Source organism: Ascaphus truei, chromosome 4 (genome assembly GCF_040206685.1).
Source record: "Ascaphus truei isolate aAscTru1 chromosome 4, aAscTru1.hap1, whole genome shotgun sequence".
In the NCBI taxonomy this organism is placed as follows: Eukaryota; Metazoa; Chordata; class Amphibia; order Anura; family Ascaphidae; genus Ascaphus; species Ascaphus truei.
Window position 1 is genome coordinate 129,788,466 of NC_134486.1, and position 72,089 is coordinate 129,860,554.

General features: G+C 44.2%; 2 long non-coding RNA genes across 3 annotated transcripts; both read left to right on the plus strand.

The window, feature by feature from the left end:
- Positions 1-4,638: 4,638 nt before the first annotated feature.
- LOC142491997 (uncharacterized) lies at positions 4,639-48,952 on the plus strand. 2 transcript variants are annotated; one of them, XR_012800647.1, is made up of 4 exons: positions 4,639-4,726; positions 48,405-48,451; positions 48,697-48,754; positions 48,890-48,952. It is a non-coding gene; the product is annotated as an uncharacterized LOC142491997 (long non-coding RNA). The 2 variants fall into 2 exon arrangements; XR_012800646.1 differs by lacking the exon at positions 4,639-4,726 and adding an exon at positions 40,633-40,751.
- A 6,215-nt stretch (positions 48,953-55,167) lies between these two features.
- LOC142491998 (uncharacterized) lies at positions 55,168-56,124 on the plus strand. Its single transcript, XR_012800648.1, has 3 exons — positions 55,168-55,217; positions 55,463-55,520; positions 56,055-56,124. It is a non-coding gene; the product is annotated as an uncharacterized LOC142491998 (long non-coding RNA).
- The last annotated feature ends 15,965 nt before the right edge of the window (positions 56,125-72,089 follow it).

Here is a 72,089-nt window from a genome sequence, read left to right on the forward strand (position 1 = left end):
GGGGGCGGTACTCTCCCAGGAGTCTCAAGGTGAGGAGCACCCCATCCTTTATTTAAGTAGGAAACTAAATCCCAAGGAGAAAAATTACTCCATAGTAGAGAAAGAGTGTCTCGCAATAAAGTGGGCTGTAGAGACGCTCAAATACTATCTGTTGGGGAGAAAATTCCGGTTGGTCACAGATCATGCACCTCTTACCTGGATGTGTCAAAACAGGGAAAAGAATGCTAGAGTGACCAGGTGGTTCCTAAGCCTACAACCCTTTAAATTTTCTGTGGAACACAGGTCAGGGCCCAAACATGGCAATGCTGACGGGTTGTCAAGGATGCACTCCCTAATATCCATGGTCGCTCATCCCTCGAGGTCTGAGCTGGGGGGGAGGATATGTGACAGAAACCAGGGGATGGTAATAAATTCCGTATATAGGGCTCCCAGGATACTAGACAGTTTCTATCCTGTTTGGCCTGGGAGTGCAGCCTTATAATACATACACTCCATCCCACAGTTTGGCAAGCGCTGGAACTGAGGGATGAGAGATCCAGACCAGAGTTTGTCTGCTGCCTGATTTCTGTCACCTGTCATGCTAATTAGGAATCAGGTATGTAAGACTGATTTCCTGTTTGCTCTGGTCTCCCCACAAGAGCCAGGAGGCTGGAAGGCTGCTGAACTACAGAGGGGAGAAGCCTCTTCCCCAAACAGGTTCAATCTTTCTGTTCATTTGTGTAAGACTGCAAAAGTACCTTGTTTTGTTGTTGGGAGTGGAAAAGCCACTTCCAACCCTGAGTCAGGGATATCTAAGTTAAGTTATCGCTCAGGTGAGCAGCTTTTGTTTTGATCTGTTTTCTGTTGTATGCACTGTGGCAGTCTCAGTGCCTGGGACTGAATAAACCAGGCATAGCCTGTTTAAAGGAACAGTACGTGACGCCTCATCATTTAACCTACCCTAAAAGACCGTGTTCTAAACAGTCCCGGACAAACGACGGAGCCCCGGAGTAAGCCGTTTGTCACAATATATATATATATATATATATATATATATATATATATATATATATATATATATATATATATACAGTGTGTATATATATACAAAGTATATACTGTGCAGTATATATTTATTTCTCTTCATGTATTTATTTATTTATTTATTTAGATTTATTTATTAATTGTGGGGCTGCTGTGCGTGAATTTTTTTTATTGGGGGTGAGGGGGGTGTTTGGCCCTTGGTGTGAGTTTACGACTTGCAGCATCAGCACAATTAATAAATAAATCTAAATAAATAAATAAATAAATAAATGACAATAAATACATTTGAAATACATTTTAATTGATAGTGTAGATGTGCAGGGGGTCTCCGGAGCTGAAGCGCACAGGTTTCAGGTCTAGGGCCCCCGTGCCCCCCGAGATACAGGCCCCTTTAGGGGGTGCCGGTATCCCTCTGCTCTGCTTGGTTTACAGGCCGCGATCACGTGATCGGGGCCTTTAACGCAGAGCACTCAGCACTCAGAAACACAGGCCAGGCAGATTTAACACACACACACAATAGGGGGAGGTTTTTTTTACATAGCTTGCAGGGAAGCTTAACGCACACACACAATAGGGGGATAGGGGGAGGGGGTTTTACATAGATTAGAGAGAAGGCAGGGTGTTTTAAAAGCGAGAATAGGGGGAGGGGGTTTTACATAGATTAGAGAGAAGGCAGGGAGTTTTAACACAGACGTGAAAAATATGTATTGAATGTATTAATTGTTTATTATGCCTTAACCCCTTCATTGCCTTAGCGGCTATCCGCTATGGTAATGACGCAGCACTTTCCGTATTTTTAATAATATTGATCAGGAGCAGGGGGGGGGGGGTTCCCTGAGCATTACTTTCTGGCTCAGGGAACCACCTGCTCACTTTACAATATTATTAAAATAATGCTTCTTTACCATAGCGCATAGATGCTAAGGTAAAGAACGAGTGTTTATTTATACTGTATATATTATGTGTTTTATTGATACTGTACATGTGCAGAGGGTCTCCAGAGCAGAAGCGCACAGGTTTCAGGTCTGGGGACCCCGTGCCCCCCGAGATACAGGCCCCTTTAGGGGGTGCCGGTATCCCTCTGCTCTGCTTGGTTTACAGGCCGCGGTCACGTGATCGGGACCTTTAAACGCAGAGGGATACCGGCACCCCCTAAAGGGGCCTGTATCTCGGGGGGCACGGGGTCCCCAGACCTAAAACCAACGCGGTTCAGCTCCGGAGACCCCCTGCACATCTACACTATCAATAAAAATGTATTTCAAATGTATTTATTGTCATTTATTTATTTATTTTTTGGCGGCTGCTGTGTGTATTTTATTGTTGTGGGTTGCGGGAGGGTGGGTGAATGGGGTATTCGCCCCAACGATGGTTGGGGAGGGCTTGCGGGGGGGTGGGGGGGGTGGGGTGGGGTAGCGGGAGGGCTTAACCCCTTCACGACCGTAGCGGTATTAACTGCTACGGTCGTGAAGGGGTTAAGTGCACCCGCAACCCCCCCCCCTCCCGCAAGTCCTAAACTCACACCAAGGGCCAAATACCCCCCTCACCCATCCCCACTACACACAATAAAGCGGGCACGGTGGGTTAACCCCTTCATTGCCTTAGCGGCTATCCGCTATGGAAATGACGCAGCATTTTCCGTATTTTTAATAATATTGATCAGGAGCAGGGGGGGGGGGGTTCCCTGAGCATTAATATCTGGCTCAGGGAACCCCCTGCTCACTGTACAATATTATTAAAATAATGCTTCTTTACCATAGCGCATAGACGCTAAGGTAAAGAACGAGTGTTTATTTATACTGTATATTGTATGTGTTTTATTGATACTGTACATGTGCAGAGGGTCTCCAGAGCAGAAGCGCACAGGTTTCAGGTCTGGGGACCCCGTGCCCCCCGAGATACAGGCCCCTTTAGGGGGTGCCGGTATCCCTCTGCTCTGCTTTGTTTACAGGCCGCGGTCACGTGATCGGGACCTTTAAACGCAGAGGGATATCGGCACCCCCTAAAGGGGCCTGTATCTCGGGGGGCACGGGGTCCCCAGACCTAAAACCAACGCGGTTCAGCTCCGGAGACCCCCTGCACATCTACACTATCAATAAAAATGTATTTCAAACCATTTTTAATGTGCGGATGTTTGCGCAGAGAGAGAGCAGCGGATCTCTCTCTGCTGCAAACACATCTCGCCCCCGCCGCCCATACAGTAGTATCATTTATGTATGTGCATATACAGTACAGTACAGTACTGTACAGTACTGTATGTTAGGGCTTACAGGGGTTGTTGTTATACAGTATATATATATATATATATATATATATATATATATATATATATATATACTGTACAGTATACAGTATACAGTATACTGCATTACAATTCATTATAGGGGACGGCTTCACAGAGAACAGCTCGCAAGCGCCACCATGTGTATTTTGACGGCATTGCAGTATTGTAACCAGCCGGAATAAAAAGCTAAAATTCCTGCCGGAAAATAACGCAATGCACTCTGGCAGAAAACTATCAGAAACCTGAATACACCCGAGTATACCCGAATTCGCAGGACTAGCCGTGCTCGAATAAAGTGTGTCGCCAGTGTAGCATTTACTGACGAAAAAAGGTGCAAGAGCAAATAGCACTACTTAAATGTGCAATGATATTTAAGTGAATATAGATATACTGTAGTTCAATGTGATATGGTGATTAATCAAAATTAGTACTATCCTTGGAGGAAGTGGAGCTCCCAAACAGGACTCAAACCCAGTCCGGGCAAAGTTTTGGCAGAAACAATTAGGGCGCAAACTTCATCCAGGTACATAAAAGAAATACATAACAACAATAGTGCAACACAGTACAGTATACACAATTTAAATACGAATCGGATAAATCTGTGAATGTTAAACTCACGTGCTCCACGTGAAAATCAGGCAGTAGGGTTATATAAAGTAACTAACTCAGAAGAACATCTACATAGGCTCTTGATACATCCAGAAATTAATTTCCATAAAGGTCAGAAGAGGAGAGGAGAGGGAGGGGAATCCCACATAAAGGAGACAAAGCAAATACTGCATAGTGATTTAATAAATCTAAAACACAAAGTAATGCACTTACATAAGTGTCTTTGACCACCCCAGGTCAGAGCACTGGAACTGGACAGCAGCACTTCCAAACAGCCCTTGATCCTGCTAAACGCCCGCTAACAGTAGATGAAATCACAGGGCTGAATATCTGGAACCAATTCAGCTACAGACCACTAGCAGCAAATGACTTCCCCCCCCCCAAGTCTATGTATAGCAAGACTCTGCCCTACGCATTTTGTTCACAAATGAACTTCCCCTGGGGCTATTCTTTTGTGATATTTGGTTCCCCTCCCTTTTAATTGTCCCGCCGCCATCCGAAAATGAGTTGCGTCACGTCATCAATGACATCACGATGCTCTCTGGCGTCTGGCGTGTCATGATGTATTAGCATTCCTGACGTCACAGCATTTTCCCACACTGCCGACGTCACGGCGCGATCCATCGGCGATCGCAGCAACTCTGGATGTTTCAGTTTGCTGTCATGGCAACTCTCACTTGCTTCTGAGCCACCAATCAGCGCGCTCATTGTTACACATCACCGGCAGCTTTCGCTGCTACTGCACCACCAATGGAAACGCAGCTCTCCATATACATGAGCTACACACAATATTATATAAAACAATACTAAACAGTAAGTACAATAGTGTTCCTATTTCTACAAAGATGTTTAAATCCTCAATTTACACAATAACATATAAAACACAGTAGCATCTAAAATACAAGAAGATATACGTGTTAAAACAAATTAGATGTTACATAATTATATATTAATATATTAATAAAACCCAAGCTGTTAAATAGTCTTTCTTAGAATCCACATTGGACTTTAGCAAGTTGGATATGGATTTACAAGAAAAATTAGACTTATTAGAAAGTAATATTATCTCTACCAAAGATTCTAAGTTTTTTAGAGATAAGAAAGATAATGCAATTGTACATGTAGGATTAGAAACTGGGGGAAACCAGAAGTCTTATGTAGCCCTTTTTCTGACGCCTTCCTAAGGGACTACTGGTACTGTACACAACCTGCGGCTCCAGGAGATCTGAGCCTCCGCTAGCTGGGAGCCTGGGGTAACGGTTCTAGCGCAGCGCCTCCACTTGCCCAGGATCCCCGTTATGTAAGATTGCCCTGGGTAAGAACCATACCATACAGTGTGTGCAACCAAGTTTTACTATGCATAGGCAGTCTTATCTTATTCTCTATATAACATCACACATAACTTGCATATATATTATAACGTTAGAGTCCTTATACTATACCGGCTCAGCCACACCTCTAGGGAATTTGTCCGGTATAACAGTGGCTCCGCCACGCTCTTATAGAGGTTGTCCTTGTAAAGTATTAGGTAGTATGCTCAGTCCGCTAGCCACTTGCTAGTGTCACTACAGAGGTATTCCTAAGGCGGGATCAGCGCCTGATGACCGGTGTTGGTGCACTTTCCATTACAATGTACCTTCCGGTCACGGCGGTGACCGTTCCTTCTTCACAAAGGATCCGTGCCTCCGCTCCTTGACCTCCCGATGTCGCGGTGTCCCGCCGTCTGATCCCAGATGACGGCGACGGCCACAACTCGGTGCGTTGTCCCTAACTAAAGTGACAATTCCTTCCGCTATCGGGCGTCCCTGCAGTACTGCAGCCTACGGTGACTCAGGGAATTCTCCTATGGGCCTGAGGGGAATAGCTGACCTATGCAGGTGGGTCACTGAACCCCTGCACTCACACTGCGTCCTCCGGCTCTGTACTCCTCTCCTCCCTAGCGTGGTCTCTCTCTACACTTCCTCTTCCTTCTAATCCCAGCTTTCTCATTGGCTCCTAGCGTCAGGTGACTGATCCAGAGCTCCTGGAAGTTGTAGTCCATTAATAGAGCCTTTCCCTTATTGGCCTGTCGTTCGCGCGCTTCCATCGCGCATGCGCGACCTCTCCACTTTGTTAGTGCCCTCTGCAACATTGCGCAATAACATGGCGGCACCCTGTACTATCGTGCCGTCACGGAACCTGCCGCACTCCCTCCGCGCGCACACATAAAGTAACTAACACACCCTTACATTTACAACAATTACTATCAAACAAACCCAAACCTAGAGATTCTTCCAGAGAATGGGTTAATGTGACTCATAAAAAGAGGGAGGTTACACCCCCTCGTGCTTATAAAAAGAAAGAACATTCACCTTATAAATATTCACGTAGAGAAAGCCCTCCCCGTTATAGGGAAAAATATGTAGAAAAGAAAATACGTTTTCCAAGTAAAGAACAAAGACCTGAGAAATATGTCAAAAGGGAATATAGACCCCCTAAGAAATATTCATCAAGGGAAGATGATGGTGAGGTTACGTCCACCTCATCTGCTCCTTTTTGAGGGGCAGATTATTACCTACCCATTAAAGGGAAAAACTACCATTGGAAAAACCGTTATTAAGTTGTTTTCACCAAAACAGGTTCTCCCCTTTGAGGGAGGATTACAGGTTGGTCACACCCTCCAGGAGAAGAAAACAAGGGAGTTTGTAGAAGAGGTTCTAGAGGAGTAGAAACTCTAATCAAAAGGGCAAGGTAATCAATACAGATGGGATTTTCGATGTCAGCAAGATTATGCTCTCTCAAGAGGAACTAACAGTTCTCTCTAAGGGTCTTACATTTTCTCCCACTGCTAATTTTAGTTCTTTTAATTTGTTTATTGATGCGAATACATTTTAAAGAAAGCTTACCGTGAAAAGACATTTTTTTAAAAGGGAATTTGATTTACCCGATCCACGCAATGCCCCTATAATTAACATTGGAATTAAGGATGGATTTGTCCATATGGGCCTGAAACAGAAACCAACATTTTACTCATCATGATAAGGGTAATTTTGTTGATACTTTTTACCATCTTATTGTAAATGACTTCGAATCTGTGGTGAAAAAAAAACTAGGAGTAAGAACAACTTAAGTAAAAAACAAAGTCAGGTCTTGAAGAGTCTCAGAAAATACTGATATAGTTATGAAACTGGCTGACAAAGGTGGCGGCACGGTTTATTTTTTTTTATAACTTAAATTTTATTGAATCAAGACAGCATAAAATACATTACAGAATACTTTTGTCTTGTATGCAAACAATATTTTAACAATTATATAAGTAACAACGAGGTCCTGCTGTGCTTCGGGACCCGGTCTTCCGGGTACTTTGGTGTGGACTATATAGTCCAAGCCGACTCTACTTAAATGGACAAACAGACACATATAACTCAACTTAAAAGGGGAGACAATACATACTCACAGAAAAAAAAAAAAAAAAAAAAAAAAAAAAAAAAATTGAGGCGGGATGGGGAGGGGAGGGGAGAGGGGTAGGTTGGGGGTGAGGTAGGGGGAGTGCATTGGTAGTATGTGCGGCACGTGGCTCCGTGCTAAGCATCGCAGATGTTTGCAAGCTGAGTCGTCTCTCTTATTACTTATGTTATAATGTTGCTATAAGGGGTCCTGGGTGAATAGAATACTTCCTGTAAGCCCCTCCCAAGGAGAACGCACCTACTGTTATCAGAGCCATATTGAGGACCTCTCAATCCCCGGGATATCTGTCTGTGCCAGCCAAGGCGTCCAGACTTTTAGAAAATTGTCACCAGTATCGTTAACTAAACTCGTTAATTTTTCCATCTGGCAAATGAACCAAATTCGATTCCGAATCTTTGGGATGGTTGGAATATCAGATTGTTTCCATAATGCTGCGATCTCGCACCGCGTTGCAATTGCGAAATGGGCAATTAGTTTGTTATTTGTTTTGGAAAGGCCCGTCAATGGCCTGTTCAGTAGGAACAACCACGGGTCTGGGGGAATGGTGAGATCGAACAGTCTCTGTATCCAATGTCTAATCGCTTCCCACAGTGGAGAGATCCGTGGACAAGACCACAGCATATGTAACAGGTCGGCTGTTCCTCCGCACTGGCGGGGGCACAGGGGAGAGGAACCCGGCACAAACCTTGATAATTTCAGTGGGGTGAGGTACCATCGCATTAGGACTTTATATGCGTTCTCCTTGAGCGTGGTGCATATGGAGCTCTTCGCTGTGGCCATATATATGGCGCTCCATTCTTCATCTTCTAAGTTTTCTCCCAGATCTGTTTCCCATTGAGAACGGAATGAGGGTATCTGCTGCTCATGTTCACCAGAACTGATCACTTCTCCGTATAGCTGAGATGTAAGTCCCTTCGTGTCGGTCTCAGCCAGACAGAGCTTTTCGAAAGATGTTAATAGGGGGTATGGGGCAAGTTTGTTATAAAATGCCCTGATCTGGAGGTATCTAAAGAATTCTGAGTGAGGGATCTCTTTTTCTTCCCTGATATGGTCGAATGTTTTGATTTTTCTGTCGTGACCCTCCAGATCTCTAATCCGATTGTAGCCCCTCTGTCTCCAGATTGAGATATTACTGACTGATAGACCTGGAGCGAAATCAGGGTTATTCCAAATGGGTGTTGCCATAGAATGTTTTGTCGTAAGGGAATACCGAAATTTCGTAGACTCCCAAATTGACACTGAGTTGGTCATCGAGGAGAGCGGCATGGCGGTAAATTTTCGCGCCGTTTTAGGTAACCAAATTAAGCTGCTCAGTTCCAGAGGTGCACATGCAGCATTTTCTAATTCCACCCATCTCTTTAACTTTGGGTTAGAATGCCATTGTACAATCTGACTTAATTGTGCCGCCTTGTAATATGATACCAGGCAGGGTACAGCTAGGCCGCCCGCCGCCACAGATCTTTTCATATTTAATTTACTTACTCTTGGTTTTTTACCTCCCCAGATGAATTTGGATATTTCAGATTGAAGTGAGTGCAAGTCCCTCCAACTGAGTGGCACTGGGAGAGTTTGGAAGAGGTATAATAAACGGGGGAGTAAATTCATTTTGACACTATGGATATGTCCAATCCAGGATATCCTTTTGGATGTCCACTTCCGTAAATCAGATTTTAAGGTCCGAATCAGGTTGGGGTAATTTGCATTGTACACGTCTTTTACAGTTTTGGTGATGTGGACACCCAGGTATTTTATGTGGTTTTGTTGCCAATTAAATTTGAAATTTAATTTTAGTAATTTCTCCATGTGTCTAGGGAGGTTGATGTTGAGGGCTTCCGATTTGGATTGATTGATTTTGAAGCCGGAGACCTTAGAAAATCGATCTAGTAGGTCGAAGAGGTTTGGTAGGGATGTAAGGGGTTTTGTGATAATCAAGAGGATGTCATCCGCATACAGGGCCGCTTTATGGGTCTGGGAGTATGCGTTTAACCCTGAGATGTCTGGGTTTCCTCTGATTTGTGCCGCCAGTGGTTCGATACATAGGGCAAATAAAAGCGGGGATAATGGGCAGCCCTGTCTCGTGCCACTCTTTATTTGGAATGGCAGAGAGGGGTAGCCTTGGTGTATGACCCTGGCGGTGGGGCCAGAGTACAGCGATAGAATCGCCTCACTCACCCGATCTCCAAAGCCAAATGTCGCAAGCGTCTCTTTTAGATATGGCCAGTCTATCCTATCGAAAGCTTTTTCTGCATCCAGACTTAACAACATGCTTTGAGTTGCCTTACTATTTGCCAAATCCAACAGATCAATAAATCGTCGTGTATTATCCGCTGCTTGCCGGCCCTTGATAAATCCGACTTGATCTGGGTGTATAAGTCTGGGTAGGATGAGACTAAGTCTATTGGCCAATAATTTAGCGTATAATTTAACATCAGTGTTAATTAATGATATAGGCCGGTAACTTTTGCAGTCTAGCGGGTCTTTCCCAGTTTTATGAATTAGTGATATTGACGCCTTTAACATCTCCTTGGGGATGGGGGCTCCCGCTAAAATAGCGTTAAACATGCGGAGCAACCTTGGGGCGAGCAGCTTTATAAATTTCTTATAGTAAAGCCCTGAGAATCCATCAGGCCCAGGGGCCTTTGATGGCTTCAGTTCTTTAATGGCCTGAGATAGTTCTTCCATAGTGAAGTCAGCATTCAGAACTGCTCTATCAGTGTCCGTCAATCTCCCTAGTTCCGAGCTGGCTAAGAAATCTCTTAGGGCACCGCTCGTTGTAGAGTTATGTGCCACTTTTTCACCGTTATACAGTGTTTCATAGAAGGAGCCGAATTCGTTTACAATTTTCTGAGGATTAGACGTGGGGATACCAGATTTTAAGCGTATAGCTTGGATGTTATACTTAGCTTGCCTGTCCTTTAGCATGCGGGCCAGCATTGTATCCGGCCTGTTCGCTTTCTCGTAAAATTTTCTCTTTGACCAACTCAGTGAATTGTCAGCTCTGGAAGCTAGTAGCATGTTAAGTTCAATTTTGACATCTTTTACCTCTTGTAAGGTTTTGGGGTCTAAATTCCTTTTATGGTTAGAGGAGAAAATCTGTAATTTGTTTTGGAGATTGATAATTTTGGACTCTCTTTCTCTCTTTCGTCTGGCTGTGATATTTATTAACGTGCCGCGTAACGTTGCTTTATGGGCTTCCCATAGGACAAGCTGTGAGTCAACAGAGCCCGTATTGATATTGAAGAATTGGTCAATCTCGTTGCCAATAATATCACATATTTCCGGTATTTTTAAGATTGATTCATTAAGTTTCCAGTTCGTCCCAGGTCTATCAGTTCGGATATTATTGCACCTTAGCTCTATTGGTGCATGGTCTGACCATGAAATATCATGGATCCCTGCTCGGGTAACCTCAGGAACCAGTTGACAGGACACAAAAAAGTAATCAATTCTGCTGTACGAGCCGTGTGGGTGAGAGAAGAAAGTGTAATCCCTGTCCGCCGGATGTAGTTCCCTCCATATATCTGACAATTGGTTGGTCTTGAGGCCCCGGCGCAAAGATACACCCGCTCCTTTGTTGTACTGACCTACGACCCCTGACCTATCCATGTGCGGTTGCATGACTATGTTAAAGTCACCCGCGAGTACGACGCTCCCTTGGGCTACTGAGTTTAGGGTTCTGAAAAACTTATCGAAAAAGATCGTGTTCTTCTCGCTGGGAGCGTATAAGCAGGCCAACGTGATTCTCTGCCCCCTAATTGTTCCTACAACAATGATGTATCTACCATCCGTATCACGTTTAGTTAACTGCACCTCGAACGGAATGCTGTTCCGGAATAGTATAGCTACCCCCCGTTTTTTGACTGCTGCTGCTGATGTGAAAACCTGGGTGAAATCTTTGTCAAGATATTTAGGGGCACTTGATTTACTAAAGTGTGTCTCCTGTAGAAAAAGGATTTCAGCATGTTTCCTTTTATAGTCTGTAAAGGCCAACTTCCGTTTGGTTGGGTTGTTAAAGCCCTGTACGTTATGGGAAATAAGTATCAACGCCATTTATTAAAGTGTGTGTGTGATAGCTTCGTGAAATCTTTGGACTCACCCAAGAATCCATCCCTGGAGCATGTCCGGTCTGTAGTGCTGAGACGCATCTGTACCATCTGTTGTGTGTTTTGACGGTGTGGACGATGTTCCCCTGAGAGGTGAAGGGAGGGAGAGGTGGGAGGGTGAGAGGTGGGAGGGGGAGGGGGGGAAGGGAGGGTGGGAAGGCGGGGGATGGGGGACCACATGCAGGTAAGAACATTAGGGAGGAAACAAAAAATAACATGCATATATAACGACAATATTGCAGAGACATCAAATAATAAAAAAACAAGAATCCACCTCGGGAGCCCCCGAGTGTGTCTCTTGCGCCCATGGGGTTGGTCTCCTGGTCCAGTCTTATAGAGGGATCTCTCCGTCTTGCTGGGACCCGACCTCCCTGGGACTTGTGTGCGATCCCTCTTTCTCAGGGATCGAAAGTGGAAATGCATGCACGCCAATACGGGGGATCCCGCCGGCGTGTTTTTCATAATCAGCTACTATATGTAACTCCGTTAAACTCTTCAACGATGGAAACTGGAACAGAAACTGCATATCAATAAACACCTCCAAACATAACGAAAAACTTTGCCCTGTGTCTAACCTTCTGTCACCCTCCCTGAACCACGTTACCAATTTGGAGCTCATCTACTTAGTTCCTTGGAGAATGTTAACTCATATACCTCCAGTCTGAGATGATCATGTCCATAGCAGCCCTTTTCTTCTGGGTAACTCTACCATGTATGAGGATATCTACACTGATGAACAGATGTACCCTGCCCTCCGTGAATCCGAGCCTAACATATCAAGTGATTAATCCTCGTCAGTCTGACTATACCCTCCAAAGAGCCTATCCCCTCTTAGATTGTGAGTTGCATGTCTTCTAGTAGCCCTATGCAGAGATCCCTCTGTGCATGTGCCACAGACGTAGCGGAAATAACCTGTCTCCCTGCCCACTTATGCCTGCGCTATCTATATACCTCCGGAGGCTACGTTGTTCAGCATCTTAGCGGCTCCTGTACTCATCACTAAGGTATCTCAGGTCAGGAGTCTAGCTTCCCAGATAGCGCTTTATAGGGAGAGATAGGCTTTAGTCTCTCTAGACCGTGGTCGAGGGACTTAAGTAAATTTTTATTTTATTTTTAAACCTTATATTATGAATCCTGTGGTGGGATTGGCTTGTTTTTTGTTTACCCAACCAATCGCCCCTCTTCTTCCTCCCCCCCTTCTTCTTCTCCTTCCTCCCCTCACCTCCTCTTTCTTCCACCTCTTCTCCCTCCCCCTCACTCCACCTCTTCCTCCCATCTCTCTCTCTTCCTCTCTCCCACCCCCCTTCTTCTCCTCCATCCCCCTCTCCTCCTTCCTCCCCCACCCCCCTTTCCCTTAGATCCTTTTTATTGTGTGTACATCTGCATCCCCTCTCCTCCTTCCTCCCCCATCCCCCTCTCCTCCTTTTCCCCCTCCCCCCTCCTCCTCCCCCCCACTCCCCCTCCTCCTCCCCCCCTCTCCTCCTTCCCCCCCCCCTCCCCCCTCCCTCCCTCCCTTAGATCCTTTTTATTGTTTGAATGTTTTATATGCGTGTATATGAATACTGTATGTGTATATGGAAGACCACAGTTCTGGGGCACAGGCACAGGCGGAGGCTGCTATGCACACTTCTCTGCAGCGCGCCTAGAGCTCCTCTATGCCTGCGTCCCCGTCAGCCTCCTCATTCAGTGTGGCTGCGCTCCTCGGCCGCCATCTTGGTGAGGGCAGCAAGCCCCTCCGCTTCCTCTCTCTTCTGCGCAGGCGCCGGGATCCCGCGTGTGGCAGCGCTCCTCGGCGGCCATCTTGGTAGGGGCAGTAAACGCCCCCGCCTCCTCCCTCTTCTGCGCAGGCGCCGGAGGTCCCGTTCGTGGCAGCACTCCTCGGCGGCCATCTTGGAGAAGGCAGCAGGCGCCTCCACTTCCTCCCTCTACTGCGCAGGCGCCCGGTATCCAGCTCTCGCGGGAAGACGGTGCGGGGTGATGACGTCACTGGACAAGCCCGCGAAGATCAGTGAAGCTCCCGCGCGCCTCGGGGAAGGAGCAAGGGAAGAAGCAGGGGAAGATGGCTGCCGGCAAAAAGTGTGAGTAGGACCTGCTGCTTTGTCGGGCGCTGATTCCCCTCTCTAGGGAGTGGTGAGGGCTACGGGAGGGGTCCCAAACGGTCCCGAGGGCATGAGGGGCAGTGTTGGGGTTGGACCATACCGTAGATTCTGGCGGTTGTGGCTAGTGGAGGGTCATTCATGCAGGGCTCAGTGTATCCGTCGTGGGTTAGCTCATGGCTGCGCGGGGGCGCCATCTTTAGCCGCCGCATGGCGAGGGGAGCTCTGAGTTGATCCTAGGACCCTCCTAAGGAATCCCTCAGTGTCTTCCATATTTTTGAGGATATGTGTCACTCCGTTTTTAAACACCATGAGGGCACATGGGAACAGCCAGCGATATCTAATCTCTTGATCTCTTAGCGTTCTGGTTACTGGGGTCATTGCTCTCCTTTTTGCTAGTGTGGCAGGTGACAGATCCTGATACACTTGGAATTTTATTTTCTCAAACTCCACTACCTTCAGTTCCCTTGCTATTCGGCAAGTTTTTTCTTTGGTGCGGTAACAGTGGAATCTGAGCACCACATCCCTTGGGGGGTCTCCTTGCTGAGGTCGTCCCCTCAGCGCCCGGTGGCATCTGTCAAGCACTAGGTCTCTGGCAGCCATGTCTGGAAATATATGTTCCAGCCACCTCGAAGTAAATTCCTCTGGGTCAGTTATAGTTTCTGGGACCCCTCTCAGCCGAATGTTACAGCGCCGGTCGCGGTTCTCTGCGTCCTCAATTTTATCCTCTAGGGAAGTGACCTGTGCCTTTAAGGCGGATATTTGAGCCTGTGTTTCTGCTGTGGATGTAGCTGTCTCATCTGCCCTGAGTTCCAAAGCGGCCGTACGCTCCCCTATTGCGTCCACATCCTTCCGAAGTGCCCAAAGCTCAGACTTAAAGAATTGTTGCATATTGGTGCAAAACTCCTTCATGTCTTTACGTCTCATTATATCCATATCGTCTGGTTCTTCAGGTGCGGAGTCCAATTCTGGGTCTGCTGATGCTGTCTGCACTGGAGATTCAGGTACGTCAGCCCTGGCAGCCCCTTTGCTCTTAAAATAAGTAGACACCGGCTGTGTTTTTTTTCTTAAAGTCTTAGTTGATGCCATGTCTGTATATTTAGACACGTTCTGCAGATACTGGATTATGCAGATGCTGTGTTTTTGCTGGAGTTAGATCGATTTGAAACGCCGGAGGGGATGGAGCTCACACTCTAAGCTGCCATTCACCTCCTTGTCGTGCACGCCTCTCCCCGGCGGCACGGTTTATATGGAAAGAACATACTATATAGAAGAATCACTTCGACTCTTAGGTGATTCCGATATGTATAAACTATTAACAGCTAGTCCTGCTAGACCATTTTTGCAAGATTTGGAATCTCTGCAAAGCAGAGGCAAACATTAGGGAATACTTAATGATCAGGAATATTAATATTTAAGTGTACCTTTTCCCAAAGTTCCAGTTTGTTATTTTTTTTGCCAAAAATGGATAAATATCCACTACGACCACCAGGGAGACCCATTATATTGGGTGTAAGGTCAGCAACATCAAACCTATCCAAATATATTGATACATTCCTTCAAAGATATGTGATAGATTTACAGTCACATTTGAAGGATAACACTCATATTATTCATTTACTTAAAGAGATACAGTGAAAAGATGAGTATATCCTGTGTACAGTGGATGTATCCTCCTTACACATAGTTATAGATCATAATAAAGGCTGTGAAGCTATTAGGATGATCCTTATAGACAAACAGAAATTGGATCTGGCTCAAGTTAATTTCATTTTAGATAGTATTAATTACATTTTAACTCACAATTACTTTTGGTTTGATAGTAATTTGTATTTGTAGTTGTGTGTCATGACCATGGGTCCCAGGTTTGCGCCAAGTTACACAAAGCTCTTTTTGGGAGTTTGGAAGGATGTGATATTTCATCACAATCCTTATGGCGAAAACCTGGTCCTATGGCGTCACTAAATAGACGATATTATTTTCATTTGGAATGGACCGGAGGCCCTCCTATTTGAATTTATGGAATATTTAAATAACAATGACCGGAATATTACATTTATTAAAAACCATAGTAGTTTTGATTCCATTCCATATGGCCAATTTAGGCATATTCTGCCAAATTGTTCAGAGATCAATACATTGCAGGAACAGGCTCAAGTTTTACAAGATGGGTTTCTAGAGAAAAATATATAAACCTCTACAAATTAAAGAAGCCAGGGATAGGCCATCCAATTTGGACAGTGAACATTTGCTGGGTATTCCAAATTGAAATCAAACTTTATTCCATTTATAACACAGTATAATAGAGAGTCCTATCAAATACAAAAAATAATACGCGAACACTGGCATGTTTTGAAACAGGATTATCTTCTATAAGACTATTTACCAGAAAATCCTCAATTAGTCTTTACCAAAGCAAGAAACCTTAAAGATAATTTGGCACCAAGTGCCCATGAAAAACAAAAACAAGTAGTGATGCAAGATGGAATATGGTTACCAAATAAACCGAATGGATTTTTAAAATGTGATCAGTGAGCTTGTAAATTTGGGGTAGAAAAGACTGATTCTTTCATTTGTAATGTGACTAAGGTTACATCCAAAATTAAGAGCTTTATAAACTGTAAAAGTTATTTTATAGTATATGTCCTTATCTGACCTGTGGATATCAGTATATTGGCCACACTATTCAGCCCCTCAGGGTCAGAATTTTGGGACATATACACAACTTCAGTTTAGGATTAGAAACCCATAATGTGTCTTTACACTTTAAAAGAATATTACCATTCTGATCCCTCCGGTCTCAAATATATGGGAATAGTGCAGGTGCCTGCCCATCGCAGGGGTAGGAATAGGACATTAGCTTTATCCAAAAGAGAACCCTTTTGGATCTATCGACGATGCAGTCTGCAACCTAAAGGCTTAAATGTCAATTTTGACATAAATGCATTTTTGGTTTAAAAATAATTGGATTACTAGTTATTTTTTGTAAAATCATTTTTCTTTGTTATCATTATATTGTAATTTTACTTGACTATTGGTTAAGTTTTTGATTTAATTAAACTCCCTTTGATTAGTTTTTTGGTATATTTATTAATAAAATTATTTTGCAATAGTCTATTACATTTTTTGTGAAACGCGTAGGGCGGAGTCTTGCTATACTTAGATTTTGGGGAGGGGCATTCATTTGCTGCTAGTGGACTGTAGCTGAGAATTGGTTCCAGATATTCAGCCCTGTGATTTCATCTACTGTTAGCGGGCGTTTAGCAGGATCAAGGGCTGTGTCCTGGAACCAGATTCCATATTCCTCTGTGCCCCTTTACAGCTTGGGATTTATTTCTCCCTAGTTTGTCTGTCTGTTATTTTCCCTGTCTCAGCAGCTTGCTGTATGAGAAAAGGCAACATTATTGCTACATGTTGTTTACACAGCCTGTGTTGGTTGCCTGCAGCTCATATTCTCCTAGCTGAGAGTGGGCTATTCCTACCCCCCTGTCCTTGCTGACAGTTAGTATAGTCTCACTTCTCATCTAGTGTGACCCTTGCTCCTCACTTCCTTTTCACCCTGGACTCTGAGTGAGTACTGCCTGCTATTTACCCCAGCAAGGCCTTTTTGTTTTACACTGTCTCATCCTTGATACACTGCACTTCAGACAGAGAAGCACTCTCTATCTACATTACATCTACAAGCACCTATCTCCCTGTGATTTTCCCTCAATAAAATTAAGAAAGAGAAAAGGACTTGTTTGTGCTTTGGAAGAGGTGAAACATGAGTTAAGCTTACTGGAACCATTCACCATACACCATTCGTGACTCTGGTTTCAGGAAAGGCTGTTTGGAAGTGTTGCTGTCCAGCTCCTGTGTTGTGACCCAGGGTGGTCTGAATACCTACCTCATAGACACTTATATACTGTAAGTGCATTACTTTGTGTTTTATATTTATTAAAGCAATCTTCACTATATTTGTTTGTCTCCTTTATGTGGGATTCCTCTCCCTCTCCTCTCCTCTTCTGACCTTTATGGAAATTCGTTTCTGGATGTATCAAGAGCCTATATAGATGTTCTTCTGAGTTAGTTACTCTATATAAACACACTGCCTGATTTTTACGTGGAGCACGCAAGTTTAACATTCACAGATTTATCCGATTAGTATTTAAATTGTTTATACTGTGTTGCACTATTGTTGTTATTTATTTCTTTTATGTCTTTTTATGGATGAAATTTGCGCCCTGATTGACACTAAATGCTATATGGCAGAGACAATGTGAATATAATTATTAATATCCCGATAAATGTGTTAAAAATTGAAATAATATTTATAATCCCACCCCTTAATGGTGCTGCTGATCCAGAAAGTGTCCAATCAGTTAAATCCCAAATCCTTCCCCAGGGAAGGTGGTACCATATACTGTACAGTACTGTAGGATTAGAAAAAAGATAGAAGGGGAAAACTATTGCAAGATTTTGGAATGATAGGATAAGGAATGCAGCTTCTCTATACAATCACATGTGATAGATGATTTGCGTTCTCTTTAAAAATGTATTTCCTTCAGGAATTCATTTTTAATGGAAAGAAAAATGTACAGATAACGGCGCGGAACATTTTACTAAATAAATTTAAAATCAGGACATGATAAATCTCAAAAACATATGTTATGAACACAGTCACAGTTCTCCAGATCCTGTCACCAGAGCACCCATCATTCCTCCTGTATAGTGATGGTGTCGACGGTTACACGATCCGCGTTTAGAATACCTCACCACAACAAATCCAACTTCAATGTAGTGCAAGAAGGTAATCATTGATCAGTGAATGCAGTTCATAGCTGTTATGCTGTGCTCACCACGGACAAGGAGGGACCCCAAAACTGAGGTGAGATGGGTAACAGACTGCACCCACAGCTACGGGGACACGCCTGGAAAGTGGAAAATAGGCATCTGGAACCATCTGGGAGTATAACATAAAGTAAGATACTCGCCAGACGAGAAGGGAGATTCCAGAAGATAGGTGGTACCGAGAGCCTAGGGTCCAGAGCCGGGAGGTAGGTCGGAATCCGCAAACCGAGGTGAAGGGGTCAGGGAGTCCAGGAGGTCAGGATACAAACCAAGGGTAGAAGACCAGAGCGGATCCACAGCCATGCCGGTTCGGTATGCAAGGGATCACTAAGGAGACAAATAGACAGGAACTGAGGCAGGCACGACCGTGGTTAACACAGGTCATACAAAGCTATGCTCAGCCAAAGAATGAATGGCTAAGCAAGGTATAAGTAGGACGAAGGACCAATAGGGAGAGGGGGAGTAACGAGGGAGCGGCCCCAGGCAAGATAGGGATTGGTAGGGAGACACAACAGCTGTACTAGATGTGCAGCTTGTAAACGGTGCACGTGCATCAGGCGTGTGCGCCGCGCGGGAGAGGTGCGCGCGGCCTCAGCTGGGGGCGGGAGTTCCCCCTGAGGGAGGACGTAAAAGTCCTCTGCCGTGCACGCGCATGCACGAGATCAGTAGCCACCACGGGAAGCGGAGGAGAAGGGAGATCCCACCCGCGACGGCGCAAAAGCAGAACTGGAGCGGAGGTAAGTTAAGTCGCGGGGGAAACCCCTTTAGAGAGAGGTGTTCCCCCGGACCTTACAATAGCCCAGACTTGAAACAGGTCATTTTGGGCCATATTTACTAAACACTATTCTGCCAAAGACACCTTACAGCCCACTGACTTGAATGTGCTAAGAGGTATCTTCCAGCTTGGGATGGTGTCTTATGTCAGGAGACTGTTAAGCCATTATTACCCTTTATCTTACTGTTCAGGTACAAAAAATAAAATTGTAAGCTCTATATGGCAGAGAGTTGTACTGAAAAATGTCATATACAGAATATTGTTATTATTTAACGAAAGTGTTAAAGAAATATCAATTCTTGAGGCTTGCTGAGACTTTAGCAACGTGCACGAACACTGTCACAAATGATTGAATGCAGTCATTTCTTAAACACAACACAATAAAGAAAAGAAAATGAAGCCATTCAATAACCACATAATCAGTTACAACACCTGTAACAATGAAACGATGAATCTGAAAACAAATGTGATACTTATCATTAAGCAAATACAAAGACCATCAATTACTTGTGAATAAAAAAGGCAGTTTTGGTTCATCATGGCAACCAGCCCTATATTTTTCCAGATAGGGACTCTGACTGAACTTGTTTTAAAACTTAGTATCAAATTAGGTCTTTACGTGTGTGGATATTTGTCATTGTATTTTCAGTTTCATTATTTTTCTAATTTGGTAAGCTACAGGTGGGATGGATGGGGGGCAGATTTTTTGTGCAGAGTGATTCTTGTCTTTTCTGATTTATTCATAAGTCTTTATTTTATAGGAATAAGACCTCTACTACAGATGTTAATGAATGTTGTAGAGAGAGATTTCTAAATTCTAAAAACAACAGGGTGGACTATAATGGAAATGGAATATCTGGGGAAACATAATTTAACTAAGACTTCATCCTGCTAGCCACCAGAGGATTTGAGTAAAAAAAGTTGTATAATGCGCTTTGTTTTTTATGTATAGTTAAAAGTGTATCTGAACTTTCTGCTGCCTTTTTATTGAGGAAATAAAATGATACAGATGTAGACAGGTCCCCCTTGCCTCGTATGTGGGTGCGGATAAGGGGGAGGCTACTGCTGATATGTCAGGACTGCGGGTGGAGTAGGGAATGCAGAGAGTGCCAGGTTGTCACGGGAGACTCCTGTGGCGGGTAGGATCTCGGTGTCCGGAACAGCAGGAGCATAGTAGGGGTCACAATCAGGGGTCCGAGGCAGGCGGCAGATAGCGCAGTCAGGTAACAAGCAGAGGTCAGCAACGAGGAGACTGGAACAGGACAGGGCGGCAGGAACAGGTCTGGGAGCAGGGGCTGAGACCAGGGTATAAACAGGGACAAGCCAGATTACCAGCAAGGGCCTTTACTATGAACAGAATCAAATACAGGACTGGTACAAGAACAGATCAGGATCAGAGACAGAAGCATGTGCATAGGAGTCTGACTCAAAACAAAGGCAAATGAACCAACCAGGAAGCAGAAGCTATAAAGGACAGAGACAGGAGCAACAAGAAGACAGACAGACAGAGGAACCCTAGAGCACACAGAAGGCAGCAGCACACCCGGTGGACAAAGAAGAACTATGGCTAGGCAGGTGGTCTAGGCGACCCTGACATTACTCCCCCCTCTCGAGAGCGTTCTTTGGACGATCCTCCAGGCTCTTGCAGGAGGCCTTGAGGAAAAGTGGACTCAAGGTGACCCACCTTTGGTGATTTGTCAGCGGGCAGAGGGTACTCCACAGGTACAGACTGAAAAAGTCCATCAGAAAGCCGACAGAGGAATTCAATTCTCTCTCGGAACAGTTGAATGTCAGGATGCATCAACCCAAATGCCAGAGAATCTGTGAGCAGTAAGCTTGACTGCAGAGTAGGTCACAGGCTCAGCAGAGGACCCATCAGATATTCGTAGATAAACGAAAGAACGTGCGCTTGTCTTCACAGCGGGAGCAGAGGAGCCAGTAGATCCTCCTGACAACCCTCCAGGTTTGCATGGTGTCCCTGATGGAAAGCCGACTCACGATGGCCTTCGGACAACACTCCATGTTTCGCAGGAACATAGGAATCAGCAACGACTCCGTACAACCCTCCAGGCTCTTCAGGGAAACTTTGATGGAAGGCCAACTTAGTGTGTATGTCAAGTTCTGATGGGAAATCTGTGAGAGGTGCATTTATCCTAATCACAGGAGCAACAGGTACATTGGGTGCTGCAAGGAACCTCCGAATGGGTGCGTTCAACCCAAATGCAGGGGCAGAGACATAAGGAACGTGGGCTTCAAGGACGGGTGCAGCCTTTCCACATGAGTCAGTGGGGACACAGAGTTCGCTCTCCATGATCTCCTCTTGCGACTGCCGTTTCGTGGCATCACCCAATGAAAGACCAGCTATTTGAGTTTTCAGCTCTTGAAGCTGTCCTTCTGCACTTCTTTTCCCACTCAAAGCAGTTGTCAGTTCAGCTTCTTTGGAGTTGAGTAGCGACTCCATATCTCCCAGCTAACTTAGAAAAAGGCTTAAATGTGTTTCTTTTTCTTTATTTCTGAGCTGTAGCTGCCGGTACTCCTCCCAGACCTTGTCCAGCTCCAGCTGCAGCCGGGCCTTCTGATGGGCTGTGTGATTCAACACTTTGCAGGCATCAGCCATCTTGACCCCATAGCGCAGTGTCAGGCCAGCCACTTGACGGACGGACACCTCCTCCCTCTCTTTTTTGGCAAGCTGTGTCTTGAGCTCAGCGATCTGCGCCTGCAGCACTGTGAGATGCTGTGATGTGTGTTCAGCTGTCAGCTATAGCTCTTTCATTTTTAGATGTTGTTGCAATTTCCACTCCTCCGTGAGAGATCCCTGGTTAAGTGCATCCTGCAATTCTCTTCTCAGGGCTTTCATCTCTTCACTGTGATCATTTTGAGCTCGCTTCCATGCATCCCTCATCACATCTTGGAGCTCTGCAAATTCCTTTACTATGGTCTCAGCAGCTTGTCTTTTCCAGGTCTCTTTCTCTTGGGTGTACTGGCTGTTAGGGATGGAGCAGTGTCTCTGCTCCTCTAAGTCTTGCTTCAGTTTATGGACCGCCTTGTGCTCCCTCTCATACAGGGTTACCTGGGCTCTAAGCTCCTCCTCCAGAGAGGCTCTGGTTATGCTCAGTGTGGCCTTCAGCTCCTCATGCTGCTCTTTGGGACACACTGGGTACTCAAATACTCTTGCAGCATCTTTACTTTGTAGGCAGTCTGGAAACTTTCTTCCCGCAGAACTCGCTGCTTTTACTCAGCATTCACCCATTTCTCCCTCATGTCCTGCAGATGTGTACGCAGTTCTTGCAGCTGACTCTGCAGCATATTATCTGCTTGTGTGCGCTGCTCCAGCGAGACACGTTCTTCTTGCAGCACTCTCTCTGCATTCTGCAGTGCTGTCTGCACATCTAACTTTTCCTGGGCTAACTGTTTCCTCTCCTCTCCTAATTCATGTAGTTTCTTATCTCCTTGTCACGCTTGTGCTCTCCTCACAAGCGCAGGGAGAAAGGGAAGGACCCGTTAGCGAGGTGGGGAGGCCGCAGGGGATACGAAGGGAGTAAGTTGCCGCGCAGCTGGGGATCGGCGCACGTAGTCACGTGATCGTGTCGCACGCATGAGAATGCGCGACACGTCCAGAGGTGCGGTGCCTACTCAGAGACACGAGTGATCCAGCTGCATGTGCGCGCATGCTCTGACAGCAGAGGGGGAGTGCGCGCGTTCTCAGGCACCAACGCGGGGGTTGTGGGAAGCCAATGCTTCAGCACAGGAGTCTGGAAACGGAAACCAGGAAACATGGAACATGAACATGGGCATGGAGTCCAGAGTACAAGGTAACATCCAGAGAAGGATACTTCTTGGAGAACGTCCAGACTTCTTAAAGGCATAGTAACAAAAACAGCAAGGTGCAGCGAAACTAAACATAACATAAGGGTTCTTAGTCTAATTCATTGGCCAAGGAATTATAAGCCTGCCACCACATCAAGGTGAACCCTACTAAGCAGGTACCTACACTACCCGACGGTAAACTAACCTCAGTAGTATGAGTGACTGTCCCAGTCTTCCGGAATCCACAGGAGATAAGTAAAGGTGCCAAGGAGGTCCAGGCAGGAGCAGTATGCGATGAGTACTAGCAGACACCAGGGCAGGCAGCAAAAGACCAATAGCAGAGAGAAAGTCAAAGAGAGGCTTACTTCCTGTCAGGAGGAAGAGGGCAGGGTTTGCCAGAAAGCAAGATGGCGTTGCTTGCTTCAGAATCCTTAAAGACACAGGATCTTGATTCGCAGCTAGAGGGCGGCGATCAGAAGTAAACAGGTAAGGAAGGGACACGCCGCAGGTGGCGTGTTCCGCGCATCGTTACACTCCTTCACTGACTTGGACATAGAGATTCTTGCACTCTTGGGTTACAGTTTCAAAACTGCTATTTAACCCTTTGAAGCTCTCTCTCACAGAACGTATCTCCTCCTGGGAGACTTTAAGCTCTGTATTAAGCCTGTCAATTTCCATCATAGAGATTTCCAGGAATTCGGTACTTTTAGAAGCGAGGCGCTGATCCTCGGCAGCATCAGCATATGCCCTCTCCAGCTCACCTGACATGACATCCAGGTCACTCTCCAACTGGTGCTTTTCTTTTTCCTGGAGAACACACTTAGCAATTGCTGAGGATAGACGGCTTTGTAGTGCAGCCTTGGCTTCTTGCGCTTTATCTAAACGTCCATGAATCAATCTCTTTTCGTGCAGATTGAAGTGTCTGAGTTAGGGCATCTTTTCCTTGATAAATTACTTCTTTCTTTTGTTCCACTATTCTTGGGATAAGTTTGTGAGTTGCCTTAAGATGCAGCATATCTCTTTCATCAAGTGCAGACTCTGAGGTTAAAGGTTCATTGTCAATTCCTTCTGCAACTGTCACAGTAATACCTCCTTTCTTTTTCTTCTTCCTTGCTTTGAGAAGTTCTGAAGAATCAGTGGTACTGTGTTCACATTTACTGCTCAAGACTGTTTTCAGAGTGGGAGCCATAACTTCGGACATACTATAGGGAAACCAAACTTCCCAAGAAACCAGTAGAGCGGGAATGTGTCTTTAAAGCAGAACAACAAGATTGAACAACAGGAATATTAGACACAGAGAGACACAAGATAGGAGAGCTGACCTTTTGAGACTTTAGCGACAGTCACAGAGGTATCATAAATGCAAGGAAAAAACATAGACAGAGAAACCTGTAGTTATATCTGAAACGTTAGACATCAGGCGTAGGGATATCATATAGACAGAAAACCTGCAGTTAAATATGAATCTTTACACATCAGGCGTAGGGATATCATATAGTAGTGAAAAAGGTGAACAAAAGAAAAGTGCGCAACAACAATGTATAAATAACGTGATAATTGTGATACAATTAAATAGGTGACCTTGTGTATAGTATGAAATATATGAAGCGTCTGCAGCTGTGACACCAGGGATGGCTCTGGTCCCCCCTAAATGCACACAAAAAAACAAGAAACACAGCGCACAACGCTCATAGTGCATTAAATGATATCTTTAGTAACCAAAATAAGAAGGTAAGTATTGTGCGTACATAAAACAAAATTTAAACAAGCATTTCAGGGTTATTGTTACCCAAACACCAACGGACGCCTGTGATGGTCTCGTGGCTCTCTCCTTCTCACTCCAATAACCTCGGTGTAGGGCCTGGAAAGTCTCCACTCCAAACGTTGGTGTTTTGGCCTCTCGCCTTAAGGAAAGGCTAAAGCAGCTTCAGCAGTCCAGAAAAAGACCTCCGCTTGTATGCGTTGTGCCCGTCACTGCATGAGTCTCGTATGTAACGGAGCAGCGGAGTACACGCGGTTTTTCGTCCTGGTCGAGCACTTCCGGGTCTGTGACGTCACAAGATCGCGAGACTTCGTCGCAAGTCTGCAGGACACCGGATCGGTTCTCTGGGAGTGCTGGGATATAGAGGGTTTGCAAATGTTTTCAATCCAACGCGTTTCGAAACCACAGAGGGTCTCTTCATCAGGGTATAAAGACTAATGAGTCTATTGGCATTTTATATACCCCTCCAGCGTTACTGATTAGTCCCTCAATTAGGGTTTGAGCCAATCGCAATGCAACGGGGAGGAGTCAGAAAGCCCCATGGCAACAGAGAATGCATCCTAACAAAAAAACTAAAATCAACTTTATTTAAACATATAATGACAAACAATTCATAAAAAGATGACTCTAAAATGAAGAAAAAAAGAATTAGTACACACTAATATTTGTAGATGTGTTAAAACATTTAAAGTGATTCAAATAAACACCAACAAAAGTATTTGAAAAGGAAGCACGAGCTAAAAAAATCCATAGATACCTTAAAACCATTAAATTAGAATTAATAAAATGTTTATTTATATAATTTTTAAAAAATTTTTTTTAAAAGTGCCAGCTCAGAATATAGATGTTATTTAAAATGCATAACCTAACTATATCACCAGTGTGAGGTAGTCAGTAAAGGGACCATATATCTATATCCTCATTGAGACCTCCCGGATATAATGTGCCCAATTTATATATCCAGAAGGTCTCTTGAAAGGATAAATCCTTAACCCTATCTCCACCCCTTCTGCTCCTAGGGACGTGTTTGATACCCTTAAAGCGCAGGGACATGGGGTCTTTATTGTGATGTAAGGCATAGTGCTTAGAGAGGCTATGAGTTAACAGACCATTTTTTATATTTCGTATGTGTTCTTGTATACGTGTTTTTAATTGGCGTTTAGTGCGCCCTACATAGAACAAGCCACACGGGCATTCAATTAAGTATACAATATGATCCGAATTACAATTAATAAAATCAGATATTTCAAAAATTTCCTCAGTTTTTGGACACACAAAAGTTTTACTATTAGAATGTAAGTGTTTGAACACTGAACATTTTCCACATTTGAAGTTTCCACAGGGTTTTTTAATATTTAACCATCTTTTTTCTCCCACAGGTATAGTTTTAATATTTATGTCACTAGGGGACAGAGCATTCTTTAGATTTTTTGCTCTTCTATATATGAACCTTGGGAACTTAGAGATATGTGTTCCCAAAATTGGGTCGTTTGACAGGATTGACCAGTGCTTTTTTACAATCCTCTCTATATGTGAAGTCATAGAATTATAGTTTGTAATAAAAGCAACATTACATTTTTCCTCACTTACAGTTTGTTTCTTTTGATGTTTAGTTTTTGGAACTAGCATTTGATTCCTATCTATTTTTCTCACCCTATCAAGATCATCAGTTAGTTTTTTAAGGGGATAACCTCTTTCTAGGAATCTTGAGGTTAAGTCACCCGCCTGTTTTTCAAAGTCTGTGTCCAAACTACAGTTTTTTCTCAACCTGTAAAATTGGCCCCCAGGTATGTTTTGAATCCAAGATTTTTTATGGTTACTTGAGGCCATCAGGAGGTTATTTGAATCCACATCCTTGAAATGAGTTTTGCTTATGAGGTTTCCCTCATCAGACACCCTCAAATTTAAATCTAAGAAGTTAATTTCCTTGACACTTTCCACATGGGTAAATGTCAAGTTTCTGTTGTTATTATTTATATACTTCAAAAAAAGGCTTACAGAATGTTGGTCCCCATCCCACAGACATATAATATCGTCTATAAAGCGATGCCAAATAATGATATTTCCTCTAAAGGGATTGTTATTAAGGATGCTATTATGCTCCCATTCTCCCATATACAGGTTTGCGAAACTGGGGGCAAATCTGGTGCCCATCGCAGTTCCGCAAACCTGCAGGAAAAATTCCTCCAGAAACATAAAATAATTATGTTTCAGGATGAAGTGGATGGAATCCAGAATGAAGTTTTTATTTAAATCATGTAATTCAGCATCGCTAGATAGAAAGAAATTAACCGATGCTAGGCCCTGTTGATGTGGTATATTGGTGTATAGGGCCTGCACATCACAAGTTAACCATCTATACGAATCCTTCCACTTTAAATTTTGTATCAAATTGAGCAATGACGTGGAGTCCCTTAGATGGGAAGGGAGTTTTTCGACATAGGGTTGCAAAAAGTGGTCAACATACTGGGACAAATTGGCTGTTAGACTATCTATTCCCGAAATTATCGGTCTGCCTGGGGGATTTGTTATTGATTTGTGGGTTTTTGGGAGGTGATAAAATATCGGGATCTTGGGGGAACTTGTAAACAAAAATTCATACTCAGTCTTGGTGATAACACCAGAGTTTAATGCTTGATCCAACAGTGATCTAAGTAAATTTAAAAAATCCACTGTTGGATCTTTTTTAAGCCTAGAGTATGAAGTGGTGTCATTCAGGAGTCGCAAAGCTTCTCCTTCATAGTCCTTTCGGTTCTGTAGAACGACACCACCTCCCTTATCCGCCTGTCTAATTATCAAATTATTATTCTCCTTCAAGAATTTTAATGCTAGACTTTCTTTTTTAGTGAGATTATGTTTTATGTCACTCGACTTCATATTACTACTCATTAGAGTGAAGTCATTATTAACCATGTTGAAAAAAGTCTCAACATGGTGACCTTTAGAGTGGGAGGGGTAAAATTTGGATTTCCCCTTAAAGTGCGTGTATCTCAAACCTTGTGTGAGTTCTAAATTCTCACCTATAGCAACCTCAGGTGGAACAATAGACACTCCTGTTTTATTTGGAACTTCATTACCTTCCTTATCTAGTTTAATAAAGTGTCTCTTTAATGTGAGGTTTTGCATGAATTTTTGGAGGTCAGTGTATAATTGAAATGAGTTCGGTAGGCATGAGCGTGAGAAGGTCAAACCCCTGTCTAGAACCTTCTTTTGGTCAGTGGTTAAAATAACTGAGGATAAATTAAAAATTCCACGAGAGGGAGATGTCACACATCTTTCTCGTAGCCTCTTTTCTTTAAATCTGGCCCCTCCTCTAGTTCCTCTTCTGGTAGGGTTCTTTTCTTTCTCTCCCCTACCTGAGATTTTTGTGAGGTTTCCACACATTCCCCCTTCTTCTTTGGATCCAAATGTCTTTTTCTGACTGAGTCCAAAAAAGAAGACGGGGAGTGTTGGGCTGGAGATTGGGTTTTTGCAATAGGTGTATAGGGCCTATTATCCCTATGTGTATCAAATTCTTTCTGGCCATATCTAAAATTGGGGATATAATTCCTCCCTTTGTAATTGGGATTTCTAAAATGCCCTTCATATCTAGGGGGAGGGAAATGTTCATCAAATCTGGGGGGACCTCTTCTCTCCCCATAATATTGATTCTCCCATCCTCTATTGGCAGGGTGGAAATTGGGGTTTTGATGTCTATGTGTATTGTTGACTCTATTTTGTGAATAGGAAGAATCCCTGCCTTCCCTATTTTGAGATTGAGTTTTGGAGGGTCTACCCCTCTCAGCATCTTTTGCCCAATTTCTCTGTCTGTTATTGTCATAATCAGACTTATCCCTATAAAATTTCTCGTGCTTCTTCTTCAAAATTTCCCCCTCCGCATGCTCGGATATCATATAGAGAAACCTGCAGTTAAATCTGATACTTTAGAAATCAGGCATAGAAATATCATAGACAGCAGGAAACTACTACAGAAAAACTTGCAGTTAGATCCGAAACTTTTGACATCAGACATAGGAATATCAGACAGAGAAACCTGCAGTTAAATCTGAAACTTTAGATATCAGGCGTAGGGATAACAGACAGAGAAACAAACTACAGGGAAACCTGAAACCAATCATAGAAAGAACTACAGATTGCAGTAAAATCACAGCATGTAGCAACAAAATAATGGGAGCACTTTTGTCTTTTGAAATGGGAACACTGTGAACAGCAGTGGTCCAACTAGAGAAAGCAGTAAATCAAGGTAACTGTCTTAAATAGAAATGTGAGTCTGAAAATCTGCAGTGGTCCACCCACAATGCAGAGACAATCCTTGTCCAGGTAATGAAAGTCTGAAAATGGCGAAAACTGGTACTGCAGGAAAGCTTTTTTTAAATTTTTTTTGTAAAAGGGAAATCTTCTCAGGGAGAAGGTGGCACAAAAAACACCCTGCAGAAACCTTTGCAGCAACAAAAACCTTCAGGATCCCAACTGGGATTTCTAAAAGGAAACAAAAGTACTTATCTTCAACCAAGCGGATGCGTTCTGCTGCAGCAGGCAGGAAAGGGTGCAGACGGTAGAAGAATCTGTTCCAGCGAGGTCCAGAAGTGGCCTTTTTTTCTGTCACGGGAGACTCCTGTGGCGGGTAGGATCTCGGTGTCCGGAACAGCAGGAGCGTAGTAGGGGTCACAATCAGAGATCCGAGGCAGGCGGCAGATAGCGCAGTCAGGTAACAAGCAGAGGTCAGCAACGAGGAGACTGGAACAGGACAGGGGGGCAGGAACAGGTCTGGGAGCAGGGGTAAAGACCGGGGAGCAGGGACTGAGACCAGGGTACAAACAGGGACAAGCCATATTACCAGCAAGGGCCTTTACTATGAACAGAATCAAATACAGGACTGGTACAGGAACAGTTCAGGATCAGAGACAGAAGCATGTGCATAGGAGTCTGACTCAAAACAAAGGCAAATGAACCAACCAGGAAGCAGAAGCTATAAAGGACAGAGACAGGAGCAACAAGAAGACAGACAGACAGAGGAACCCTAGAGCACACAGAAGGCAGCAGCACACCCGGTGGACAAAGAAGAACTATGGCTAGGCAGGAGGTTTAGGCGACCCTGACACAGGTAGAGCTTGCAGGCGGGCGACCGAGTTGCTGGAGCTTTGCGGTGCACCTGACAGCGGGGGGGCGCCATTTTGTTTTGCCTCACACATGTGCAGTACGGCCGCGAGCAGCGGCCATCTTAGAGCAGACTCCGCAGAGGAGACCTAGGGACTACAAGTCCTAGCAGCCTAAGGGGCTGCAACACCACATGGGGAGTAGAGCCAATAGAGCTCTTAGAGTCATGGCAAGGGTGAAAAGATACTTTTGGCACACTGAGGAGCATGCCGTCAGGAGCAGGACGCAGAGGTTGAGAGGTAGTGTCCCAGGTGCCAGTAGCCCTGGGACTAGAACAGGAGAAATAGGGGGAGCAAGGGGTTAAAACATATATCCAATCGACGATAACAAGGTTTAAAATTTAAACATGGGGCCAAAAAGGCCTCTAGAGTGGACAGGGGGTGAGATGAAAATAATGATAATAATAATAATGAAATACTCACACGGCCCTGTGTGAGTAGAGTTGCAAAGGGGTATGGTGAAACCTGACCCTTCCAGATAAGTGGTCAGATTGGGAATGAGGGTACAGGAGCCAAGGTAAAATGTACCAATAATATTAAAGTACTTACACGGCCATGTGTAAGCAAGAATGCAGAAAGGTTTCTGTGTGATGTGGGGGATTTAACCCATCCAGGTCGATTGCAGGCCGATTCCAGGAGCAGGGCACAATTAATTGCTGGCAGGTAAGGTTTCACACGGGTATTCCCCTTCTCAGTGCTCACATTAGAGCCCTTTCCTCTCCGATCCAGCAATTACGGGGAAGTGAGGTAAAGTATCAGCAAGGTGTCAGCGTTTGTATAAAGAAGCGTTTATTACAGGATAAAAAGACAAACACAAATGCACTCACATAATATAGTATTTCCCTGGCCCGCCACCACAGCAAGGTTCACACGCCGCTTCACAGGTAGCCTGCTCTCCGCGTCCAGAGTGAGGAGAGATGGTAACTCCTAACTGGCTCAGCTGTTACTACGAATGCTTCCACTAGCTACGGAAGCCTCCGTAGTCCAAAAACATGCAGTGAATTAGAGCAACGCGTTTCGCCTGAGGAAGCCGTTTTCACGGCGAAATGCGTTGCTCTAATTCACTGCATGTTTTTGGACTACGGAGGCTGTAGAGGGAGAGAGGGGTGGCCCGGTATTAAAGGTGTTGCACCCCATTTGGCCATCCCCTGACCTCACCAGGGAGACAAGGGGTTAACTGGGCTGAGGTCCAGAAATGTGATTTAACCCTTGTTATGACATGAAAATGTGTATTCCCCTGTTCCCACGTTTCATTGTAATATCTGGTTTAATCAGTGTCTGCATCACACACACTAGAATCCATCCGAGAGTACAAGGGTTAATAGTTCTTTAAGGATTATAGCCCTTTATGTAATTTTCCCGCCTTTTCAGGCACAATTTTGCAGGGTCCCATAGGCCGCCATTGGGGCTCCATGTGTGTCAATGGCGAATCTTGCTGTTTGGGTCCTGTTTCCTGTGAAGACCAGCAGATGGCGTCCGAGAGGAGGAGCGGCGGTTTCCCATTGTAAGTCAATGGGCCCAGTGACTTCAATGGAGAATCCTCGAAGGAGCTTTCCAGGAACGAGTTGGCTGCTGTCCAAACCGCAAAACCGCAAAGCGGATACATTTTCAATAAGAGAGCTTTGATGACTTAGCAGTCAAGTTCAACGACAAGTGGCGTGGGAATAAACAGTTCTAGAGCACCTAGAAATAAAATTCTTTTTGCCCCTAGTTCCTAGACCTCCCCTCACTCGACCACAACCGGATCCCCAAATCCTGGACCCCCGATAAGGGTCGAACCGAGAAGAGAGGGTCGCGCCATAGGTTCCAATGGCGGCGGCAGAAACAGCTCAAGAAAACGGCTAAGTATGAAGAGCTGAAATTTAGGAATCCATAGCTCCGGTTCCTGGAAGGTCCAGAGGATCAGGATTTGGGGTACTGTAGTCACTGCTCCGGCATCGCTGCAGAACCACCATCCTTGACCCTCTTGGACCAACCCGACGGAGTATGGAACCCCTTGAAAGTTCGGGACTTTTCCCATAGACTCCAATGGCGGCCAATCTCCATTGACCGGCTATGGCGGAAAACCCCCATTGACTTCAACTGCAGCGCAGCCCCGTTGAAAGTCTATGGCGGCGGATTCCCATAGCCGCCAACGGCGGCGGTTTGCCATTGAAAGTCTATGGCGGCGAAGCCCGTTGTTTTCAATGGGGATTTAGTGAAAAACCGTGATTTAATTTACAGTGGAGATTTTTGTATTAAAATGAGAAACGTTTTTAAGTGTATTTGTGTAACTCCGGTTCCGAAGGTCGTAGCAAGTCTCAAATTGGACCCTAGGGTGTCCCAGTTCCGGCATTGAGAACTGGGAAGTTTGGACCCACTGGACACAACGGAACCGTATATTTTTATATGTTTGTGTTTTATCGTTAATGCTGTGTTCCAAGGTATGGATAAAACCCAGAGGAAATTCCTTTGCATACCAGGGTAGCATATGGCCAGAAAGGCGACCCAATGTCTAGGACTTAAGTATTGTTCAAAGGATTTTGTCACCCTCACTGTTTACCTGGGGGCGGAGACGGCTCAAACCAGAGCAGTCTTTAAGTGTCCCATTTAACACCTTACAACAAAGAATATCCTGCCAGGAATCCAATTTGATAGACTAGCTGGCATTTCTGATGCAGATGAGGGGCTACAGAAATGAGACCCCAGAGTTCTAATGCCCATGTACCAGCTAGCAGGGGGGCATGTATCAAAATGTGTTCCCACATTAATGAGTGGCTAGAGGTAATTGAAGACCAATCACCTGTACTCATTGTTAAGGATAGGGTACAAAAGGTTTATAAACTGTTGCCCACCCTTTATCCTTTGTCTTCTGATATCATCTGAATTGTTACCTGATTGCGAGAGAATTGCTATGCAACATACTTCTCATTCCCCATCCCCAAAGTAAGTGTACTTCTTGTCTCTTACTGTATTATTTTGTGTGTTCACCTATCCAAAGGAATAAATATACTTTATTATATCTAAGCCTCGTTCAGTTCAAACCCAGTATTTGGTGTAACTTACAACCTGTGATAAGCTATCGTCACAGGTTTGTATATTAACTGGTGGCAGCGGCGGGATTGAACTGGACATGGATTACAGTATTCTGCGGGGTACTGTGATCCAGTGGGAACTTGATGGTAATTGCAAGTTCCTGGGTCTACAGATATTGAACACACGTTAGTGGAACAAGTAACGCAAGTTGTCACACCACCTCACTGCTGCGACCCATAACCATGAGTGAAGCGGAAAACGTCTACTACTTGAGGACTAGAACTCAGCTAAAAGACAAGTGCCATGAATTTGGACTGGAATATGAGGACCAGGAGGTCGCAGACATGATTGCCGCAATCACGGAATATGAAGCCGAGCGTGCAGAGTCTCAGGATACGGCTCAGCTTGCTCTTGTACAGCCGCCCGGAGATCAGGGACTGAACCCAGAATCCCAGGGAGGGGACAAGTGCACCCCCCGGGACAAATGCGAAAGGAGGGGCACTGATGGCTGCGGCCACCAGTCCGTTTACCCCTGAAATGTTGGCACTGATTACCAAGTGGGGAGACCGAGGGACAGTGGAGGAGCGGCTAAAGTTTCTCTCTATGGCAGTGAACAGACCCGCTTATTGCCCCCCGGTCCCACCCCGCAAAGATGAACTCCAACTGGACAAGCACAGTCTCACCAAGTACGTGGAAGGCACTGATCGGATCGACATGTTTTTAAGGAACTTTGAAACGCAGTGCTGGCGGTACAAGGTGCTTCCCCAGCATAGGGTTGCACGCTTGGACCCGCTACTCTCCGGCTTGGCTAAGCAGACATTGATGGCGCTTACAGAGGAGTATGCTGATGATTATGACCACCTGAAAGAACTATTGCTATTTCAGCACGGTTTTACCCCTGAAGCCTACCGGGGTAAATTCCGGCTGGAGGAGAGGCAGCCTCCGGAGACCTACGTCACCTATGTGACACGCATGGCTTTATACGGGCTACACTGGGTGGAGGGCTGTGAGGCCAAGACTTACGAACGCCTGCTAGACCTCATCTTTCAGGAGCAGTTCATGCAGCAGTGCCCGCCGGCGTTGAGGGCTTGGGTGTATGACAAAAAGCCCAAGACTTACACAGAGGCAGCGAGGCTTGCAGATGACTATGTGGTCAGCCGATCCCAGATGACCACCAAGGCACCCGCCAAAACGGTGGCAGCGCCGGCGCCGGTCAAGAAGTCTGTTATTACACCACAGTGGACCCAAAAGCCGCCTGCGGGCAGCAGTTCACAGAAGGAAGGAGAGCTCCGGCATGAGCGCCAGTGCTACAACTGTAACAGCACTGGTCACCTCAGACCAGATTGCCCGGAACCCCTACGTTCCAACGGACCCCATCGGGGGCAACGCACCCCAGCTGCGAAGCCGGTAGCCCGCGTGCGGGTGGCTTCCACCAAAGAACCAGGACCGGTCATGGAAACAACTCCCAGCAAGACGTCCCATGTCACCCCTATCCCGGTTTCATCGGTGCCTACAGCCAGGAGCGGAGGACATCTCAGCGCAGACCTGCAGCAGACGGACGGCCGGAGCAAACATCTCACCCCGGTCACAGTCGGTGACCGGCAAGCAGTTGGCTTGCTGGATTCAGGAGCTGCAGTGACCCTGGTCCGACCTGATATGGTTCAGCCAGATGAATTGCTCCCAGGCCCTGGGATGCAGATCACTGTGGCCGACGGAGAGCCACGTTTCTTGCAGGTGGCCCGAATCTTTTTGGATTGGGGGGTGGGCCAGGTTGTGCGGGAGGTGAGGGTTTTACCCGGTTTGCATGCTGAAATTCTTTTGGGCAACGACCTGGGTCCAATGACCTGCACCTACGACCGTGTACCCCAGCCCGCTGCAGTGGCGGCGGTTACCCGGAGCCAGACAGCGGCAATGCCGGCGGCGGCCGCTCCAGTCCCCCAGCCTTTGGGACCAACGTTAGCGGAGGGTGCAGAGGAGCCCGGGGAGGTAAGCCAGGATCAGTTGCAACCACAGGCTGACTTACTGTTCCCTCTCACCCTGTCCCCTTCCCCTGACAATGACATGACTGGGGGGTGGCCAGACTTAGGAGCCCAGTTTAGGGAGGCAGTGAAGGCAGACCCTACCCTGGCCGGCGTGAGACTTCGGGCGTCCGAATCTCAGGCAGGGGAGGGCACTGAGCGCTGCCTATGGCATAAGGGACTCCTATACAGAGAAGAAGGGAACCCGGGGATAGAGGAGGGATTGACCAGTAAGCGACAGCTAGTAGTGCCCCAGGGGTACCGGCAGCAATTGTTACGGGTAGCTCACTCTATTCCGTTAGCGGGACATCAGGGGGTCACCAGGACACGAGCCCTGTTATTACAGCGTTACTACTGGCCGGGGGCATCCCGGGATGCGAGCAACTTCTGCCGCTCCTGTGATGCCTGCCAGCGAGTGGGTAAGGTGGGTGACCATGTGAAGGCACCCCTGAGACCCCTACAGATAATAGGGGAACCTTCCAGAAGGTAGCGATGGACCTTATAGGACCCCTCATGATTCCTAGCAGGTCAGGGAAGTGCTACATCCTCACGGTGGTGGATTTTGCCACCCGGTACCCTGAGGCGGTAGCGCTTGGCACCATAAGTGCCAAGACAGTGGCAGCAGCTTTGCTGAACATTTTTTCTAGGGTAGGTTTCCCTAGTGAGATCCTAACCGATCAGGGGTCGCAGTTCATGAGTGAACTGTTACATTGTCTCTGGGATGCCTGCGGTGTACAGCACCGGCGCACTACCCCTTACCATCCCCAGACAAACGGATTATGTGAGAGGTTTAACGGTACCCTGAAGCAGATGCTTCGGACCTTTATAGAGGCGGAGGGGAAAGACTGGGAGATTCACCTGCAGCACTTGCTGTTTGCATACCGAGAGGTACCGTAAGAATCTACAGGCTTCTCCCCCTTCGAGCTACTATATGGCCGCAGGGTACGTGGACCTCTGGACCTCTTCCATGAGGGATGGGAAGGGGAGACTACTGCTACTGATGCTTCTGTGATCCAGTATGTAGTAGATCTCAGAGACCGGTTAGAGATGCTCATGAGTGTGGCCCAGGACCACCTCAGGGCCGCTCAGACCAAGCAAAAGCAATGGTATGACCGGCAGGCCCAAAGCAGAGAATTAATCCCAGGACAGCAGGTGCTTGTTCTCAAACCCACTCGGGAGAACAAGCTGATGGCTGCCTGGTCGGGACCGTACTCGGTTATCCGAAAGGTGAATGAGTGCAACTATGTTGTACAGGTAGCGCCGGAGAGGCACAAGACATACCACATTAACATGTTGAAGGAATACAGAGCACCGAGTATGGGAGCAGTGCTGGCCATTTGTAGCCCAGCTGGAGGATCCGGTGAGCAATGCTCTGCCTGATCTCCTAGGGGAGGCTAGGCAGGGAAACACTGTGAAGCAGGTGGAGATAGGGGCACAGTTGAGTGCTAGGCAGAAGGGAGAAGCCAGGGACATGCTAGCTCAGTTTAGCACCCTCTTCACTGACATGCCAGGGACCACACATCTCACCAAACACCCAGTGCACACAGGGGACCTGCAGCCTCTGCATAAGCACACTTATAGAGTGTCAGCAGAGGAAAAGACAAGTATGGAGAGAGAGATAGAGGAGATGCTGACCCTAGGGGTAATTACTCCGTCCCATAGCCCTTGGGCAAGTCCAGTAGTCCTAGTTCCTAAGAAGGACAAGACCACCCGGTTTTGTGTGGACTACCGGTTGCTCAATGCTGGGACGGTGTCAGATGCCTACCCCATGCCCCGCATGGATGAGTTACTAGATGAACTCGCGGGGGCAAAGTTTCTGACCACCATGGATTTGAGCAAAGGCTATTGGCAAATCCCACTGACCCTGGAGGCTAGGGAGAAGTCAGCATTCATCACTCCAAGTGGCCTCTATGAGTTTTTGGTGATGCCATTTGGGATGAAGAATGCCCCGGCTACCTTTCAACGCCTGGTCAATAGGTTACTGGAAGGGATGCAGAGCTATGCCAGGGATTACTTAGATGACATTGCTGTCTTTAGTAGTTCTTGGGAATCCCACATAGGACATGTAGCTGCGGTGCTGGATAGGATCAGGGAGGCTGTTCTTACCTTGAAACCTACTAAGTGTATGGTAGGGATGGCAGAAGTCCTGTACTTAGGGCACAGGGTGAGTGGAGGGCATCTCAAACCAGAGCCAGCCAAGGTAGAAGCCATAGTTGAGTGGCCTGTTCCAAAAACAAAGAAACAGGTCATGGCATTTTTGGGCACCGCAGGGTACTATAGGAAGTTTGTCCCACAGTACAGTGCCGTGGCCAAACCCCTGACTGATCTGACTAAGAAGCAACTGCCTGTGCTTATTACCTGGACACCTGACTGTGAAACTGCTTTCCAGGCACTGAAAACTGCACTTGCTGGAGCCCCCATACTGGCTGCCCCAGACTATACCAAGCATTTTCTCATTCAGACTGATGCTTCAGACTTTGGTATTGGAGCTGTACTGTGCCAGGTGGGGGACGATGGCAAAGAGCACCCTTTGGTGTATCTCAATTGCAAACTGCTCCCCAGGGAGGTGGCATATGCCACCATTGAGAAAGAGTGCTTGGCCATTGTGTGGGCACTCAAAAAGCTCCAGCCCTATGTATATGGGAGGGCTTTCACGGTCATCACAGACCACAATCCCCTGAGTTGGCTACAGAGGGTATCAGGGGGAATGCCAAGTTGCTGAGATGGAGCTTGGCTTTGCAAGAATTTGAAGTTACCATTCAACACAAAAACAGCAATGCTGATGGACTTTCACGCCAGGACTATCCCTCTGAGACTGAATTCATTAATGGTGCCAGCAGTGCCCCACTCCCCATTAGGGCCAGTGGGCCACAGGTCACCCATTAAGAAGGGGAGGTGTAGAGGGAGAGAGGGGGTGGCCCGGTATTAAAGGGGTTGCACCCCATTTGGCCATCCCCTGACCTCACCAGGGAGACAAGGGGTTAACTGGGCTGAGGTCCAGAAATGTGATTTAACCCTTGTTATGACATGAAAATGTGTATTCCCCTGTTCCCATGTTTCATTGTAATATCTGGTTTAATCAGTGTCTGCATCACACAAACACTAGAATCCATCCGGGAGTACAAGGGTTAATAGTTCTTTAATGATTATAGCCCTTTGTGTAATTTTCCCGCCTTTTCAGGCACCATTTTGCAGGGTCCCATAGGCCGCCATTGGGGCTCCATGTGTGTCAATGGCGAATCTTGCTGTTTGGGTCCTGTTTCTGTGAAGACCAGCAGATGGCGTCCGAGAGGAGGAGCGGCGGTTTCCCATTGTAAGTCAATGGGCCCAGTGACTTCAATGGAGAATCCTCAAAGGAGCTTTCCAGGAACGAGTTGGCTGCCGTCCAACCGCAAAACCGCAAAGCGGATACATTTTCAATAAGAGAGCTTTGATCACTTAGCAGTCAAGTTCAACGACAAGTGGCGTGGGAATAAACAGTTCTAGAGCACCTAGAAATAAAATTCTTTTTGCCCCTAGTTCCTAGACCTCCCCCCGACTCGACCACAACCGGGTCCCCGAATCCTGGACCCCCGATAAGGGTCGAACCGAGAAGAGCGGGTCGCGCCATAGGTTCCAATGGCGACGGCAGAAACAGCTCAAGAAAACGGCTAAGTGTGAAGAGCTGAAATTTAGGAATCCATAGCTCCGGTTCCGGAGGGTCCAGAGGATCAGGGTTTGGGGTACCTGTAGTCACTGCTCCGGCATCGCTGCAGAACCATCCTTGACCCTCTTGGACCAACCCGACGGAGTATGGAACCCCTTGAAAGTTCGGGACTTTTCCCATAGACTCTAATGGCGGCCAATCTCCATTGACCGGCTATGGCGGAAAACCCCCATTGACTTCAACGGCGGCGCAGCCCCGTTGTAAGTCTATGGCGGCGGATTCCCATAGCCGCCAACGGCAGCGGTTTGCCATTGAAAGTCTATGGCGGCGAAGCCGTTGTTTTCAATGGGGATTTAGTGAAAAACCGTGATTTAATTTACAACGGAGATTTTTGTATTAAAATGAGAAACGTTTTTAAGTGTATTTGTGTAACTCCGGTTCCGAAGGTCGTAGCAAGTCTCAAATTGGACCCTAGGGTGTCCCAGTTCCGGCATTGAGAACTGGGAAGTTTGGACCCGCTGGACCCAATGGAACCGGATATTTTAATATGTTTGTGTTTTATCTTTAATGCTGTGTTCTAAGGTATGGATAAAACCCAGAGGAAATTCCTTTGCATACCAGGGTAGCATATGGCCAGAAAGGCGACCCAATGTCTAGGACTTAAGTATTGTTCAAAGGATTTTGTCACCCTCACTGTTTACCTGGGGGCGGAGACGGCTCAAACCAAAGCAGTCTTTAAGTGTCCCATTTAACACCTTACAACAAAGAATATCCTGCCAGGAATCCAATTTGATAGACTAGCTGGCATTTCTGATGCAGATGAGGGGCTACAGAAATGAGACCCCAGAGTTCTAATGCGCATGTACCAGGGGGGCATGTATCAAAATGTGTTCCCACGTTAATGAGTGGCTAGAGGTAATTGAAGACCAATCACCTGTACTCAATGTTAAGGATAGGGTACAAAAGGTTTATAAACTGTTGCCCACCCTTTATCCTTTGTCTTCTGATATCATCTGAATTGTTACCTGATTGCGAGAGAATTGCTATGCAACATACTTCTCATTCCCCATCCCCAAAGTAAGTGTACTTCTTGTCTGTTACAGTATTATTTTGTGTGTTCACCTATCCAAAGGAATAAATATACTTTATTATATCTAAGCCTCGTTCAGTTCAAACCCAGTATTTGGTGTAACTTACAACCTGTGATAAGCTATCGTCACAGTCACCTCTTGTCATTCTGAGAGACTTCAATTGTTGGTTTGAACTAGTAATTGTTTGCATCCTCCACCCTGACCCAATTATTTAAGGTAAGCGCTCAGTTTTCTTTTTCATGCTTTGAGCCCTGTGACTAGGCCAGTTTTTCCCTTGTAGGCCCCAGCTAGTCCCAGACTCACGATAGTGCCAGCGCATGTATAAGGAAAGCCCTTTCAGCTAAGGACTCCTCCTTTAGTGTGCTGTTAGTGCTGCTACATCAGTGACAGAGTCACGCAGTGATCTGCAGTCTGGGAACAGACCAAGGGTCACTATAGACACTCATATGGACACTCCAGCTGGAGCTCCCTCAGACACGGATGCTTTAGTGGAAGGATTGGATAAATTACGACGTGGGCTCACACTGTGGTCTGATGGATCCACGCTACAGTTTGGCCTGGTCTGGCCTAAGACCAGGAAGGTACCCAACGTGCACCACCAGCCATACACAGGGGTAACGCTACTCCTCACATACTTTGAAGTGGGCCTGTCTTGTGGACACCGGGTGGTTATGTGCCCAGGGCACCCTCATAACTTTGGGGCACCTCACTGGGTGTGGACAAGGTGGTGGTCATACAGTGGGGGTACTGTGTGGGTACGGCCTTGTGTGGCCTTGCATATATTGTGTTGTCAGTTTATATGCCAGTAAATTTAAGTTAGAAACTGTACATAATACCACACTCCTCCCTTTAGAAGTTTGCTGCAGGTAAAAAGATAGGCCTTACATATAGAAAAACAAAAAGAGTAAATATAAGTTAGGCATACAGTGTGTGTATCCTTATTCCTTACTGCTTGGTTCCTGTGAAGGGTTGTCCTACTGCGTTAGAATCTCTCTCAGGTGGAGGCGCTGTATACCAAAGAACATTACCATCCCAGGCTGCCAGCGACGGAGGATCAGGCCTCCTGTAAGCCACGCATTTCCGGCAGCACAGGTAGTTTCCTTTATAAATGGGAAAGGGGGCTACGCAAACAATTGTACACACCAACCTGTTTTAAAAGCATGAGGCCTTAATTTGTAAAATACATTTTGCTTTCCAATCCAAAAGACATAAGGACTTATTCTGTTACCGCCATAGCAACCGGTCTGGCCATTTTCGGTTGAAATTCCGCATTGAAATCAATGTGGATTTTTTTCTGAAAACATCCTGATTGGCTGCTTTGGTGACTCTAGAATAAGCTCCATAGAGTGGACAGACCTTAGGTCAGGCCATTGTAGGGACAGGTCATGGTATGTTTAGTGCCTCACATTACACTTTGTAGTTTATTCCTTAAAATGTAATAGCCGAACGGGGCATGAAATCTCCCATTGACTTCGACAGGAGTTTCTGTGCAACAGTGCCTTGATCAGCACTATTACAGTACATTTTATTTGCAGTTTAATTAGTTACTCCCTTTGCGTAAAACATCTGTCCTGCTACAGCTACAACATGTGCCATTGTTAAGGATGTTAACAAATAACAAAATATAATTCAACATGAGTTTTTTAAGAGTGTGCTTTTTTGGGGGACATCTTAGTGGGAGTTACAGGATAAGAACATTCTTCAGAGACAAAATGATAGTGTAGAAAGTAGTTCTGCGAGAGGATGAGGTGGGGTAGCAAAGTAAATGTTCTTGGTCCAAAGATAGCGAGGCATTTTGTGACAGAATTCTTACAATGACAACAATCATATTACATATCATACAAAATTTTGAATTTTATAACATTTTATCACCTTTTATCAGCGACATATCCTATACTCATCACTCCCCGATCCTCTAACCTGTTGGGGCCTCACCCCTAGCCAACATCCCAGGTATCCCAGACTCTATCAAACTTCCTTGTGGTGTGATTAAAATATGAGGCGTCTTTCCATCATCGTTAATCCTTCTAATAACCACTCTTCTGGAGGGGGGCAATATCTTTTTCCATGCTGCAGCTACTGTATCGCGCACCTAGCCGCTGTTAAGATAATTTAGCTGAGTAATGATTTACATCTTCTATAGGTTTAGCCAAAATAATTAAAATTGGGTCTGATGGAACCTTGATTCCCGTCACATCTTCAATTAATTTCAAAACTGTCCTCCAGTATGTCTGCATGACTGGGCAAAAGAATCATATATGTGCTAAGTCCCCTATCGCTCCGCATCTCCTCCAACATCTATCGGTTGCTCCGGAAACATTTGCTTTAACCTTTTGTGGGTGTAATACCAGCGTAACAGAAATTTGTAAATATTCTCCTTTGTAACTGTACATATAGACGTTTTGTCCACATTATCCATCTATTATCTTCCCAGTCCTCCCTCGTTATTTCCGTCTCGAGATCTAGAGCCCACTGGTCCATATATTTATGGGCCGGGGTATCCTTTTGGGGGGTTAAACCTAGGTACAGGGATGAGATCAGCACCTTTTTGATATTTTTTTATTTTGCATAAATCTTCAAATTGTGTATATTTAGGGAATTCCTCATAAAAACCCTGGTGCACAAAATGTTGGAGCTGCATATATTTAAACACCTCCATCCGATGTAAACCGTATTTTCTCATTAGTTCCTCAAACGACATCAACTTATCTTTTTCTAATAAATCTCCCATCTCTAGAATTCCACTCTGTCTCCAGGTTTCAAAGTCCCGACCCTGAAACCCCAGCAAAAACCCTGGATAACCGAACAGGGGCGTATTGGGAATGCCAATAAACCATTTGTTTCAAATGAGAGGCTATATAATATTTTAGAATATTTTGAACCGCAAGACCCCTTCCCTCTTTAGACTCCAGCATAATTGACCTAGCTTTTCTCGGTTGTTTATGTCTCCAAATACATTGCGTAATACGGTTTTGGATTTCTTTTATATTTGTATGTGGGACAGATATTGGTAATGTTTGGAAATAATATAGAAGTCTGGGGAGAATCTTTATCTTAACCGCAGTTATACGCCCTATCCAGGAAATATAGTGAGAATTCCAAACTTGTAGATCTTTTCTAATCTTTGAAAAAAGGTCGGGATAGTTATATTTATATAATGAGTTGTAGTCCCTACTAAGGTATATCCCCAAATAATTCAGATGGTTCTTTTTCTACCTACAGATGCAGCCACGAGTATTAGATCACTTGCCTTGGAAAATCTCCCAATAAACGGCAACATTTCTGTGAAATTTCTGCAGCCAGACTAATGGCCTATCGGATTAACACAGCGGGGGGTCCATGCAGTCCCATTCAAACTGAATGGGACTGCAGGGACCCCTACGGTGTTAATCCGATGGACCATTAGTCTGGCAGCAGCAGAATCTCACAGAAATGTTGAGGCATTTACTGTGGGATGCCATAGTTTTTACCCAGGCAAGTGATCGGATACTGGTGGCTACATCTGTATAGTCAGAATATCGTTTAAGAATGTTGACCTCCCTTTCCATTAACGTTAAATTTAGCGTTTCTGATTTTCCCACATTACCTTTATACCCAGACAATTCCTCAAACCTCCTGAGAGCGGATTGTAAATTCTGGAGAGATGTCAATGGGTTTGGCTATAGTAAGGATAATATCATCCGCAAAAAGTGATAATTTGTAACACTCCTTTTTTATATTAATTCCTTGTAGATTTGGTGGAGCTGATTGTTGCAGCAAGGGGTTCAATTGTCGGGGCAAAAAGAAGAGGAGAGAGGGGTCAACCCTATCTAGTCCCGTTCTTAATTGTTATCATATTCCTCTCCCCCCTGGGATCTTCAAAGTGGCTGTCGGCATGTGGTAGAAGGCCCTTAAAACCCTTAAAATCCAAATGCCTCCAACATCCTATCTATAAAATCCCATCTTATCCTATCAAACGCCTTCTCCGCATCCGGGCTCAACAACATTGCTTTCGTCTTAGATTTATGTATCGGATCTATCACATTAATAATTTTCCTTGTGTTATCCGACGCCTGACGGTCAGTCACAAAATCTACCTGGTCATAATGGATTAATCTAGGGAGTAGTGGGTTCAACCTGTTGTCCAAAATGTTACTATACATTTTCACATCTGTATTGAGCAGTGAGATTGGTCTGTAGCTACCACAACATAAAGGGTCCTTACCCCCTTTAGGGATCACCACTATATTGACTTTCATCATCTGTGAGGGGATTTGTTTTTTCGCTAAGAAAATCATTGAATAAATCTAGTAAACATGGTCCTAGGATTCCTATAAAACGTTTGTAATACAGATTTGAGAAACCATCTGGACCCGGAGCCTTTGATGGCTTCAATGAGCTAACCACCCTTACTAACTCTAACCGGGTTATTATTGCATTTAAAACTTTGTGGTAGTTTTGGGAGGTTATAATCTCTAAGGTAGGCCTCAATCTGGGTCAGGTCCAGGACTTTAGCATTCAGAGTTGAATTGTCAAGATCATTGAGATCCGTATACAATTTTGCAATTCCACTGCTATCTTTGAGGGGTTATAAGTCGCATCCCCCTTTTAACCTAATAGCAGGGACTAATGCTCTCAACCTGATCCCTCTAAGTTTATTAGCCAATAAATGTCCGACTTACCTCCCTTATCATAATACGTTTGTTTGGTCCACTTAAGAGCTTTCTCTACATCCTCTAATTGCACCCTCTAAAGATCCTCCCTTGCCTGGGTCAGGATTTTATACATTTTCCTAGATGGATTTTTTGTTTTTCTATGTTTGTTCTCTTTCTGTGTGATGCTTTTGAGATGAGCTGTCCTCTGATCGTGGCCTTATGTGCCTCCCATAGTGTTGATGTTTATTCTACAAAGCCATTGTTGATATGGAAATAATTTTTGAGGGAGTCTCCAATTTGTGAGCTAATCTCTGGGAAATTCAGTAATTTCGTTCATCCTCCCAGAAAAAGGGGATTTGTTACGATTGTGCTCGCCACAAACCGGGACCGGACCACTGGGCTGAGGTGGGGTTATATAATCACCGACCTTAGTCCGCGCAGACTGATCCGGAGTGCGCAGTTCGTAGTCGTACATAGCAGGGTCAGGATTGGAGAAGGCAGGATCGTCGTTATTCAAGCAGGAGTTCGGCAACAGGTAGTCAGGAGTTCCCCGCTTCAGCTTAGGAGCGTGAGCGGCCTCTGCGCGAGGAGCGGCCTCGGCCCATGATGCCGGTCTCAGCAGGGGGAGACAGCGGGCTGGCCGAAGTACACCACGGGGCAGCGTCAGGAAAACCAACGCTTCAGCACAGAAGTTCTAAGCAGGCCTCTGCATGGAGATTAGCAGCAGGCCTCAGAAAAAGAAGGGTAACCACTGCTAGGGGAGAATGCAGCAGGTACCAGTGCTGGCTAAACAACGTTTCAGCACAGGAGTCAGGAACAGGCCTCTGCCTGAAACTAGCAGCAGGCCTCCGGAAACAATGCTTCAGCACAGGAGTTAGGAACGGGTCTCTGCATGGAACTATCAGCAGGCCTCAGGAACTTAGGAACTAGGGATAAGAACTAGAGAGGTTAGTACACCAGGATACAAATCAGGGCGGCTTGTGGCAGAGACAGTAACGTCCAGGGAAGGAACTATGCTCGGCAGGGAAGCATTGTGGGAAGGCAGTATTTAAAGGCCAGTGAACCAATAGTAGAAGGGGCGTGTGACAGTATTGCTTTAATGAGTGAATCTAGGCTGCAGTAAATATCAGGGGAAGTGTTCCAGGACTGCACAGGTCTGCAAGGCAAGGCAAACAGTAAACTAAGGTGCGGATCCGTTACAGGATTGAACACAATCGCCACCAGGAGGTGGTCTGAACACGTGATAGGCCCCATATCTGAGTGGATCAATACCTCCAGGATACCCGAGGAGACAAATATATGGTCAATTCTGGAGTACGAATCATGTGGGGGTGAATAAAAGGAGTAATCCCTCCGTCCTTTATGTGAACTATGCCAAGCATCCCATAAACCATATTCTTTTAGTAGCAGTCTAAATTTCTTGGCTACACTATATGTCATTGCAGAGGGTGCTTGATCTGGGTGGGAGGACTTATCCACATCCGGGTCTGGTACCATATTAAAATCACCACACAATATCAGCAGTTGCTTTTGGCTAGCTTCCATGGATTCCAGTGTTTCCCTTAATAAATCAATTTGTCCCTCGTTGGGTGAGTTTATATTAACTAACGTGATATGTTGGCCTGAGAGAAGCCCGTGAACCACCAGTGACCTTAACCTTAATCTCACTTAAGCTACAATACCTGAAATGGAATGTCCCATTTAATCAGTATCGCAACCCCTCTTTTTTTGCTAGTAAAGGAAGAGTATAATGCTATAGGTTATGTCCCGCTGAAAGTGTTTGTGGCTCCTGAGTATCACAATGCATCTCTTTCAACAAAACAAAATCTGCTTTCAAGATTCTGAATTCTTTTACGGCCAGTCTACGTTTACCATTGCTGTTAAGACCTTTAACATTAAGGAATACTAACTTCAATGATACTTAACTAGTCATTTCCAATATCATATCTCTCTCTCTCATGGTTGTAGGAAACAATTGGGGATAAAAAATAAAGGGAAGGGATTTCCCCCCTCCGGGGACTTGGGGAACAAACTAAAATTTAACTATAAATTAAAATGAGTGTAACCAGGCTCTAATCCAAGAATTGCGGCCAGAACCTATGGGGCCTGGCCTGGCGGGCATATGGCCCTACTGGGGCAACCTGACACCGGGCATGCAGGGCTCCCACAACCTGCACACCCCTCCTCTCTACTCACCCTCCCCCGATGCACCTTCACTGCAGCCCGCTTAGAATATAAAATGACCTATAAGGCATATTAATCCCTGACAACCGTGGAACAGCTAAAGATATAAAACTTTTTTCATGTTAATGTGCACTTATAGGGATAGGCTTCCCGGTTAGGAATACAAATACAAAAACACAGTTTCCTATTTTATCTCAGTGTCTAAGTGTTCAATGTCTATTAACATTACATTTTTGATTGCTCTTGGCTTCTCCATAAGGTTTGGTGTCCCCTGTGTCTAAAAACCAAAGGCCCCCAGCCTTTTCAAGTCTTTGGGCCAAGCCCCCTCATCCATCGCTGGAGCGTTCGATCTGTGTGTTCACTGGTTTCATCCACCGAACAGTTGTAGTAGACCGGCACCCAGGGGGCAGGCAAAAGACTCCAAATATATATAAAACAGACCCTATAATATATTGGAAAAATATAGAGGGAGACAGGGAGAAAAGTGGAGAGAAAAGAGAAAACAAATATAGCTACACATCCAGGGTATCTTTCCCTGGGTTGCCGTTGGCTGGCGGATCGTCAGTCAAGGAGATGGCTGCGAACCCAACGAGAGTCCCACAACATCACTGTCGGTCTTAAATCTTTTAACTTCAGGCAACCGCACCCTCAGCTGATCGGTCATATCCATGTTGCCTTCTCGAGGTCTTTAGTGCTGGCCCGATCCATTCCTGGGGGTCAGACCCAGCACCGACAGAAAAGATGCTGATTCCTTGGGGTAGCGGATCAAGATCTGTCTGCCTTCATGGTTTATCACCAGGCGGAACGGAAAGGCCCACTGGTAGCGAATACCATTTTCCTGGAGTACCGCCGTTACAGGTCACAGCCCTCGCCTCCTCAGTTGTTACCCTGGACAGATTCTGGAAAATCTGGATGGAGTTGTTTTAAAATTCAATGGATCCTCTGTTTCTGCAGCCTTTTATAATCCTTTCCTTGGTTGCATATTGGTGGAGTCTCAGAACGACATCTCTGCTTCTTTTAGGGTAACCAAATCTTGGACCTAAGGCTCTATGGTCTCTATCAATCAAAAGATTGCCATCTTGTAGCTGGGAGTCAATTGACATAAACATTCTCTTAAGATATGGCTGGAGGGCTTCTGCAGACACCGACACAGGGACATGACAGATTCATAGATTCTGCCTCCGCTCCCTGTTCTCCAGGTCATCTATGCCATCCCTCATAGCTCTTATCTCGTCATTGAGACGCAGGACCTCATCGTCAGTATTTACCTGATTTTGTAGGGAAATGTCCATCTTATTTTAACACTCCTTAGTTCTTTTAGCCAGTAAGGAAACTTCTGTTTTAAATTCCCTTACCGCTCTATCCAGAGCTAACTGATAGCCTGCTTGCTTTAATCTGAGCATATTCTGGAGGTCCTGCTTTGTGATTACTGTGTCACCCTCAGCCATATCCAGCTCACTCTTGAAAGCAGATCTCCCCCTTGCCCCCCCCTCGGCTGTGGCCCTCTCTGCAGTGTTTCTAAGGGTTGCTTTTCTATCAAGGAAATCCCCCTCAGGTCCCGCAGCTTGCCTCTCTCCTTCTTTATTTGGCCATCTTTGTTTTTTTTCTTTTCAGCCTGGCTGCCCACGACTGAGATCGGGGGTCCCTGGCTTCGGGGTTCTCTTGTTAGCCATCCCCACTGGTTCCCCTGGCCTATGGAGTGTCCCGCGGACTGATCAATGTGGCGATCGGGGGTTATAGTTAAATATGTTTGAGGAGTACACAGAGCTTCCTTATCTTGTGTGCATCCACGTGACGTCATGCGCACGACCCCCAGAAATGTTTTTAATATAATAAAAAAAGTTTTTTTTTTTTAAAAGGCTTTAAAGTTACTGTTGCAGTATTGTATTCATTTTTTAATGCTTATGCTCATTTATGTTTTGGGTAGTGCGAAGACAACACCGAGCTCATTCAGGAAACTGTCAATAATGCCAGGTAATATACTGTTCTTTAATTCATGCATGCCACATATTTTCTTCTCTAAAAAATTATCTCTTAATTGCCATATGTACCATTTGCACATGTAACAGAAACAGCAAAAAGATGTTAGATGGGGAATGAAGAATATTTAGTTATAGAATTGTACGACTGTAGTACTGTACCGTATTGAAAAAAAATGCAAAAATGCATAATATAGTCATTGTTTAATGCTTATGTTAATGTATGTTTTGCCGGTTTAGCAGCGGGACAAAGCCAACACCGTGTTCGTGCAGGAAAGACATCTAGCGACCCTGTCAGGTAATGTACAGTACTGTAAGTAATGCATCTACTGTACACTAGTTTTATTTTCAACCAGTTCCCATAGAGACACGCATGCACAGCAAACTCCTGTATGGTATATGCGATTATTAATATTGAATATTCTCTCTTTAGAGGCCAAGACGTCCAAGAGCTAGCCAGGTTGGGAAAAAAAATGTAAATTTGGAAGAAGAGCCATTGTATTATTACATTATTCATTTACACTTTGTTAGTGTCCACATTATCCATCTATTATCTTCCCAGTCCTCCCTTGTTATTTCCGTCTCGAGATCTAGAGCCCACTGGTCCATATATTTATGGGCCGGGGTATCCTTTTGGGGGATTAAACCTTGGTACAGGGATGAGATCAGCACCTTTTTGATATTTTTTTATTTTGCATAAATCTTCAAATTGTGTATATTTAGGGAATTCCTCATAAAAACCCTGGTGCACAAAATGTTGGAGCTGCATATATTTAAACACCTCCATCCGATGTAAACCGTATTTTCTCATTAGTTCCTCAAACGACATCAACGTATCTTTTTCTAATAAATCTCCCATCTCTAGAATTCCACTCTGTCTCCAGGTTTCAAAGTCCCGACCCTGAAACCCCAGCAAAAACCCTGGATAACCGAACAGGGGCGTATTGGGAATGCCAATAAACCATTTGTTTCAAATGAGAGGCTATATAATATTTTAGAATATTTTGAACCGCAAGACCCCTTTCCTCTTTAGACTCCAGCATAATTGACCTAGCTTTTCTCGGTTGTTTATGTTTCCAAATAAATTGCGTAATACGGTTTTGGATTTCTTTTATATTTGTATGTGGGACAGATATTGGTAATGTTTGGAAATAATATAGAAGTTTGGGGAGAATATTTATCTTAACCGCAGTTATACGCCCTATCCAGGACATATAGTGAGAATTCCAAACTTGTAGATCTTTTCTAATCTTTGAAAAAAGGTCGGGATAGTTATATTTATATAATGAGTTGTAGTCCCTACTAAGGTATATCCCCAAATAATTCAGATGGTTCTTTTTCCACCTACAGATGCAGCCACGAGTATTAGATCACTTGCCTTGGAAAATCTCCCAATAAACGGAAACATTTCTGTGAAATTTCTGCAGCCAGACTAATGGCCCATCGGATTAACACAGCGGGGGGTCCATGCATTCCCATTCAAACTGAATGGGACTGCAGGGACCCCTGCAGTGTTAATCCGATGGGCCATTAGTCTGGCAGCAGCAGAATCTCACAGAAATGTTGAGGCATTTACTGTGGGATGCCATAGTTTTTACCCAGGCAAGTGATCGGATACTTGTGGCTACATCTGTATAGTCAGAATATCGTTTAAGAATGTTGACCTCCCTTTCCATTAACGTTAAATTTAGTGTTTCTGATTTTCCCACATTACCTTTATACCCAGACAATTCCCCAAACCTCCTGAGAGCGGATTGTAAATTCTGGAGAGATGTCAATGGGTTAGCTATAGTAAGGATAATATCATCCGCAAAAAGTGATAATTTGTAACACTCCTTATTTATATTAATTCCTTGTAGATTTGGTGAAGCTGATTGTTGCAGCAAGGGGTTCAATTGTTGGGGCAAAAAGAAGAGGAGAGAGGGGTCAACCCTATCTAGTCCCCCTGGGATCTTCAAAGTGGCTGTCGGCATGTGGTAGAAGGCCCTTAAAACCCTTAAAATCCAAATGCCTCCAACATCCTATCTATAAAATCCCATCTTATCCTATCAAACACCTTCTCTGTATCCAGGCTCAACAACATTGCTTTCCTCTTAGATTTATGTATCGGATCTATCACATTAATAATTTTCCTTGTGTTATCCGACGCCTGACGGTCAGTCACAAAATCTACCTGGTCATAATGGATTAATCTAGGGAGTAGTGGGTTCAACCTGTTGTCCAAAATGTTACTATACATTTTCACATCTGTATTGAGCAGTGAGATTGGTCTGTAGCTACCACAACATAAAGGGTCCTTACCCCCTTTAGGGATCACCACTATATTGACTTTCATCATCTGTGAGGGGATTTGTTTTTTCGATAAGAAAATCATTGAATAAATCTAGTAAACATGGTCCTAGGATTCCTATAAAACGTTTGTAATACAGATTTGAGAAACCATCTGGACCCGGAGCCTTTGATGGCTTCAATGGGCTAACCACCCTTACTAACTCTAACCGGGTTATTTTTGCATTTAAAACTTTGTGGTAGTTTTGGGAGGTTACAATCTCTAAGGTAGGCCTCAATCTGGGTCAGGTCCAGGACTTTAGCATTCAGAGTTGAATTGTCAAGATCATAGAGATCCGTATAAAATTTTGCAATTCCACTGCTATCTTTGAGGGGTTATAAGTCGCATCCCCCTTTTAACCTAATAGCAGGGACTAATGCTCTCAACCTGATCCCTCTAAGTTTATTAGCCAATAAATGTCCGACTTATCTCCCTTATCATAATACGTTTGTTTGGTCCACTTAAGAGCTTTCTCTACATCCTCTAATTGCACCCTCTAAAGATCCTCCCTTGCCTGGGTCAGGATTTTATACATTTTCCTCGATGGATTTTTTGTTTTTCTATGTTTGTTCTCTTTCTGTGTGATGCTTTTGAGATGAGCTGTCCTCTGATCGTGGCCTTATGTGCCTCCCATAGTGTCGATGTTTATTCTACCATTGTTGATATGGAAATAATTTTTGAGGGAGTCTCCAATTTGTGAGCTAATCTCTGGGAAATTCAGTAATTTCGTTCATCCTCCAAGAAAAAGGGGATTTGTTACGATTGTGCTCGCCACAAACCGGGACCGGACCGCGGAGCTGAGGTGGGGTTATATAATCACTGACCTTAGTCCGCGCAGACTGATCCGGAGTGCGCAGTTCGTAGTCGTACATAGCAAGGTCAGGATTGGAGAAGGCAGGATCATCGTTATTCAAGCAGGAGTTCAGCAACAGTTAGTCAGGAGTTCCCCACTTCAGCTTAGGAGCGTGAGCGGCCTCTGCGCGAGGAGCGGCCTCGGCCCATGATGCCGGTCTCAGCAGGGGGAGACAGCGGGCTGGCCGAAGTACACCATGGGGCAGCGTCGGGAAAACCAACGCTTCAGCACAGAAGTTCTAAGCAGGCCTCTGCATGGAGATTAGCAGCAGGCCTCAGGAAACAACACTTCAGCACAGGAGTCAGGAACGGGCCTCTGCATGGAACTATCAGCAGGCCTCAGGAACTTAGGAACTAGGGATAAGAACTAGAGAGGTTAGTACACCAGGATACAAGCCAGGGCGGCTTGTGGCAGAGACAGTAACGTCCAGGGAAGGAATTATGCTCAGCAGGGATGCATTGTGGGAAGGCAGTATTTAAAGGTCAGTGAACCAATAGCAGAAGGGGCGTGTGACAGTATTGCTTTAATGAGTGAATCTAGGCTGCAGTAAATTTCAGGGGAAGTGTTCCAGGACTGCACAGGTCTGTAAGGCAAGGCAAACAGTAAACTAAGGTGCGGATCCGTTACAGGATTGAACACAATCGCCACCCGGAGGTGGTCTGAACACGTGATAGGCCCATATCTGAGTGGATCAATACCTCCAGGATACCCGAGGAGACAAATATATGGTCAATTCTGGAGTACGAATCATGTGGGGTGGAATAAAAGGAGTAATCCCTCTGTCCTTTATGTGAACTATGCCAAGCATCCCATAAACCATATTCTTTTAGTAGCAGTCTAAATTTCTTGGCTACACTATATGTCATTGCAGAGGGTGCTTGATCTGGGTGGGAGGACTTATCCACATCCGGGTCTGGTACCATATTAAAATCACCACACAATATCAGCAGTTGCTTTTGGCTAGCTTCCATGGATTCCAGTGTTTCCCTTAATAAATCAATTTGTCCCTCGTTGGGTGAGTTTATATTAACTAACGTGATATGTTGGCCTGAGAGAAGCCCGTGAACCACCAGTGACCTCCACCTTAATCTCACTTAACCTCCAATACCTGGAATGGTATGTCCCATTTAATCAGTATCGCAACCCCTCTTTTTTTGCTAGTAAAGGAAGAGTATAATGCTATAGGTTATGTCCCGCTGAAAGTGTTTGTGGTTCCTGAGTATCACAATGCGTCTCTTTCAACAAAACAATATCTGCTTTCAAGATTCTGAATTCTTTTACGGCCAGTCTACGTTTACCATTGCTGTTAAGACCTTTAACATTCAGGAATACTAACTTCAATGATACTTGACTATTTATTTCCAATATCATATCTCTCTCTCTCATGGTTGTAGGAAACAATTGGGGATAAAAATGGTTGTAGGAAACAATTGGGGATAAAAATAATGGGATGGGATTTTCCCCCTCCGGGGACTTGGGGAAAAAACTAAAATTTAACTATATATTAAAATGAGTGTAACCAGGCTCTAATCCCAGAATTGCGGCCAGACCCTACGGGGCAACCTGACACCGGGCATGCAGGGCTCCCAGAACCTGCACACCCCTCCTCTCTACTCCCCCTCCCCCGATGCACCTTCACTGCAGCCCGCTTAGAATATAAAATGGCCTATAAGGCATATTAATCCTTGACAACCGTGGAACAGCTAAACATATAAAACTATTTTCATGTTAATGTGCACTTATAGGGATAGGCTTCCCGGTTAGGAATACAAATACAAAAACACAGTTTCCTATTTTATCTCAGTGTCTAAGTGTTCAATGTCTATTAACATTACATTTTTGATTGCTCTTGGCTTCTCCATAAGGTTTGGTGTCCCCTGTGTCTAAAAACCAAAGGCCCCCAGCCTTTTCAAGTCTTTGGGCCAAGCCCCTTCATCCATCGCTGGAGCGTTCGATCTGTGTGTTCAACGGTTTCATCCACCGAATAGTTGTAGTAGACCGGCACCCAGGGGGCAGGCAAAAGACTCCAAACATATATAAAACAGACCCTATAATATATTGGAAAAATATAGAGGGAGACAGGGAGAAAAGTGGAGAGAAAAGAGAAAACAAATATAGCTACACATCCAGGGTATCTTTCCCTGGGTTGCCGTTGGCTGGCGGATCGTCAGTCAAGGAGATGGCTGCGAACCCAACGAGAGTCCCACAACATCACTGTCGGTCTTAAATCTTTTAACTTCAGGCAACCGCACCCTCAGCTGATCGGTCATATCCATGTTGCCTTCTCGAGGTCTTTAGTGCTGGCCCGATCCATTCCTGGGGGTCAGACCCAGCACCGACAGAAAAGATGCTGATTCCTTGGGGTAGCGGATCAAGATCTGTCTGCCTTCATGGTTTATCACCAGGCGGAACGGAAAGGCCCACTGGTAGCGAATACCGTTTTCCTGGAGTACCGCCGTTACAGGTCACAGCCCTCTCCTCCTCAGTTGTTACCCTGGACAGATTCTGGAAAATCTGGATGGAGTTGTTTTAAAATTCAATGGATCCTCTGTTTCTGCAGCCTTTTATAATCCTTTCCTTGGTTGCATATTGGTGGAGTCTCAGAACGACATCTCTGCTTCTTTTAGGGTCACCAAATCTTGGACCTAAGGCTCTATGGTCTCTATCCATCAAAAGATCGCCATCTTGTAGCTGGGAGTCAATTGACATAAACATTCTCTTAAGATATGGCTGGAGGGCTTCTGCAGACACCGACACAGGGACATGACAGATTCATAGGTTCTGCCTCCGCTCCCTGTTCTCCAGGTCATCTATGCCGTCCCTCATAGCTCTTATCTCGTCATTGAGACGCAGGACCTCATCGTCAGTATTTACCTGATTTTGTAGGGAAATGTCCATCTTATTTTAACACTCCTTAGTTCTTTTAGCCAGTAAGGAAACTTCTGTTTTAAATTCCCTTACCGCTCTATCCAGAGCTAACTGAAAGCCCGCTTGCTTTTCTCTGAGCATATTCTGGAGGTCCTGCTTTGTGATTACTGTGTCACCCTCAGCCATATCCAGCTCACTCTTGAAAGCAGATCTCCACCTTGCCTCCCCCTCGGCTGTGGCCCTCTCTGCAGAGTTTCTAAGGGTTGCTTTTCTATCAAGGAAATCCCCCGCAGGTCCCGCAGCTTGCCTCTCTCCTTCTTTATTTGGCCATCTTTGTTTTTTTTCTTTTCAGCCTGGCTGCCCACGACTGAGATCGGGGGTCCCTGGCTTCGGGGTTCTCTTGTTAGCCATCCCCACTGGTTCCCCTGGCCTATGGAGTGTCCCGCGGACTGATCAATGTGGCGATCGGGGGTTATAGTTAAATATGTTTGAGGAGTACACAGAGCTTCCTTATCTTGTGTGCATCCACGTGACGTCATGCGCACGACCCCCAGAAATGTTTTTAATATAATAAAAAAAGTTTTTTTTTTTAAAAGGCTTTAAAGTTACTGTTGCAGTATTGTATTCATTTTTTAATGCTTATGCTCATTTATGTTTTGGGTAGTGCGAAGACAACACCGAGCTCATTCAGGAAACTGTCAATAATGCCAGGTAATATACTGTTCTTTAATTCATGCATGCCACATATTTTCTTCTCTAAAAAATTATCTCTTAATTGCCATATGTACCATTTGCACATGTAACAGATACAGCAAAAAGATGTTGGATGGGGAATGAAGAATATTTAGTTATAGAATTGTACGACTGTAGTACTGTACCGTATTGAAAAAAAATGCAAAAATGCATAATATAGTCATTGTTTAATGCTTATGTTAATGTAGGTTTTGCCGGTTTAGCAGCGGGACAAAGCCAACACCGTGTTCGTGCAGGAAAGACATCTAGCGACCCTGTCAGGTACTGCACCGACACACTTTATTCGAGCAAATACCCGGTATGTACCTGGCAGATACCTGGAATGCGCCACTCCTAACCTCTGACAAGCCCCGTTGCATTTGCCTTCCCAGCCTGGGTTCATGCCTGGCTGATGGGCGGCTGATCTGTTAAATGATAATGATTAGGATTTAATAGGCTGCAATGCTTCACGTGTCTACCAGATGGCATAAATTCATGAATTGTAATGTAGTTTATATATATATACTGTGCAGTATTGCAGCCAGCGGGAATAAAATGCTTCAATCCCTGCTTGGAAAATAACTCAATGTACTCGGGCAGAAAACAGTCACAAACCTCAATACACCCGGGTATACCCGAATTCGTGGGACTAGCCAAGCTCGAATAAAGTGTGTCGCCAGTGTAATGTACAGTACTGTAAGTAATGCATCTACTGTACACTAGTTTTATTTTCAACCAGTTCCCATAGCGACACGCATGCACAGCAAACTCCTGTATGGTATATGCGATTATTAATATTGAATATTCTCTCTTTAGAGGCCAAGACGTCCAAGAGCTAGCCAGGTTGGGAAAAAAAATGTAAATTTGGAAGAAGAGCCATTGTATTATTACATTATTCATTTACACTTTGTTAGTGTTAGTAAATAAAAAAAAATCTTAAATGACTGTGTTTTCAAGTTTTTATATTTCAATTCAATACCATTACATACAATTCAATACACTTACAGTACATACAGTGTGATACTGTGTGATATCAGATCGTGCAAACATGAATGGGAATAAGTTATGGTTTAAATTGCATTTCGATTTTTAAGACACAATACCTCACGATCAGGGCCATGCTCAGCCCTTTTCTCACATTTCGTGCAAAACCCGCGCAAACTTTTAATGCACGTGGTACGGGCTCACACTGAAGAGACCCACAAGGTCGAAACAGTCTGTGAGTGGGTTTACTGGCTTTGCATCTCATCCCAGCATATGTTTAAAAGCTGTGTTTAAAGCAGCATGCACTGGCTTAAGGGTTGTTCATGTAATGTGAGCTTGAGACAAAAGGTGGCACTGTGTGCTCATTTGCATGTCATTTCCCAGAATCCCTTGCTGCAGTGGAAGTGCTGTGTGCTGGGTGATAATGGTGAAAGGCGGGGTTGCAGACCTGTCTGAGACATGCAAATTAGCATACAGTAATATTTACAGTTGTTATGTGTGTGTGTGTGTGTGTGTGTGTGTGTGTGTGTGTGTGTGTGTGTGTGTGTGTGTGTGTGTGTGTGTGTGTGTGTGTGTGTGTGTGTGTGTGTGTGTGTGTGTGTGTGTGTGTGTGTGTGTGTAGCCCTGTGTAGTTTCTCCTCCTGTGCAATAATACCTGTTAAGAGCAGGTTTGCCAGGAGTAATCATGGGGGTTTTCCTCACACTCCTGTGCTGTGTAGTATCTGGTGAAGGTAGAGTCATCAGGCTCTGTGTCTAATTACAGTGACACAGGGGTGGTGCCTATTGGAGCTATTTAGTGCACAGCATTTCCTGTATTTAGTTAGTGTCTTACCCCACCTGAGTGAGACTAGTCTGACCCAGCAAACTGTCAAGGCTTTGGCAGGTTTTGTGGCCCTCCCTCTGGGGAGTGATGTGGCAGGCTATTCCCCTTACTCCATCAGGGAGTAAGGGAAGAGCAAGGACAGCTTTAGGGTCCTGACTAGGAGTGGTGTCCAGGGACTTCCTTTGGGTTGACAACCTGTGACGAGCGGCTAAAGACCGGCCGCTATGATGGGCAGCTGGCCAATGTTTGCTGCAATAAAGGATATCAAAGATAAAGATCGCTTCTGTCCTGATTGTGGAGTCATTCAGGAAGAAGGTGCACAAAGAGGTTCTCTTTCAGAGACTCCTCTCTACTACGCTGGGGGTCTGCAAGAGATGGAGGCGCTGTACCATGAGTGAGTATGAACTCTCAGCACTACCTTATAAGCCAGTCCTGATGTCATCCCCCATACCATCGCGGGAGACTCAGGGATTCTGTAAGTCAGCAGGTGCACCACACTACACCTTATGTAACATCGGGCAGTTTCCTCAGAAAGGGGTCAACATGAGATTGGGCCAGGGAAACTTCGTTACATATGTATATACAGTATATAAAATATTGTAACGTTGTCCTGTTGAATATTTGTTTGCCACAAGATCTGTTCAGATGCACTGTATGTCAATAAAGCACCTTCTTTTTCATCCATGCCCAGCCTGCACTTACTCAACACCCTTTAAAGGCCTAAGAGACTTAGCATTGCCAATGTGTATAGTTAATCAGATGTGACCTCCTTTAGAGCCGGGCGGGTAAGGAGAGTTAAACATGTACAGTGTTACTACTGTGAAGTGCTATGCATATGGATGGTGCAATATAAATAAAGTGTAGCCCTCTTTCCTCCACCCTAAGTGAGATTGAGGGGGGTAGGTGTATCTGACTACTTATCAGTGTGGTGCTGTACCTGTTTGGAAACCAGGAGGGCTGAGCTTCCGCCACAGGGAACCTGGGGTATATACTTACACTCGGTGCAGCGCCTCCACTGATGAGGAATCCCAACGTGGTGGGAGTGTGCCCTCACCAGAACAACCATACAGTAAATACACACAATGTGAATAAACAGTATTTACTGAGCATGAACGATAACTTCAATGAAACTCTCTTTGCATAACATCAATATATTATTACATCATATGAATAACATTGCATCACCCTGAATGCATACCATCCCCTCAGCCCACATGTCCATCATCACATCACCCTCAGTCCCTTTGATAATAATGTGCTTGGGCACTTATCCCTTGAGTGTCCACAACAATAAAGAGAGTGTGAGGGATAGCGCTTCCCTGTGTTGGGGCCCGGTGGTGCACTTATTATACTACCTCCCTGATCACTGCTCCTGATCAGGATAATCCTTGGAACTCAGCAACACCGCACAGTGATCCCACGCCGCACTGCGCTGCTCTCTGCAGGAATGGATACACATGCTGACTCCACAGGGGTGGGATTCCCTGCCAGAATGATCCTTTTCCACAGTCTCTGCTATGGAGTCAGATACTCTTTCTGCATTCAGGCTGCACGGGCATTCAGGCACTGTCCTGCAGTATGTATCTTCCTCTCTGAGTATGGTGAAGGAGTCCCTGTCTTAAGGCAGTCCCTATAACATACAGCTATTCATCTACAGTGGCTCAGGGAACTAACTGGCCCCTGGGGATATACCACTACCCTGGTCCCTGCATGCAGAAGATCTCTTACTGTAGATTCTGTCTGATCCCAGACTCTGGCAGCTCACCATGTGCAACTGGCACTGGTGATATTACACACACTGTATAACTTAGAAAGCAACCCCCCCTTCTTCCTATGAGGGGCCTTTCCCTGACACAGCCAAAGCAACTCCTCTATCTGCACTGCACACAACACTGTCTCTTCTTGTCAGAGCACACAGCACTGCAGCTGTGTCACTGACTAGACTTACACTCACCTAAGGGCAGGGTCCCTACCTAAGGGGCGAGGATGTAGAGGAGCACAGCAGCGTTTCTTGGCAGCATACCAGCTAGTGGATTGCCAAAATGAGGGTAACTCCAAACAGGGATATGTATTAAAAGAGTACTTTAATGGTCAGAGCAAAACAACAATGGTAGGGACGCACCTACGCGTTTCGTCCGTAAAGGACTTTCTCACCTTGAGAAAGTCCTTTACGGACGAAACGCGTAGGTGCGTCCCTACCATTGTTGTTTTGCTCTGACCATTAAAGTACTCTTTTAATACATATCCCTGTTTGGAGTTACCCTCATTTTGGCGATCCACTAGCTGGTATGCTGCCAAGAAACGCTGCTGTGCTCCTCTACATCCTCGCTGCTTGTGTTCACTCTGAGAGGACTGCACGCTGGAACGGATCCACTCATCAAGGACACCACCAAGGAAGATAAAGGGCCTAGGCCCATTATACCATTACCCTCCAGTGCTGGACTGTTTGAGCTATTTCCCCAGGGTGTAATATACCATTACTATGAGACCTATTTTGGGGTACCCGCGTGGGCACCACCAGGCCTCTGGTTTTTCACCCTGGGATGTTATGGATGTTATGGATTATACTATATGTCCTTGAACTTGGATCCATTATGGTATATGGAATTATCATTATATGAGCTATCTATGGTGATGCACCAAAACACCACTCACTTCCCTACCTAAGGGGCCTTCCCTATGAACTTACCCACTAAACTAATGGGGAGTTGGGCCTACCTGGGACCTGGGGGTAACCTGGCCTAGTGTAAGAGCCACTTTCTCCTTACACACTTCCTCCCCCTTCCTTCTCCCAGCTCCAACTGACATGCGTGGTCTCTGCAACATTGTATTCTTCTCCAACAGGAGAAGCTGCAAACTCTATTTGCTGGCTGCACGTGATGTGGGTGAAAGGGCAGTCCCCAGAGGCTGCTGGGAATTGTAGTCCACTCAGGACCTCTTTAGCATTGGGACCACGTGAGCTATCTTTACTGCGCCTGTGCGAAGCTGTAATGGCCGCCGCTATGCTTAACTGCGCCTACGTGACCTTGGGGAGTCCCTGCACTACGGAGCGCCATCTCTGCCCCTTCGCGCTCACTATATTGGCCGCCGCATCTGCGCATTCGCAAGCCTCCGCGCCCGTGCGGACATAACAAATATGGCGGCGCCGTGCCTCTGACACCACCGAGAGGACTCTTTGGGGACCTGGCTACAAAAGATATACATACAAACATAGGCTATTTAGCCCAAAAGGCTAATTGATCTTCACAAAGAGTTTGGTGATGAATAACAAAAAAAGGGAATGGGATTATGTCCACACCTTTGCACTCAGATGTAAGAATCTCTGAGGAACTAAGGGTGTACTGGTGGCCAATTTTATGCAAGTTCCTACATAGTTCATATAATGAAAAAATTAGGACGGTTGGCATTATTGCTTTTCTGGTGTTACTTCTATATTAATTCTCACTGATTTTTATACGTCAAATTTGTTATAGCTATATTTGTTCATTAAACTATAATATTTGGCAGTTGTGCACATTTCAGTTCATCATTGGTGGCGTTTTAATTAGCTGAGATTGCCTGTCACTGCTCTTATCCACAATGCCGCATCGGGAGAACAATGTACACATTATTATGGTCTTGGCAAAGGTATCAATGGGCTAGTTGAAACATGAGAAGTCTCTTACTTTTTGTACAGCTACAGCACGTGCTTTGCTGAAAGCCAAAGTAAAGGCTGAGAGTAATATACTGTAGAACAAATTGTGGGAAATTATGACCAAGATACACAGAGGTCTGTTATTGACTTAACGAGGTGTTAACCTATGTTAATGCCTCATTAAGTGATAACCTATATCTGAAAAGTTTAGTGTTAACTTCTGTTTTCAACTATAACGACCATTAGTGCTAATTGTTGCAATAGAGGTGTCCTCTCTATCAACGGATATCCACAGAGGACTGTTAAAGTTTAAACAAGGATTTAATGAGTTATTGGTTATGTCTGTAGTTCATGTTGAAACTACTCATACCCAGGTATGATTTAACTAACATATCATTTACAGAGGTTTTTTTACCCTCTCCTATCTTCTTCTTTTTAACTTACATTTTTATATTTTTCTGTAAACGTGTTCTTTATTTGAATTTTCATAAAAAAAGTGGGGAATGGGATACAGAACAAAAGGGTCTGTTCAGACATATTCAGGGTCTGGGTGGGAGTAATGACACATTTGGGTTCGACAGGCTTAACACCATGTTATTTGAAGCTAACGCAAGGCAGTGCTAACGTAACATGGCATTAGGCCTATGCTAATGCGATAACTAACGGCTGTTGTTTTTGCATGTAATTAGCTTTGTGAATTCTGATTAAACTCAGGGAACATACAGTAATAACCATTACTGATTTTGTTAACAGGATGTTATGAGCCTTGAGTTAATGAGCTCTGTGGATTTGGGTCTAAGCGAGTACAGTAATTTACATATTGTGTTTCTTGGTGGAAAATATTATTAAACATTATTATCAATACAATAACTCCCTTTAACTTCTGTCTTCACAGGGGTTCATAGAGTGCAGGACTTAACTTTTTTGTTAAACAGTAAGAGCTTCTGGAGTATTAGCCCCATGCCGTACCAATTACCAACTTATTCCAATATTGGACGAAAAAAATGGGGCAGTTGGTAGAGGTGATTACTCCTCTAAAAATAGAAATAGCCTACTAGCATGAGTGTTCGATTGTTACTAATCTTACTAACATCTGCAGAGAACATTGTATAAAATTCGACATTAAACATGCTGTTCGTTTCTCTTTACAGTACATCTCTAATTCTTGGAAGATCTTGAGTAGTGATGGACGAATGTGTCAAAGTTTGTCTTGCTAACTTTTAGATTAACTTTTGTTATTTCTTCACAAACCCGCTCAAATTAGTTTGAACCTTTTTATTAAAAATAAACTCATGAAGCCATGCAATCCCATCAAGTATCTAATTTGTTGATTTTTCGCGGCAAGGTTTTGCTTAAAAAAATATTTTTCTTTCGCTTCACTTAGCTTTTGTCTAATTTTTGCATAATTACATTAATTTTCACTTCCGCTTACTCAATTCTTGCATTAATAAATGTATATACAGTTGTTTTTTAAACTAAGACAAATTAACATAAATTTGGAAACGAGTTCGCAAAGAAAGTGCAACTTGGCATATTTTAAGTAGACATGGGATCATCTGGTTCCCTTGGTCCGGGGATTTCCGTGGACCTGTTCCAAAAAAGACGATATTTAATGACGGCTTAAAATGTCCCATTATTTTTATTTAAAAATAAATACGTTTGAAGCAGAGAGTCTCTGGATCTGAACCCCATTAATTTTAGCTCCGGGGACCCCCTGCTTCCTACGATAAACACCTCCGTTAGGGGTGCTGGTACTGTATCTCTCCATGTTAAAGGTCCCGGTCACTTTACTCAATTGCTGCTGTCCCACACCCATATGACCTATCAATAAAGGACTGTTTTTGCAAGACCTGCTCTTTCTATCTTTGCTGTGCGCTGCACACCCTGGCTTTTGGAATCCTTATCCCACTTCAGCTGCACGCCTTGGAAGGGAGACTCTGGGAAGAAGCAAAATACTGTGAGTACACTACCTGGGGCTAACCCAATGAGGAAGGGGGGGGTGTCTTTGGACAACCCACCCCAATCTTCAGGGTACCTTATGCCCTCTTAAGGCTTAGTACTGCTACTTTCTTATTCATTTATACCCAGTTTATGCTCCCTTCCATCACACACGGTCCCAGCACTTTTTGAGCACCATTCCACAATCAAACTACATTTAAACTGCAGAGAGATACTGGCAACTCCTATACTTGTATGTCAGAAAACAGGGGGTTCGCAGAGCTGAAATGGATGGGATTCAGCTCTGGAGACCCCCTGCTTCAAACCTATTTAAAAAAAATCAGGTTGCTTGATGTATGATGTGATTGTTTCATTCTTGCATGTGACATCATTTTCTGACAAAAGTGAATGGATCACATTTGACTGGTAAAATGTGACGACACAGGCCTTATTGTGGTCCCGTGATCTGTTAGGTCTCATTTGACCATTAGTCAACATCTGAAAGAAGAAAATAAAAGCAAGAAGTAATCTTTAAAGCAACAAAGCAGAACTGCTCACCAGAGTCGTTTTGAGCGTCTGGCACCACAGCAGGAATGGGTTGGTCTTAGCATCGCTCACCACCAAGGACGAGTCGGTCTCTGGAGCCATCAGGAATGAAGAGTTGACCTCGGGAGCAGGAACAGTGGAAGTACCGGCCAGTACCTCTGCCGCAGTTGCACCAACGCTTCTCTTCCATCCGGACGAAGACAATGCTGTATCCCCACGAGGATCCTCTGCAGCCGTAGATTCCTCTATGATCTTTTCCTTGGGGATGATAGAGATGAAACTCGACTGGACTTTTCCATGCCACGACTTGTAATCTGATGGAGTGACGAGAGGAACGTGGCAGACATGAGTCGGAGGCGGAAGAAGAGTCCAATCCTCAGGCCCGCCCTTCAGTGATGGAGTATCCGCCTTTGAGACGCAGGGAGCCCCAGGAGTGAATACAGGAATGCTCCGCTGTGCAATCGGAGGGTGTTAAATGTCCTTAAATTCGCTTTTTCTGTAGATTCACATCAGTATAACAGAATTCAGCATTCTTGTCGTTTGCACACAAAAACAAAACGTTTATTTTGAAAATAATTACATACATACAAAAATAGTAAGAATGACGATGGTGATGTTTCAAATAGATTGATATTCTTAAGAATAGTTGCACATAGTAACCTTCTTTCTGTTAATATTCTCTTCAGGTATTAACATGTCCTTTTCTCCTCTTCATGGTATTATCAATCTGGCCTGGTCTTTCTGCGTCTGGCCTATCTTCTCTCCATCCTTCCTTCCTTCCTAAAGCTTACTGAGCTCACTGTTGTATTTATCCATAAAATATTCCTTGAATCAGCTCTCTTAATATATATTTCTATTCCAAATTAGGTCCTGCAGTTTCAAACTATGATCGCATAACAAACAGCGCACTTATTCTAAACATAGAATACCAAATACAGTAAGGACTGGAAGAGTCTCAGAGCTTTTGTCACAGCCTCTACTCTCAGCTAAAGTCACAGTTGTCAATAGTCACTCAGTGTCAAACCTAAACAGGGTTTCTGCCTACTCTGACCTTTTAGGACAGCTGCACCATCAAAATAACTCAATAACCGAGAATACAATCAGATATAATATATAGATATGAAAGAAAGTCCAGACTATTATACTGTATACTTTAACATTCTGCCTTTGATAACAGATTCATTCATTACAATATAATTATTGCTAAATTGGATTTCTTACAGCCCCCCTAAATTAGATTGTAATAGAATCACTATAAATCTTTCAAACAACCATACATATCACATTCAAAAATTATCAAACAGAATGTCAAAATACAGCATACCTCTGAATTACTCTGCCTTCACAATACATATTACCAATCGCTGAAAAACAATACATCATGTTATAACAACGTACAATGATGAAGACAAATGAGATATTTCCCAATACTGATACATTATAACAGATTTCTTTAAAAACTTTGCCCATTAAGCCTGTAATTACCCATCATGTTCTATCTCTTTTAGTTTACCTTCTTCATGTTGAAAAACAATTTCTGCTTTTTATTGTTTTTGTAACATCTGAAGTAAACCTTCATCTTTTTAAAGTTCTTCAGTCCATTTCTCTCAAGAGAACTCAAACTCATTTATTTGAGCTATATTAAATTGTAATGGAACCATATTTACATCTCTCAAAAATGTGTAAATATATTCCTACTGATTTCCTCCAATACAATTTAATTCTTCAAACATTAAATGTTTTTTCTGTTTCAATACAAAGTAAGCATGAATGATAAATAATCTTGACCTGGCGTAATAAACAAAGTATTTTAGAATAAAAATGTAAACAAGCGTAAAAAATCTATCCGTTAAGTCTTGCTATAATTGTGTAAAAAATAAAAATCTGGATATTGGAGACTATAAAATAATAACTGAATATTATTACCACTATTTCTAGTACTGTTATAGGAAATAAAACTCTTTCTTTTCCCAATATGGACTTTAAAGAAAAAATAATAATACTTGTACATACTGTACATCGCACCCATAAATCTGTATAATTTTGAACCAATAACAATTCTTCTAGCAAACTTTGTTGTACTCCTATAGATGTAATTCCCCGTTGTACTTTTTCAGTATTGATTATTTCTTTCAATAGTCCGAGTAGTAATAAATATAATAAAAAATAGTCATTTTGTTCTTTTTCCTAAAAAAAATTAAAAAATATTCAGTCCCATCGGTGATGACTCTTGTTGATTTTCCTCATTCTTCTTGACTCCGATCATCCAATCGTATTCTTTATTCATCACACAATTACATATGACCTGTAAAAATATAGCAGTATCATTATATTGGTAAATATATTTAACCTTAGTCCATCTGGACCATACACTTACAATCAACATATTACGTAAATAAATCACAAACATAACCTTTATCATAATGTTAATTATATCATAAGATCCTTCTCAATTTGTTTACCAAATACTTTTTTCATTAAAAAAAACGATCATAATTGTCATCTACTTCACTTCCCCCCTTTTAAAATTTTGGAAATACAGAAGATCTATTTTAATTCCTAAATTTTAAATCCTATTCTACCAACTGATTATGGATGATACTTTAAATCTTTATTTAATCCCTAAAATTTCACATGTAAACTTTCATCACTAAACCTGTGAAATGAGAACCCCTATCTGACTCAAGAATGCGTGGAAAACCCCATCTGGAAAAAACATGATTCCAAAAAACTCGTGCTGTAGTAATTGCATCATTTTGCTTGACCAGAATGCTCTCAACCCATTTTGAAAATACAGCTCTCGTAATCCAAGCATATTTTAACCCATTCTTCCCTGAGGGTAAGGAACCATTGTGATCAATTTGCCATGTGGACCATGGGCCATCTGCTGGTGCAATACATTGGAAAGGTGGTTTTTGTCTTTTGGGCCTAGGATTTCCTTTTAAACTTTCCAAAAGTGTCTCTTGTCCTACGTGACCCAAACTTTCATGATTGTAACAAGTACTAAATACCTTTAGGTGTTTAGGGACTATGAGATGCAGTTCCCCATTTTGGTCATGATTTATGGCCTTTTCCTCGAGGAAACAAGAAGGCTTTAAATCAACCCGGGAAATAGCAATGGACGTATCCTTTGCCTGTTTCTCTGTAAAGGAAAGGAGCTGCGTATCTTTGTGTCTGACTGTCGCTGTGGCACTAGTTTCTGTAAGCACTACATTCTGTTCTGTTAAAACCTCTTCCTTAGCCAAGGAATCAACTATTGCATTTCCTTCAGTGAGAAAATCCTGTCCTGTTTTTTGTGTTATTTGGAAATCTTTATTAAGTGTTGGCTTGAGACAAAAATTATCACTGATTTCAGGTAATTGAAACTCACTGGTGACCATTTCAATTGGACAAACACTTCTCTCATTACCATATTCAGAAGGATTAATTAACACAGGCTTTCTGCCTTTATAATCTTTCCAAATTGCCTTATTGCCTAAATCCACAATATTACAAAGAGATGTTCCTGACAACATTGGTAGCTTTTCTTTTGTTACACTTAACTGTGCCCCAGTATCTATTAAAAACTCTGTATCAAACCCCCCTAAGGTTCCTTCTTTATCCAAAGTTACTGGAGTTAATACTTCAAGAGGATGTGGTTTCAGATAGTCTAGTCAGGATGAATTAACTCTTTCGTCTATGTGAGTTATGTTACAAACCTGTTTGTGTGTGAGATCATTAGTGTCTGTGTGCTGAACAAATACATTCTCTTTCCGCAAACTTTTTTGTAGATCTAAGAATTTGTCACAGTTTCTTCTATAATGCCCTATTTCTCCGCAATGAAAACATTTAAAACTTTGCAGCCGCAAAGGCTTGTCTGTTCTGCAGTTGTCATTCCTGTCACTCTGACTGTTCCAAGAGCTTTTACTTTTTTGAGTGGCATAAAAGGCATTTCTATCATTAACAACTTCTGAGATTTTAAGTCTGGGATTATTCTGCAAAAGCTGACGTCTAATATTATCAATAAAAAGAGCAGCAACTTCTAATGATTCTTTCTCAGAAGCAATTGCTAATGTTACTGGATCTAAAAATGTATTTTTTTTTACAAATGCTCTAATCATTTTCTCTTCAGAATCTTGATCAGAAAACAGTAATTTGTATGCAGTCTGGAATTTTAACATAAACTCAAAAGTATCCTCTGTAATTTTGGGTTTAAGATCTTCCAAAATATCAACTGTAATGACTTGTTGGCCAGTGGAGATCTGAATTAATTGAGAAAGCCGGTCAATGCAAGACCCTTGTATAAAATCACCATTCTCATCCTCTTGAGGCATGCTAACAGGCATTTTTAACCTTCGACTCATGTGAGTTGGTAACCAAAGTTTGTAAATCTTATTTTTCTGTTCCTCAGTCAAATTAAATCGATCTGTATAAGATTCAAAAATGTCTGCATTATGAAATGCATCCAGGTGATTTTTATAATCAGGTATATCTTTTAATACCTTCATTAAATGATCGTGAATCTTTAAATTCAGTGTGGCTGCTTTGTCATGGAACTTTTTCCTTGTCAGTTCTGTGCTGCTAATGTCAGTCATATCTATGTCTGCACTAGAACTAGGAATAAAAGACGCCCCTTGAGTATCTTTTTTCTTTTTGTCTTTACCAGCAGTGCATGCAAATTTGATATTGGATGTTTCAACTTGTTTTTCTAACTCATGTATGCGTTTATGTAAAATGTTACAATTTGAACATTGATCAGTTTTTACAACTTCAATTTTATGCGAATTCTCATCATTGAAAACCATCAAATTAAACACTTTGATAATTTTCATGACATTTCTTAATTTTTTCTTATCTTTATGCATAGTTAGTATTTTCTTATCTATTCTCTCATTTTCTATTTGCACCTGATTCCACAGAGAATTCCATAATTCAGTGTCAGTAGATGTATGAGGTAACACATTTAACATCATATTACTGTCATTTGCATATGAATTAATAAATTCCATTACTTACGTTTTGTTAAGTATTTTCTTTCACCGAAAACTTGTGCTGCAAAAACTCGAATTGTTCCCCCACAAACGTTGCAACGTTTCTTTGAAGAAATTCCACGCTATTCCATTCAACGCATACAAATGCTCCAGACAATGCTCCTTGCACGTCCCGCAAATGTACCTTCTTCCTTGGGAAACTTGACCAGACAAAGGCAACCCCCGAACAGTCCGTCTCCCTCTAGGAGATTCGTGAAACGTGGTTCTCTGTCTCTGATCTGTTAATCAACTGTAGTCAAATCTACCAAAAACTTGACACTTCTTTTTTCCTTTGGTTCGTTTCAATTTTTTCTCAAATCTTGGATCCAGGATGTATCGACCACACCCCCTCTAATCCAAATGTGACGAAAAAACTGAATGAAGGCTGGCTCGCCAATGTTAAATGTCCTTAAATTCGCTTTTTCTGTAGATTCACATCAGTATAACAGAATTCAGCATTCTTGTCGTTTGCACACAAAAACAAAACGTTTATTTTGAAAATAATTACTTACATACAAAAATAGTAAGAATGACGATGGTGATGTTTCAAATAGATTGATATTCTTAAGAATAGTTGCACATAGTAACCTTCTTTCTGTTAATATTCTCTTCAGGTATTAACATGTCCTTTTCTCCTCTTCATGGTATTATCAATCTGGCCTGGTCTTTCTGCGTCTGGCCTATCTTCTCTCCATCCTTCCTTCCTTCCTAAAGCTTACTGAGCTCACTGTTGTATTTATCCATAAAATATTCCTTGAATCAGCTCTCTTAATATATATTTCTATTCCAAATTAGGTCCTGCAGTTTCAAACTATGATCGCATAACAAACAGCGCACTTATTCTAAACATAGAATACCAAATACAGTAAGGACTGGAAGAGTCTCAGAGCTTTTGTCACAGCCTCTACTCTCAGCTAAAGTCACAGTTGTCAATAGTCACTCAGTGTCAAACCTAAACAGGGTTTCTGCCTACTCTGACCTTTTAGGACAGCTGCACCATCAAAATAACTCTATAACCGAGAATACAATCAGATATAATATATAGATATGAAAGAAAGTCCAGACTATTATACTGTATACTTTAACATTCTGCCTTTGATAACAGATTCATTCATTACAATATAATTATTGCTAAATTGGATTTCTTACAGAGGGAAAGACGCTTCATTCCAGTACTGACTTCCACTGCCTGCTTACATCTATTTTTCTGTGAGTAGGGTCCTGGTTTTAGACCTTCAGGACCGGCGGTCTCTCAATCATCCGCGTATATACTATTTTAAGTTGTTTTATCATCCATTAAATTAGCTTTTTTAATTTCAGCCTTGCTATTGTTGTCTTATTTGTTAGTTAGTGTCTTATCTTGTATTGTTTGTCTTCATCGTTGTCTGTTGTCAGTGGTCAGTTTGTACTTTATGTGTGTCAGTCCTAATGTTAGTTTTATTGGCATATTGCACTATTATTTTTCTTGTGTTTCTTTCACATATCACGAATTCTACGGTGGAAGCGACATTAGATCATCCGGCCTCTGAGGATCAGAAGGGCCTATACAGTATATTGGGACATTTGTTCCTTCACATTTTGGACTTCCATTTCACCTACGGACTTGTAAGGCGCCGGTTTCTTCTTTTTTATGTATATTGTCTCATCCCTGATTTGTACTATCAGGTTTTGTCACCAGGCGGCCTATTCACTATAGAGTGGTACACTTATGGTTTAACTATTTAGCGCTTGTTTGTACCTCCTTTTTTTCTGTCCTGCAGGGCTGGCGCTGCTCTGGCTGGGGAGGCAACAAATGGTTCAATCCTGTTGATCTAATATTGTTGAAATGACTGTAGAAATGGATGACATATTGATGAAATGGACTCGGGTGTCTGGAGATGAGGTTGTTGGTAGTGTGCAGAATCCATTTTGTCCCCAGGCACCATAAACATATATTGTAAGCTCCACAGGGCAGGGACTGTGTCTGCAAAATGTCTCTGTAAAGCGCTACTGCTGCGGCACAGTTTATTCGAGCATTTGCCCGTTCTGTGCCGCAGCAGTAGCCTGGCGCGCGCCCGAGTGTGACGGGCGCACGCCGAAGCAGCGGAAGAGCGCCCTCCGATCGCGGCGCTCTCCCTACCGCTGCCGGGTCCGCCGGGTCCCCCGGAACCCCCTGCCGCTGTCCCGTGATCGCGGGACACCAGGGCTCCCTCGGGGAGCCCCTGGACACGCGTGCAGCGGGCGCACGCTCCCGATGACGCGTGACCGCGCGTCTATGACGCGCGGCACGCCGAGGGGCGGCCACTAGCAAGCCGGGAGATTTCCCGGCTTGCGGTACCGACCACACTTCAATAAAGTGTGTCGGTAGTGTATGTAAAACTAGCAGTGCTATACAAGAACAAACAATTATTATTATTATATTTGCACTATATACACAAGGTAATGGAAATTTAGCTGAAAGTTACTGTAGGAAAAGCAAGGACTGATTCCAGCCCTAGTTTTCCCAAAGATTTAAGAGCAAAATCTGTGAGACAGAAGAAACAAAAGAAAATAGCCTACACTGTAAAAGTAACAGAATGAAAAGGAATAGCAATGAGTCATAATGAAAGAGAAACTAGGCAGTGTGGTAGTTGATGGCCTGAGAAAGAAGATTGAAGGGTAATAGCAAAATAGGCGGGTAGTGTACACAATAATAACTGATTCAAACCTTGTGCTTACTCTCAGCTGCACAGTATGTACTGTATGCCAATACTACTTGTGAATTGGTTCATGCAAGTCAAATTTGTCTTTGAAGGAAAAACAGTAAATAAGGCTGGATATTTCATTTTTATCCTCTTTCAGATAGTTGGATTTACTGTATATTCCTTTTGAATAAACTTTTCTACTTTCCTTTATAAAAACACTTGAATGTTGACTTCCGGTGATGTCACCACGGATGGCTGACTAGGAGAAGAGCTCCCGACACCCTCAGAAGAAATAGACTAGAATAAACAACCCTCCCCACACCAAACCTCCTGAATTCAGTCCCTATAACTGTCCCCAGCTCGGGCAAGATGGCGACTAAAGCCAAAAAGAACCAGAACACCATCACAAAGTTCTTTACCCCTGCGCCGCGCCAGGCAGAACTGAACCCAGATTCACAAGATGGTGCCGTGGAGCCGGAGCACGCGGCGCTTAGCGAGCTCCAAGAGCAGTTTGACTCGGACCCTCCTGTTCTTAATAAAGAATTTTTCGACTCCCTGATCCTCAAAATGAGGAGAGGGGTACAAGAGGACATGGAGAAGGCCCTGCAGAACATCAGAGCTGACCTGGGAGCCCTCTCCGGCACAACGGACGAGCTGGAGGCCAAAATCGAAGGGGCCATCAACTCCCAGACTGAGACTCACGAAGAAGTAGCCAGATGCGGCGATGCAATCCGGGACCTCCAGAACGCGTTTGAAGACCTTGAGAACCGAGAGAGGAGACAGAACATCCGCCTCAGAAGTATTCCAGAGACGGTCTCCCACGAGGACCTTCAAGCTTTCCTCAGTAAAATTTTCCTGCAACTGGTGCCAGGCCTCTCCGAACATGAGCTCCTCATGGACAGAGCTCACTGAGCCCTGCGCCCCAAGCCAACAGACCCCAACCCTCACAGAGACGTAGTGGTAAGACTCCACGTGTACTCCACCAAGGAACGCATAATGGATGCCGCCAGGGGTCTGCGCAATATACAAATTGACAACACGGACATTCAGCTATTCAACGATCTTTCCAGGACCACAGTGCTAAAGAGACGGGACATGAAGCCACTTACCACCTACCTCCGCGACCAGGGAGTCAAGTACCGCTGGGGCTTCCCCTTTAAACTGGTGGTGCTCCGCAACGGGCGCCACTACACAATCTCTGCCCCGGAGGACACGAGGGACTTTCTCAAAGCCCTGGGGATCCCCCCACCACAG